Source organism: Amphiprion ocellaris, chromosome 11 (assembly GCF_022539595.1).
Source record: "Amphiprion ocellaris isolate individual 3 ecotype Okinawa chromosome 11, ASM2253959v1, whole genome shotgun sequence".
NCBI lineage: Eukaryota > Metazoa > Chordata > Actinopteri > Pomacentridae > Amphiprion > Amphiprion ocellaris.
In genome coordinates this window covers 6273566-6337529 of record NC_072776.1, presented here as the reverse complement: position 1 = coordinate 6337529, position 63964 = coordinate 6273566, and the positions used below count along the sequence as shown (strand labels likewise).

The 63964-nt window shown below is 38.2% G+C and overlaps 2 protein-coding genes across 3 annotated transcripts; one reads left to right on the top strand and one right to left on the bottom strand.

Annotated features, from left to right (window-relative positions):
- Nucleotides 1-2736: 2736 nt before the first annotated feature.
- On the bottom strand, nucleotides 2737-25285 carry LOC129350043 (cholecystokinin receptor type A-like). Its single transcript, XM_055015323.1, has 3 exons — nucleotides 18201-25285; nucleotides 6543-6794; nucleotides 2737-2807 (listed from the first exon to the last, which is right to left on the bottom strand). The coding sequence occupies exons 1-3, from the start codon at nucleotides 18349-18351 to the stop codon at nucleotides 2737-2739; spliced, it is 474 nt and encodes a 157-aa protein (XP_054871298.1). The 5' UTR covers nucleotides 18352-25285.
- A 3699-nt stretch (nucleotides 25286-28984) lies between these two features.
- Nucleotides 28985-63153, top strand: cckbrb (cholecystokinin B receptor b). 2 transcript variants are annotated; one of them, XM_035946830.2, is made up of 5 exons: nucleotides 28985-29033; nucleotides 49946-50197; nucleotides 53930-54191; nucleotides 57084-57211; nucleotides 61378-63153. In XM_035946830.2, the coding sequence occupies exons 2-5, from the start codon at nucleotides 50047-50049 to the stop codon at nucleotides 61914-61916; spliced, it is 1080 nt and encodes a 359-aa protein (XP_035802723.1). In that variant the 5' UTR covers nucleotides 28985-29033; nucleotides 49946-50046; the 3' UTR covers nucleotides 61917-63153. The 2 variants fall into 2 exon arrangements, with proteins under 2 accessions (XP_035802723.1, XP_023123064.1); XM_023267296.3 differs by lacking the exon at nucleotides 28985-29033 and adding an exon at nucleotides 37699-38261.
- The last annotated feature ends 811 nt before the right edge of the window (nucleotides 63154-63964 follow it).

Below are 63964 nucleotides of genomic sequence, written 5' to 3'. Positions count from 1 at the left end.
CATGAATTAGAGATCCTGGGTCAGTAGTATCACAGTCAAGTCAGACAGACACTGAGTGCTAAAACACACACACACCACACACACACACACACACACACACACACACACACACACACACACACACACACACACACACACACACACACAAACCATAAATCCTCAGTTCCTACACACAGGGTTGCCTAACATAACCCTAAAGCCTGTTCCATCTTAAGTCTAAACAAAGCGCATGGAAACACCGTCTGTTCTTTCAATCTGCCCTAGTGTTTCCATAAAAACCACTCGATAGACATAAAGTGTGAGAGCACTAAAAACAGGCTCCAGGTCCAAACATGGAAGTAAATTAGATGTTTCAGTGTGGCGTCCCTTGTTGAAAATACACAGAGACACACACCCTTCAGACACAGACACGGTTCATCTAAAGTTTATTTGATACAATACAGCACATTATCCAGACGGCCAGCGCCGGGAGAGTTTTAAAAAAACGCGTGACCTGACAGCAAATTTTATGATAAGTTGCATTTTATGCGCCATTGTGAGCCGCATTACCCTGAAAAGGTAACTAATGATGTTCAGTAAATTAAAGAAGTACCGCTATTTTAGAGCTGAATTTAAAGTTACAACAGCATCAAACTGTTTTATTACCCGGCGTATTAAGAAAAGACCAACTTTTAAGGAATATGCTCAAACTGAACAGATTTATTTGTCACAGCATAGCATTTTTATCATTACAGGATTGGTTGAATAGTATCACACCGACAGGAAAGAGATGTAGCCGAACACTGTTTATGTCTATTAGCATATCTTTGGTTTGGATGCGCTCACTAATCTCATTTTGTTCAATTATTGATTTTGTGCTTTTTAATCTGTTAATGAGATGCACTGAGCAGCAAATGGGTTTATAGGACTTTCGTAGGAGGCATGTTGTAGAACGCTGTGTGATCACTATTCATTGATGGCCAAAAACATTCCTCCACTTTTCAAAAATAATATTGAATTATATGAAGTGAATCCAATTTCTAACTGAACCAAGACTGACGTGACATTGGCATTGTGCAAGATGTCATGGATGTTGGGAGCTAAACATCAACATTCCCTGATTACACATCAGTCTGTTGATAGCTAAATTAACCTTCATTGTATACAGTGTCTTTCCAGAGTGTCAGTGGCATCTAAGATAGATTTTATTTCTGTAAGCCCCATACTTTTTAACACTCTCGTACCCCAAAACCCACCAGCAGCTTTGACAGGCATATTTCTAAAGTAATTACCAGGATTACAGAAATTGTTCAACAGCCAGGAAACTGTTGGAATATCAACTTTCCAATGGTCTTTGAACTACTACTTATCTGTGATGTACCTTTCCATTGGAAAACTTAAAGTCTAAACTCATGATGTAGCTTCAAAGTCACATTGGAAAAAAGCAAATGTCTCATTTACAAAACTGCAAAAAACAATAAAACACTCTAAGCACAACCATGAAGCTACTAATGACCTCAGCCATGACCAACAGTCACACGATTAAAATTTCAGAGGAATTTGTGACTGAACTAGGTTTGACCTGCAGGCTGTGTTTGTGCAGAGCAAACAGGAGACAAGTCTGGAAACAAATTAAAAACATAGGTATTAAGTACAGATAGCATGTAGAGTGGTCATTTTGTTGTCCAGTATTGGCAGCACCTGTCATCAACTTGGAAAAATATTGTACATGTTGATCCAGTTTGTTGGTATATATAAAATATACAGTAAATTGCAGTGAATATAGCTAAAATTTGACAGATACAAAAAATACCAACAAAAACCGCTTTGGGTCAGAAAGGTAATTTTGTACATAGAATATGGATACTTAAAATTTATCACCACCTGCCGTATGCTCGAAAATGGTGGAATCTTAGATATAAATAAAGCCAATAAAAGTTAGTTATTTTTTCTAACAACATGATGCCTTATTATGGTAGAATGAGAACAGTTGTGATACAATAGGCTGAGACTAAACTTTCTAAAGAAGAAGTGCACAATTACTGTAGTAGGGATGTATTAGAAACTAGAAAATAAAAAGAATAAAAATAAATACATATTTCCACTTATGCATGCATATATGTATACCAAGGTAAGAGTGAGGACCATAGGGACACAATATATACATCATTCCATAAAAAAGGGGAAGAATATTTGGTGAGGATGGTGGCTGATGATGGTTACTGTAGCAAGCATTAGATAAATGCAGGTGTAACTAACATTTAACTAATTTTACTTGCATTGTGCTTCTTGTGTACTGTTATTTATATCACAGATCCAGGGAAATTAAGGCAAATTCAATGCGTTGTCATCCTTTAAGTACCATTTGGCGCACAGAGGCTTTTCCTTTTTCCCTTCATTTTATAATGAGAAAACCAAATTGTTCCATTTTTTCCTCATTGTAACATCAAACCAAGCAGATTTCTTTTCATCATGGTCGCAGGTCAACACTGTAATCCTGCACATTATACTTAAAGTGTGTTAAAGTTACTAGGTTACCTGACTGACACCCAAACACTCACCAGGTCTGGTTCTGCAGTAGCGAGGGGCCACTTGTGGCGACACTGGTGACCTGTGCTGTTGTCTGGGACGCTGAAAAGACTCCAGGTGACTGATGATGGGATAGGGGGATCATGATGATGAAGGCCAGCACCCAGGTAGCAGCGAGTCACCCGATAGGCATGGAACGGGTCTGCTCACACCCGCGACTTCAAGGGGTTACAGATGGCACTGGTAGCGCTCATTTGCTATGGCAACCAGGCTAAATGTGGAGATGCTCACTGATATGCCTGTAGGAAAAACAAAACAGATTATTTGAAGTAAGTAAACACGCGTTGCATTGTCTGTCCTCAGATATCATTTACTTTCATGAATGAAAAGTTATTACCGCTTGGTGATGAGAGTTTGTTGATGTGCAAGTAATTTCTGCAATCATAACAAACCACAGTGTTCTGTGGAGATGTGATTGCAAACGAATACAAGTGTGAGGTGGGGACGGTTATCTGAATCTTGTGGTAGAGGAAATCATGTTGGCCTGGGCCTCTGATGTGATCTGCCATCTCCTTACTGACAGGGCAAGACGGGAAATTACTCTTTACCTCTGTTATCCATGGCCTCAGCCAGGATACAGACGGTGTGTGCTGTCTCTACTGAGGAGAAGCTTTAGAGTGGACTCCAATGAAGCAAATCACAATCAGCCCACAGCCTCTCCCTGGGGTTTGTCCACATTTCCAACATGCATCCAGGTGATGGGTTTTCTTCATTCTCAGGTGCTGCACTTTACTTAATCCACCTTCAATTCTCAGTGGTTTCCCTTTACTGGGCAGCTCAGCGTTCATTCATTTTATTATTGCATATATTTATCGCTGAGTATAGAAGTAGAATGAAAACATTTCATCATCTCTATTTCTTCCAGGAATCTGACTTGATTTTAAATGATGATTCTATTTTCTCATGCAACTTCAGTTCACTTTTGTCTCTCTCTTTGTGTGCGTGAGTTGTAAATAAGAAGTGGAAAGTAATAAAGTTTCATTAAACCATCACTTAAATTAAGTAATGCACTACCTGTACAGACTGAAATAGGAAGTGAAACTTAATGTGCCTCCATCAGTCTAGTTCTGTGAACGTTATTGCCTTAATCAATAATGATACACATAATATATCTTATAATATTAACATTTTGAAACTACCATTCCTGTATAAGGGATACGTATACTTTTGATTATTAAAGTACATCTTGCAGGTTAAAGGTAGAAAATTAATAGAGGACCTTTGTAGGATTTTTATGTTATAGCCACCTGCATTTTTTATTAAAAGAACAAGTTTGTTTTTTACAGAATGTGTCTTCACTTTTTGCCAAATGTCTGTGTGTATATATGATGCTATGCAATGCTAATCTAAGCAAATGCTAATTGTTGCTTGAGTTTTACCATACAGACAGACAATGCTATCAGTCCTCCCATCTAACTGGTATCAAGAATGGCAAAAAGCATAATTCTCTAATGTCAGGACGATCCTTTAATTAAAATGTCTATATAATGACTTCTCTTTAATTTTGGCAAGTAAAAAAAAACAACAGAAAAACCATTCAAAACTGGCCCTGCATGAAATTACTACAAAATGAACACAAACTAAAAGTCTACAGAAAACGCAATACTTTGGTTGACAGATGCAGTAGATGAGTCACTTCTTGATATTGATACGCGCAGCAACAAGGAGGAGAATTCATTACACAGTCATGAATACCTCCTTGATGTGGTGAACTAGGAAAATTACCACCTAGTTGCTTAACAAGAATACTAAAGGCTCTAACACATAAAGCTCCCACAATTGGGGAAAGATAATGAAAATGGTCTCTGGATGTAAAGCCATTCAATAGTAATCTGTCCCTTTTGTAATGTGATGGATAGCAGGTCAGTGGATTTGTTAAACTGTCAACTAAGTAAAATGAAGCAATGCAGGAGATGCATCTGAACAGTGGAAAATAATGGACGGTAAAGTACCATGATGTGGTTTTCTTTGGATGCAAGTCAATCGATTCTCAAGGCAATATGGGATTAGCCTGATAATCGGCCTGAGATGTAATTGGTTCTCTCTCTTCCGTTCAAAATAGCAGGTTGATGCTACATCAGCCAGCAAGGTGATAAAAGAGGGTTTTTGTTTTTTAAAATGTTTCAAAATAATACTTCCTAAGAGGATAGTTTCTGACTAAACCCCTCCATAGTGACTCACTTAAATTTTTAAAAAGAAAAATGACATCTATATAAGAACATTTTATCTTTACTAGCTGTTGGTAAATGTCTTCTTTTATGTAACTTTTGCTTCCATGAGTGATGAGGCAAACAGAAATGCTGCTTAAAACTCATTACTGGAGAAAATGGTCTATCAAGCCGTGATATCAATATTTGATTAGTAGCGCTAGTGGTTATTTTAATTACTGATTAATCATTTCTAACACCAAATGACAAAAGGTGTGAAAGATGGCCTTGTCAGTTTCTCAGAGCTCAAGCTGCAAAACAAAAATCTTTGCATTTTACAATAACATAAATGTCATATTAAGGCTCTTAGTATATATGCTAATTTACCAGTTCGTTGCCTGGCATCTTGTGTGGCCTTGCAGTTAAAAATATAACATGCAGGGTAGACATCAGTGTAAATGATAGTATTTCATGGGAGAAATATGATGTATTTCCATAGAGGATGAGTCACTGCTATATTTATGCCAAAATGACAGTTCAATTTCTTTCACGAGTTTCCAAAGGTCTCTGTCAGTCATCTACGTAAAAGAGCTGCGTCACATTCCCTGTAGTTTGCAGGTGTACAAGTGGGGTTTGATCATTTTACGTCAAGCGCCGCAAGCTTGAACTTTAACAATATTCTCTCAAAATTGGATGTCTTCTCATTCAGTATCTTGGCTGTAATTCCCATCAGTAGATGTCCTTCTAACCTCCATCAAAAAGCGACTGACCTCCCACCCACGAGTGCTCACCCCGAAGCATTGAGGGATGACTGAGCTGCTTAAAATTTAGTTTGATCACGTAAAAATGACATTTTACAGCAGATTCAGCTGAAAGAGCTTCTGCTATAAGGTAAAGGTTACTGGAAAAAGATTATTACTCACATTGTAAAGAAGATACAGTTTTAGATGCATTCTGTCTATGGAAGGTTTAACAGCAGCCTTAACGACAGGTACGTAGAGCAGTATTAGGCTATATATACACTACTGTTCAAAAGTTTGGGGTCACCCAGGCATTTTCATGTTTTCCATGACAACTCACACTTTTATTCATGTGCTAACACAATTTCACAAGGGTTTTCTAACCATCAGTTAGCCTTTTAACACCATTAGCTAACACAATGTAGCATTAGAACACAGGAGTGATGGTTGCTGGAAATGTTCCTCTGTACCTCTATGTAGATATTCCATTAAAAATCAGCCATTTCCAGCTAGAATAGTCATTTATCACATTAACAATGTCTAAACTGGATTTCTGATTAATTTAATGTTATCTTCATTGGGAAAAAAAACCCTTTATACATTGTAGATTAATACTGAAGACATCAAAAATATAAAATAATACATATGGAATCATGTTGTACACATAAAAGTGTTAAGCTTCAGTATTAATCTCTAATGTAGAAAATAATATAAATAAATAAAAAGCATTGAATGAGAAGGTGTGTACAAACTTTTAACTGGGAGTGTATATAGACATTATTGAAACTGTAGATTTTTTATTTTAACCCTCAGTCGCACATATGGATATTAATGTTATCTTTAAATGATATTAATCCTCTCTTGCCAATGTGTTGACCAGCAAATACAAACTGCTGACGTCATATTCAACATTCTGAAATTCTTAAAATGTAAAAAAGTAGTGTCCACGTAGATCATTTATGACCCGTATTTGTTAGTTAATATATAGAAAAACCCTAAATCTTTACTCTAGCCACTATTTTTATCCACCAGATTTTATATTTTCTAGTCTTCTCGTCACTTCAATCACCACACCATCTTCTCTCACCCATGAGGTAGGACACTATCTTGCACATGGCAGCTCCAAAGATGAAGTCCTTGAGGATGCTTGGGATGAGGGTGAAGGGCATGCAGAAGATGGCCATCATCAGGTCGCTGACGGCCAGCGACAGCAGGAAGGTGTTGGTCACGGTGCGCATGCGCTTGTTGACCGTAAGCACCACGATGATCAGCAGGTTCCCGAAAACGCTCAAGAAAAAGATGAGGCAGTAGAGCAGGATCCGCAACGTGTGGCCTTCATCTGGTACAGAAAACAAAGGCAGGAGTGGAGGGGATATTAGAGAGTGAATGACTTTGAACATATTAATGAGTTTGACACATTGATCGGTATAATATAGCTTTTGTTAGTTATCCCAGCAGTCCTCATCCCTGTAGTGGTGTTTATAGCTACATGACTCCCCAAAGCTGCATTATTCTGTGCATGTGTGTTTAGTACCCAAGTTATGCATGTCCTTGCATTGATGAGAAGAATTAAAAAGCAACAACATTTCTTTATATGCTACAGCAAAAGCAGGAAAATCAATGCCATGTTGTTGCTCCTGAAGATGACACAAAGCTCTTTATTATTCTGATTATCTTAGATTAGCATAAACAGTGATGTTCTGTTGATAAAATGTCAGTTACATCAGCTGCTTATGAAAGACAACATGTCACAGCCACAATAAAGACGCTAGCAGAGGAGACTCAGAGTAATGTCAGTAGTGTCAGAGTAATTAGGGCCTGAAAAGGCACTGGTGACTAACAACCTTTTGATGGCTGCAGATAAAGGCATGCGTTCAATCCTTGTACTTCTGACCTTAGCACAGCTTTTGGCATGATTGATCACAACATCTTGGTAGATTGATTGAGACATTTGGTGGGAATATACGTTATGGCTTTCCATTATATTTGTATCTGTTAAATATGAGTTTTTTTTGTGTCTTTGTTGACAAATATGTGTCTTTAAGAATATTAAGTATACAAATATTAAGCTTTAAGTATGGTGTATCACAGGGGTCGATTTTGGGACCAATTTTAAGTACTTTTAATGTGCTTCTCCTTGGATATATTATTCAATTGCAGTCTGTCCTTTACATTTTTATGCACATGATGCATATAAACACCTACCTGTTTTATCCTCTGACCCTGAGGTCTCTTAATGAGTACCTTTGTGATGTCTAAAACTGGATTTTTAAAAAAAATTGCCAGCTGAACTCAGACAAAACAACAGAAGTGTCTTCGCTTTCCAAAAATGTCCTTTCTTCCCAGCTCTACAACTTCAGTTGGTCCCCACAAAGATAGACATAAGTATTGGCGCCTCCTCTCGTATAATTTTCAGTGAATTGCAGATATAACATTACCAAGATAATACTAATGGATTTACAGACACAGACGGATTCCTAATGTGGATTTGTTAAAATCTTCCACTAATTCACCACTGTCTATGACAGCTGCAGACAAATGGCCAACAAATCTCTTCCCCTTTAGCTGGTGAACATCTGGCTAGAACACACAGAAATAAGCATGAAATGAAATGCTCTAAAAGCCTGGAGACTTGACAAATAAAATGCCTCCATTATTGTACAGCACACAGAAACACAACAGTAAAACCACTTACAAACAGGTGAAGTCATTAACATTCATTCATGTTCATTTCATTTCAGTCCAATGTTCTGCTGGGAATCCTGACATACTCACCAAAACATGGTTGTGTACAATTGCTGAATGAACATGACAAAGATCCCAAAGGGTTGACCTAGCCTTCCAACTCCCCAAATCCTAATCTGACTGAGCATTTGTGAGATGTGCCAGGACAAGTCCAATCTATGGAGCCCCCAACCCACAACACACAGAGCAATCCACTGCCAATGTTTCAGTACAGGAGAATACCTCCAGACATCTTGCATCTATGCCCCCAAAGGGTCAGATCTGTTTTGGCAGCACGAGGCTGACCAACACATTCTGGGGTACACAAGAAAGTTTGTTATCCAGATGCGTTTTTTTTGGGGGGGGGGGGGGTCACCAGCTATGAATTTAATATTAGATGACAAAGAAACAAGCGTTAATAAGATAACATGACAGTGTTACTCATTGTAGTATCTCCTAATAATTTTATTTTTCATAATTTGTGCAAGTCAGTTTAATTTTATGATGTATTGAGGCTGCAGGGGCTCAGAAACACATTTAATTTAGCAATAGTAAAGTTAATCAGTTTCTCATAACTTTTAGCTGCTACAAAGACAGCTAGTTACAGTTAATGACTATTCAGTCCTTCAGTGCCATGTGTACCAGTCCCTCTGCTGAGTAAGACATGTGGGTGCCAATATTTTACATTCTTCAAGGTCCTAAATAAAAACGCTCTATTGCGAAACCCACTGCAGCCTAAAGCATGCCTGTGCCCTCAGCCATTAGCGGCTTCACTGGATCATATCCTGTAAAGTCCATGTTATCTGCTTTCTCTCTTATCTACACCTCAGCCCCCTGCTTAGACACAACACTCTTTTAACAGGCTACCTACTGTGTCTGTATCCTGGGGATTAGAGTATCCAAGTGTGCCACATCTGCAGGACACAAGTAGCATCACACACACGAGGCCGAACTTCACTGACACAGTAAATGCACGAGCAAGCAAACACACTGAAGCTGGAAACTCCTAAAGATATACCACCAGTGTTTCCTTAAGGTGAATTATATTAAACAAGATCTGCAAATACACAGCAAAAAGATCTGTTCTCTTTAAATCATCAATCACAATGTTTACCTTCTCTCTCGTTATTCTTGTCATTTCTTGTCACTCACTGGGGCTATTTCCACAATGTGTCTTCATCTTCAGACGTCGCTCCTTGATCTTTACCCGTTTCCATCTCAGGAGTCTTTTGCAGTTTGCCCTCCTTCCTTCAATACTCTGTGCATTTCCTCTCCTTCTGCTCTCAATTACAAGTAGAAAGCTTTTTTTAAAAAAGAAATAAACAATAAGCCAGACGAGTCAGTCATCAAGAGCCTCAAGGTTATGAGGCTCATTTCCGTTTTTCTGTGTGCAACTTGAGAAATTAAGAATAACTTGTGTTTGAGCTCTGTCTATCTGAATGCTGTAAGGAATCACTGAGGGATGCTGGCTAGCTGTTCCATACGCTTCAAGGATCACACATCACTGAATCTCAAAATCCATTGATCCATTTTGATCTGCTTATCTGGGGTTCATTCCTGGTGGCAGCATGCTAAGCAGGCTTTTCCCTCTCTGTAGTGATGCTTTCCGGTTTCTTCTGGGGGATTCCAAAGTCAAAGGAGATATGCGATCTCTCCAGTGAGTTCTCCAAAGGAAGGCACCCAGGAGGCATCTTAATCAGACACTAAAACGGCTTCAGCTGATTCCTCTTGGTCCTGAGGAACAGAAATTCTACTCTGAGCTCTCCCTGGATGTCTTAGCCCAGCCACCCTACGAAGAAACCCCTATTTCTGTCGCTTCTATATATGATCCCCCACTACCCAAAACCCGTGACTATAGGTGAGGACTGCAACATAGATTGATTAGTTAATTGAGAGCTTTGCCTTCCAGCTCAGCTCCCTTTTCGCCAACAATAGTCCAGTGCAACGCCACCAATCCATCTGTCCATCTAAGATCCTAAGATACGTAAACTCTTTTGCTTGGGGCAGCAACTCAAGCGGAAGCAATCCACTGATTTAAAGCAGAGAACCATGGCCTCAAACTTGGAGATGCTGACTCTCATCCTACATGCTTCATACTACAAACTTCCCCTATGAAGCTGAAGCTCTAATGAAACCAATAGAAGCCCTCCAGGTAAGAAGGTTTGGGAATCTCAGAGTTTCCTCTTTGCTTTGACCCTCAACACCTTAAATGTAATGAAAAATTCAGACTAATATAGTTGTATTTCCCCCTGCCTGTATCACAACTATTTAAAGTAATCCTGAACTTAACTCATATTGAGTTACCAGAATCCACCTGGAACATAAATACTTGTATTCTGCACATCTGACTGGGGCACATAATCCAACCACTTATTATCTGCCTGCTTATCGGAATGCAGCATTAAAATACATCCGTAAAATCTACTACCCAAAAGCTGGCAGAAAGTTAAAGAGGTACAGTAAAGGCATCGTTTGACATCTCTAAGTTTATATGAAAATATACTGCATGTAGTTTACAGATAAAAGCTGATATGCCACCAGATTGATTGAGTGTTATTGTGTCCCCTGAGGCCCTTTGAGATGTTTTTGTATCAGCTGGAGGCTTAGCAATGGATTTAAGCTCAGCATGGTCAATAAAAGTCAGCAAGTCAGTTAGTCTTTTGCTGTCTCTCGCTCATCTCTCTCTCTCTCTCTAGATCACAAACACGTACACATCCAGCGACATGTGGCTTCACCATCTGTCTCACAAACTCCTATGCAAATAAAAAGCAGTAAGCTCTAGCATGCTGGGTGTTCTGCTGACAGAACATCAGGGGTTTTTCCACCAGACCAGGCCTGCAAATGGCAGAGGCTAAAATTGTTTAATTTTGTGCTTACGTGCGCATGCGGGTGCAAATGCATCTGCATAATGAAAATGCACAGACACATGATTGGCAAAAGAGAGAAAGCAACACTCTCCTTTATTACTGCCCCTCTCTCTCTCTCTCTGCCCCCTAATGAAATATGTTACACTGGCTTCTGCCTAATCGAAGCCAATTAGCTTTTCTGCGTGCTCACTGATAACTCCCTCAGCACATTTGCCAGTTCCTCAGGCCAGAATTTCCAATAGTTGTTCCTCTGCTCATCTGTCTAGCATGGAGGCACTCGTATTATTCACCTGGCTCAACAATGCTCCGCCTGTACTCACTGCCCAACGTGCAGCACAGACTAATAACTCTGTTATACAAAGACAGCACTCTAATACGGTGGTTTTCTGCTCCACAGGTTCTCTGGACTGATTCATTCCTTTGAATGAAACAACAGAGTTATAACTATAAGAACTTTTTTCACGCATTTGGGGGTAGAGGAAGCTGTGAGAGATCATTGTGACCAACGCTGATGCATCACATTTTAACTTCGTAAACTTTAAGTCAGTTTCACCACCTGTAGATTTATTTTCTTACTTTGTACATTAAAAGAATTAATCATTCAAGAACAGTTTAGACTATCAGGATCTTATATCATTTCATATGATAATACTTATGCATTGTTATATTAACTTTTATATTAAAAATAATTTAAAAAATAAAACTTGTGTATGTTTTACTTGTATCTCATCAAAGACTTTTGATAGTGGACTTAATTTTTCATAATTGTGTTATGTAGGTTGTCCAGATTCTTTGCAGGGGTTTAAACTGTCTTGTCTTCTATGTAAAATTTCAAAGCTTCAGTTCCGCCTTTTCTTGTCATATAATATTAATATATCATTGCATAGATATGTTACGTATGAATGATTGCATTGCATAGATATCAATATATCTAGATATCAGTATATATATACAGTGACTCGTTCATGACTAATTCAAACCAGACTAATATGTGTGGAGATGGACGCAGACCTGAATGCAGGTGATTAACCCTCCTGTTGTCCTGATAAACAGGAATAAAATCTTTTGCCGTTGTATACGTTTATGTACACAAGGTCTATTTGGCCCTAAAATTCCAAAATGAAGGGAAAAAATTATGGTAATGGGTTGGACTGAAATAAGACTAAAGGTGTAACGGGTTTGATTGACAATTTATTTTATGTGCTTTAAATTACAGTCAAACCAGGTGGGGTTATTTTTGACCCCAGAGGACAATAGGTGGATGGCAACTGGGAAGATATTATGAGGGTTAAATTCAATGAAATTCATAATTTTTTTTCTCCACAAGCAGCTAGCATTAGAAAAACGTTCTCAGTGCATCTTTTAGCAGAATGCAGCTGACACAGGTGCTTCTTTGTTTCAGCACTATCGTGTCTTCATCAGAAACCCCTGATATTAGTCTGTTTGCACAATCAAAGGCTGTGAATTGCGCAGTATGCGCCAGACCCCCTCTTTCGCACTCTGAAAAGCAACTAGTGCTGCTGGAAAGGTCAACTCATGCAGTTTTGTTAGATATGTAAATATGATATATTTCAAAAGCAAATCAGCCAAGAAGGAGTGATGTGAATATGGACACAAGTGTATCTGTCAGGCACCCCTAAATCCTGCACACTGGTCCTTTAAAGCATTTAGGGTGTTCTATTAGCAGAAATGGAATTACAGTTTCATTGGTGTATAATCGACTACAACTATAAATCTTTGTGTTTTCCTTCTCTTAACTAATAAGTCTAATATATCTACAAAGGGTGCAGGGCTTCTTCCAAATGTTTTGCTAGTTGCTAAAAACTACTAAAAATCACACACACTGATCCTTTAAATTGACATTGTGAACTTAAAGTAAACAGTTGCTTATTTACACATCCAACAGTTCCAGATCAACATTATCAATCATTTCAAGTTTTCTTAGATAAAAACTTTTACTTTTTTTTTTTTTTGTCTCCACTAACTCTAGAAGGAAATGTCTGACTCCTAAATGCTCCGGTGTTGTTTGTTCACCGGCTTGTCACTAACGCCGTCTGTCTGCTGTTTGGTGTTGAGCAAACAGTGCAACGTGGGTTTTAGAGCTTTTTCATTAAACAGCTGCCTGCTGCTGAGCCACGGGTGTTGAACCAAAACGGCAAAGTTTCAGACTGGGCAACTAAACAATGAGTGGAAACAGCTACAGATTCCAGAAATAGGTTGCTTTATAACCAAAAGCATCTCAGTCATTTCACGTGTTGCTATTATAATAAAATTGCTAATTGTAGAGGCAAATATCTGGATTTTACAAAAGCAACTAGTGGCTACTTTAACAAAAACATGGATGGAAAGATAGTGAATGGAAATATTAAATAACACATCTGTTCAGACAAGGTTTAGAGATGCTATGATTAACATTATTTTTCGTGCAAATGGATGAAATAATTACATGTAATGTGAAAGAGGTTGCATGTGAGAAAGAACCCACAGAGAATCATCACTTTTCTTCTCACCTCGAAGGTTCAGTTTCCTCATTTGCATCTCTTCTAGAGCCATCAGGAAACAGCTTTTAGTTTAAAACATCTAATGAACCCACTGGACACTTCCTGCCATCACCAAATGGCAGGCAGACAGAAGTTAAAGAGCAACACTTAACAAAAATCAGCGTAATCACTGAGAAACAAGTGAGGACCAAATTACAAATTAGCTCATAGTGAGCAGTTTCAAAGTATTATTAAGAGATGGAGAGATTGTCATAAGCTGCTGTGGGATTCTTTTGAAAATATTCAAATTATTAACTCACTCTGAAGTAGCTAAACCTCACTGGATATGTTCTAAATCCCTGTATAGATAGCATAGGATTATTTTTGATATGATGAATGACTATAGGGGGCTTGAGCTCTAGATTTTTCAAAAACTCACTTGTTGATGACATTTCTAAGCAATACACTGTATGCTTCAGCAAAGTAAACCAGCAGGGTGTAAAGTCTTTTCTGATCATTTCTCCTCTACATCTTCTTCGGTTTATTGTTGCCAAAATCGGTGCATCCCTCAAGTCATATGATCACTAATCTTGTGTGCCTTCAGGATTTGTTTTAAACTATTCTTTTAAACTGTGATGAGGCTTATCCTATCAGTTGCTGAGCAGCTGGCACAGGGGCAACCCACAAGGATAATTCTTAATCACCCCTGACTTTTTGGTCTCATATCCTCACTGCTACTCTGCAAGTGAGTTGCGGAATGGAACCGCAGTTATTCTGCTGCAGGACACTGAAACCAGTGTCTATTTGGCAAACATGTGTTTGTACTCAGCTCCAGCTATTGTTTGGAGCACTGTTTTCAGTTTAAAGAGCCAGATGACAGAAGGGAAGCCCTGAAGCACAACCACAGTCTGACCACTGACTCTGGCACACAGTCCGATCTCTGTGTACAGACACCGGAGAGCATGTCAGCAGGTTGCTGGATAAAATGACATTGCTGCAACTTCTGCAGGGTTTGCAATTCTCTGAAATAGGCCTACATGTACTGTTTTAACTTGCACGCAGTTTATATCTTATTAGGGTTCATTACCTGCACATATCCCAGTATTGTAAGGGCATTTGGTTAAATCACAAAATGTTTTGCTATTGATTCTCTTGTGTATGCAGAACAAACACACAAATGCAAACTGCAATAAAACTTTTCCATCTCCTGCATCACATTGTATCTGACACATCATTACTCCACCAAGGAGGTGTATGTGATGATTGGCATTGGTTTGTCTGTCTGTCTGTCTGTCTGTCTGTCTGTCTGTCTGTCTGTCTGTCTGTCTGTCTGTCTGTCTGTCTGTCTGTCTGTCTGTCTGTCTGTCTGTCTGTTAGCAACATTACTCAAAAACGGACATGGATATGGATGAAATTTTCAGGGAAGGTCAGAAATGACACAAGGACCACCTCATTAGATTTTGGCAGTGATGCGGCTTATAGTCTGGATCCACGGATTTGTTAAAGATTTCTGTATCATTGTGAGATAGTGGTACAGAGTCACTGTAACTATGAAAAAGAGTGAACACTACATCAGCTGCCTGCTGACAATCACGATTGTGATCCTACTACAAATCCACTGTTGCAGAATTATTGGGACTTCTCCATCGGAAATGATACAAGGAGCAGTTGATTAAATTGTGGGTATGTTTCCGAGTCCCATCAATTCCCGCCGCCTGCTACATATTTAGGTCACGCGATGTGGTATCCGTACATAACACACACCTGTGCTCAGAGCAAGGTCATTTTGTTTGTGGGTACATCTATATTAAATGGCCACATTCTACGGTGCCGTGATTTCTGCCACAAATTTTTTCAAGATTTCAGCCGTGGGAAATGAGACAATGTCTGAGCAGCCTTGGCGGAGTACTGTGCTCTCTGAGTACTGTGCTGCTCTTGTTACTATTATGTTAGAAGCAATTTTAGTGCTGGGGAAAGACTCGCAAACAGATTCCTCATTAACAAAGACATTGCAAGTGAAAAGTTAACTCTAGTGACAGTCTGTTAATAAATATGACGTCAGTTTGTGAATGAATAAATGATAAGGGTGCATATTCACCCATGAATATTTAAGATTTCATCTGTTTGTCTCATTCAGTGGCTACACAAAACTTTGTAATGATTATGAATGAACCTGACACCCCCACCCGCCCTCTAATACATATGCATTGTTTTCCATCCCAGTTGGTGCCTCCTGTGTCTCCACCTACCCGAGCAAAGCCGGCTCTGCTCCTGTAAGACCTAGGTATTGGTAAATGTCACAGCTAGTGGCTAATCCAGCACGGTAAATGTCATCTAAGCCCTGTCACTAAGCCAACAGCACCCCACAACAGCTGATGGAGGCAGCGAACGGAACCGCTCTCTGTTGGCTGACAGACTGCAACAAGCAATGCGCGCCAGAATACAAAACATGTTTGTCGCTTGGCCCACAGTGCAGGCATGTATTAAACACCTCAGCTCTCAACGGGCAGAGTGAGATAAGATGGAGATGGAGAAATACGCACGATTACAAAGAGCGCTGAGAGGAGCGATGAGAGAGTAATGGGAAATGAAAAGAAGAAAGGTCTGGGGGTTTTTGGCTTTTTTATTTCTCTATTAGATGCATTTTTTTGGGAATAAACTGCTTTTTGAAAACAGATTGAAAAAGCTGCTGTGCTCCTGGCAGTGATTGATAAGCCCTGTTATTCTGTTTGTCATCACTGTTCTCTCCAAAGTAGTGACCCCCAGCTGCTGTATGACGCATTACACCAAAATCAACCAGTAGGTGAAATATGAAGCTTTTATTCACTGTTTTAATGTTTACTAAATCAACTGTTTCTAGAACAGTAACCACAGCATGACAAGTTCTCTTTAAAGCCACTAAAGTCGACAGCAGGGTGTTAAACTGTGTGCCCTGTAGGTTTTTGTTCCAAATCGGAAACAACGCCTAAACTGCATTTAGTGTGAAAACATTTCCAGAGGTGTGGTTGGACAATTTGTTTCCTCCCAGAGCTGGGGATGGTTTTCCCGAATATTCAGATGCATTTGCTCCCAGTATCCATGGGGAAATTCTCACTAAACAGTGATTGACATATTTTACAGATGTGCCAGTAACACACTGGATGCATTTTGAAGAAGTCTACTGCGGTGACTTTGTGTTGCACTTCCATTAAAATTTGCATAAAATGACCCAATGCATATTACATTCTCTTTTTCACACACTGTATTGCAGTTTTCACTTTGGCACATCTCTATTTTATCCTCACTTGGCTCCTGTGGTGCTTGCATTCTCTTTAGCTTGCTATTCTTGTGAGACCAGGGCAGAATTCTTGTACGCAAAAGCCTTCTTGGCAAACATGAGTCAGAGTTCCTCTCCTGATTAGAAAGAAACGTCATCCAGAGAGGAAGAAATCATTTGAGAAATCCCTGCAAACTTAAGTCTGTGGCACATGCTTTGATGTTCCTGGTTGGCAGAAAAAAATGAGTGTAGCCCAGTGGGAATGAGTCTGACACAACTCAATCTGCCCCATAATCACAGAGACACTGTGATGGACAGAGAGAGGATATGAGGGAACGTGGCGGAGAAGTAATCAATTTTGTGAGTGACGGAGTGAGTAATAATGGTGACAGCGGCTGCATAGAGTCAGATGTCACCGTTTATGCTCTTTAGATTATGATCTCAAATGGGTGTGAAGTCAAGTTAGAGGATTCGGTGAGAACATAGAAGGGAAATAAAAGCCTGACTGGGAAGAAGTCACACAAAATAACTTGCTGCTCGCCCAATGTGAGGCACCATGGTGTGGTCAGATGTGTTCTCAGTGGGTTTGTAATTTGTAGTGTGCTGATTTAGCTCAGTATAATCACTATACTTATGCCTAGTTGCTCCATGTAACTTATTACTGGCAGGTGTAGAGTAAGTCAGGTAACGATGGGAGTGACTGAGGGGGGAGGAGCTCAGGATTTATTACAGTGTGTGTGGCAAGTGTTAAAAAAACTCTTAAAGGTGTTTAATCTCTGCAGTCTTTCACACACGTAGCACACACACCTCAACACGTGGAAACACTAGCAAACAGCTCTTAAGTGATGAAGTCGGGTGGAAATAGCAAGTGCTGATTGATAATGTAGCAGGTGGGACTGAGAGGAAATTGCAAAAGCGATGACGCACTTTAATGCCTTATTTACGAGCTCAAGTCAAGTGAAGTTATTAATAATCACCCTAAATCATAAATTACCTGGCTCAGCATATGGTAACAGCTCCAGCGAAATAAGATAGTAAAGCTTCTTCTGCCCTCACAGAGATAAGGAACCAAATTTAGCTGTTTAACTCTTAGTTTGTCAACAAAATAGTAACTTATCCACATTTATCCCCAAATGCAACGTGATTTTTAAGTTGCAAGCAACAAGTTACACAAACCGATCTCTTATCTGTAGCTATTTCAGAAAGCTGCAAACCAAAAATAACCAGTTTTTCTTCCTCTGAACTAAGAATTTCGACATCAGCAACACTTTCAGCCCAAAATACCTGAATAAACCGACATTAAACTGAATTTGGGCTTTTATTTTTGCACCTATTAAACGCCACGATGCTTCACTGAAAACAGAAACGCAGAAATAAAGTGTGATTTTGGTTATAAAGTGATGTGTGTGTTCGCTCACCTCTCCGCCCCACACGCTGAGGAATGAAGACTGTGGACGCGTTGCCGCAAGCGATGCTGGAAGTCTCCAAGCTCCCGTTAGCGGCTCCATCAGCCTGCGCTCCGACGCACTCAGGGTTGAGAGATGTCTCATTTTGCGCATAGAGATCCATAGTTTTTTTTTAACTTAATGTTTGTAATGTGAGCTAATGTGGTCTAATGTCGCAAAAAGTTCAAATAAACCTGTCAATTTCTGCCTGAGCCTCTGAAGTAGTGAAATAACTGGACTCTGCATCCACAGTCCATCACACTTGCTGAATGAGGCTGTCGCTTCCCAACTTGCAAAACGAGAGAAAAAAACGCAGTTTACGTTTTCCTTTCGTTTGTTTCACGATTTTAAGTTACTCTAAGTGGTTCACACTTGGCATCATGCGTTAATCAAGGTTTGGTGCGCGCCAGGAGAGACAAGGTGCGCTGCGCACTGCTGCGCTTTTCCTGAATAAACCGCATGAAGAGCGCGACTGAGTGCAGAGAACAGAGGACTAATGTCATATGGGGTGTGTGGTTTATGTGTGTGAGAGAGAGAGAGAGATAGAGAGGGGTGGACTATTTGTGGTCTTCACCTGGCACATTAATGCGTAAATCATTAATAAAATATAAATATATTACTTGTACCACACGTATTTTTACGCACAGATTTGCCTCTTCAATTACAATTTCTCACAAGACAGCTTAATTGTTTTTATCTCGATTTTAAAAAAGGAAGAAGCTAAATAAACCACAAAATGAATAAAAAAGATTAGTAATCTTTCACCGTCATAATGAACAGGACGCAGCACTGCGCCGATTTATTGGTTTTCTGAGACAGCCACCACTATCTGCCACATATTTTTTTTATCACATCTAAGTCCCAGTAATCCTGTCATATCTACAAAAGTGACGGGTCTAACACGCTTATATGTCTCTTCCATTCTACACAATGGGATTTAATGCAAAAACCGTGGGGTGATTTAAAAGACTGAGAGAGAACAGAAGGGGGGAAAAACAGAATCCACAGTGTCCAGGCATTACGATTATGTTGCTGTCATCAGTTCTATTTGTTTGTAACACTGGTTTGGATCCTGACAGTGCGGCTTGCCAATTTAATTAGAGGCAGGAACGTTTCCAGCTTATTTAAGCACTGAAGATCTGATGCCCCTTAAGTGTGACTAAAAGCCACTGTGGCGGTTTTAGGGGCGCACCGCCGCCATCGTGTGGCGTGTGAGTCCACATCCTCAGAGGAGGGTCAGTATGATGTTACAGAGCGCTGTGGTGGTGAATCACAGTCTGGTCTGTACATTTTACTGCATAAACATACAGTGTGAATCACAGTTGGTCTGATAAGGTCCTCCTCCTTTTTATATCTTTCTTGCCTTCATCAAAGTCATCATTTTTATCCAACCCCTCTGCATCTTTAAGAAACTAATTAGATCTCATGATATTAAAAATGTTTTGTAATGGTTTTTCTAAAAAAAAATTTGCCATGCTGTCTGCCATCATTTGATTATTCACTTAACTGCTCATTCAGACAAAAAAAACAACTAAAAAAAATACGGATGATTTAGAGCATCAGTTTCCCAACAGCAGTCAAAGCTGGTTGCTTTTAGCCAGTTCAGATGAAGTCAATCCCCTAAATAGCCTTAAATGAACTCAACCTTAAGTGGATGTTAGAGAAATCTTGTAACAATGATTTGCTTTTGGGAAGGAACAAACACAAATGTCCTAATGTTAGGTTCAGAAATCACTCACAGGGGTCATTTTGGAAGGAAATTACCTCTTTTGACCTTTAGGGGACTCTTGAAGTGAAGTATTCTAAAGAGCCTGTGCTTCTTGTGGTCTACAACCATCAAGATATTTAAACCCCTCAGCACTGGTAGTACAACTAATGACTCAGTAAAGCCTGTCCTTCAGCCAGTGCTGCTAGAAATAAATGTAAACTTGCTTTAATCTCTCTAGATTCTTGTATAATCTAAATGAATGCAGCAGTGATAAATGTCATTGTGCTTTGTGTTGCAGAGGTACATATTAAAACTATTGTAACTGTTGCTCAGAAGCAGGAAACCCCCACTAAGTTAATTGTTATAGTCTATATTTGATGAGGTTGTAAACAAAAATTCACGCAGAACCTGTTTTTTTCCAATTCTGATTAAATTTTGTCTTAAAATGTTTAAAATGCTTCATTATGCTGAATGATACTGTTTTTGCAGATGTGCTATCAAAGGCTGAAGAGTCTTCTGATGATAAAAAGTTCCTTCCTGTCATCATCAGTAATTTCATCAAGGCTTAATGTTTAAACCAGATTGTCCATCTCCATCGTCATGCTGCACTGAGCTGGGGATGAGCTAACAGGCCTGTGTGGTGCCTCAGGTCTGGACAGGTAACATGCTTGTCTTTCCTCAAAGGAAATGGAGAGACCGTCTCCTCTGTGTCACCTGTACATTTGGGAGGTTAAAATGTCACTGCTCTCTGAGGCTTGCTATTGCTGTAGAGATTGTGAAGCATCTGGCTTCCCTCTGAACACTCAAATGACTGCCAGAAGAGGCAAAAAAGGGGGGGGACCATTATTTCAAGCAGCCCATCTCTAATTTTTCTCCCGGTCTAATTAGTTGGCTCGGCAGGTCATGTGCAGAGCCACTTAGCCCAGATAAACAAGCCATGTGAGGATGCCAATCAAGATGAAGAGAGCGACTAGTGCTCCCCGTCGAGTGTAGTAATCGCAAACTGGCATGACGTGTTGATTACTGATGCTCCACTGCTGATGAAGACAGGTTGGAGATAATCGCTTCAGGGGTGGCACTTTAAAGCTCACGTCTGCATCCTCTGCTGCGACAACATGTGCATACTTTGCTGCCGTTTCTGTAAACACCACTGAGACTCTGTCCCGGATCAAATAAACAACTGTAGCTGCAGCAGATTCATCAATGCGGGCAGTCAGCATCACGGAAAGACATTAATGTCTTCTTTTTCCCTGTTCTGGCAAACACAAGGTGATGGCTGAAGGTAATGGATAGGGAACGCATCAGTGCTAAGCCGAGCTGAAGAGGATTTCTGTCTCCTTCCACTCATCTCTCCTCTGGTTGTGGTTCCGGGACCCCTGGGATCGATTGTTCAAACATGGCTCCGGGCCATAGTGAGTGTGTGGATGCAGGCTTGGAGATATGTGTGTGTTTTAATGGGAAAGCAGCAACCCATCAGCAGTGATAAGTGCCTGGTCTGGGGGTACATACACTTCTATCTGGTATCTGAGTGTTTGGGCCGGTGTGGTACATTTACTGGAGAGAATAATGTCAAAGTACAGAGTCAGATGCAAATTATGTACTTTTGGTGTGCATGTGACACTTCTAGTTAGTTTACAGATGAAGATTTTACATTAACATGTTATTATAAAACTCAGTTCAAAGCTAAATCTGTTGTTCCGTTCATTGCACAAGAGGTCAGAGGTAATAAATATACACGGATCAATATATAATTAAGGGACTTTTGAAGTCTATGGGATATATCTTGCATACATTTTTATTTAAAGTTTAAAAAAAATGAAGGTTTTTATGTTTATTATGATCATGTCTTTACAAATTCCATAATTATTTATTATGGAAACAATCACTTATGAATAGCAAATGACTGGGTGTCACTAAAATGTCAACTAAATAACTGTCCAAATTAAATAACAACCACCTTCTAATTAGCTAAACAATAATAAAATGAGCTTAATCCAAAATTGTTTTGATTGTGTTCTATTTATCAAGTTGAGATAATCATGCCAGATATTTATTTTTTGGCAATATATCAAATTTTATATGGAAAATAAATTGTATTTGTGTCTGAGAAATAATTTCAACCAAGTTCCCCATTACAAAAACACCTCTCCAGGAAGTGTGCTAATTCCAGATCACATGACCTGCTCCACATGATGTCATTTCCTCCTGAAGAAAAGACTGGCAAGACTCCAAGGCTTTCTGAGTTATTTAACATAAAGTAGTGTGTGAGTCAAGATTTATCTCATGTCAATAGATTTACTACAATATCTTCATAAATAACTTTCAATTTCAATTTAATCAATTGTATATATAATATTTAGAAGAATCTTTCTCTAAAAATGTCATGTGGTGTTTGGTTATAGGTGGCCATGTTGATTTTAGGCCTGAAAACAGCAAAAACGTCAACTATGATACCGGTCAAGTATGTTACAAAAATCCCACAATTATATATTGACTCATACATTTATCTTAAAGGTAAGTGCTGCACACTAATATTTAATGAGATGGATTTTGTATTTGTATTTGTATTGTTTGTGTCATCAATTCTATATCTACAGCAAAAGCTGGGGTTGATGTGATATACTTTTCTGCAAACCGTTGAAGGGCAGTAATGGATGCCCATACATCTTTCCACCAACAGTTATGCATATCTGTCGATATACATTAGTGCCGGTGGCGGTAATGTGCTGTAAAAGGTAGCAGTGTGCCAAAAAAAGGAGGAAAAAAAGTAGTGGGGGCAACTAATGCAAGTTCAAAGCATCGACTAAAAGGATTTGCAAGTGGAGATGGTTGTCAGCTCTCACAGACGATTTAGGAAAGTTGTGAAATGTAAATGTGTAATCATGCAGGAACCTGTATGTTAAATAGAGGTTCCTTTAAGGAAAGTTAGAAGGTGCTACAGGGTGAGGTATTTGGATGTGTGTAGAGGTAGCAAAGCCACTTTGGAAAGAAAATGTCAACTATTCTTATTATTACGGTCAGTAAAAGTGTCAGAAAAAAAGTGTGTGTGGAAATATTGAGGCATTATTCTGTAAACATAAATTTAATGTAGCGCTTTGCATAGATGGTGCCAAGTCTGGCTGCTATTTGGGTATTTTTTACCATTTTTTATCAATTTATTATATGTTTTTTTTTTTTTTTAACCAAATGTTTTTTACTGTAAAGAAGCAAAAAACATATAAATGTCTTCTTAATTGTTGCGGCATACAAAAATAAAATAGTATTAATATAATGTAGTAGGAGTAGTATTTTTTAATGTACTTTAAAATTGTACAGATGCAGTCCCTTAATATATATGTACTTTGCTACTTGTCAAACACTTTTACTACACTGTATATTTCACTGCAAGAGATTTTGTTGAATTACAGTAAATACTAGTAGTACAGAAAATTACTGCCAACCACAACTGCTAGCGTTTTACTGTATTTTTACTGCATTAAAATTGTAATTTACTTACACAATAAAATTCTGTAAATCGATTAAAGCATTCTACAATTATGTTTGCTGTTTAATATTGTAACAAAACTTTTCAATAACATATTGCTTTTATATCGTGTTGCCACTGTAAACAATATTACCTTCTAACTGTGGTTTAGTGTCTCTTTTTTGTTGTTTTTTTTCTGCTTTGTTGGTTTGCATTGTTTTGTATCTCATTTTTTTCATTTAGTGTCTCATATTTTGCTTTGTTTGTGTTCTTGTGTCTTGTTTCTGTGGTTTTGTGTCTGGTTTTCTCGTTTTGTGTCTCATTTGTGTCGTGTCTTCTTTGTATTATTTTGTGTCTTGTTTATGTCATTTTGTGCTGTTATATGCCTAATTTTGTGTGGTTTCGTCTGTTTTTTTTTTATCATTTGTGTCTCATTTGTCATTCTGCATTTTTTTGCGTTTTGTATTTGTAATATTTTGTCTTGTTTGTGTATCATTGGTATTGTGTCTTGTTTGTATTGTTTTGTGTCTTGCTTGTGTCATTTTGTTCCTAATTTGTCTTTAGTGTCTTGTTTATGTTGTTTTATGTGTTCTCATTGTTTTGTCCCTTTTCTGTTATTTTGCATCTTGTTTTTGTCATGTTGTGTCTCGTGTTTCTTTTGTGTTTTGATTGTGTTGTTTGTGTCTTTTTTGTTATTTTGTGTCTTCAGTCACTTTGTGTCAATTTTTTTGTTCATTTCATAGCCTCAGTCACACTTGTTAGCTCCCAAAAAAAAAAAAAAGCATCAGCTTTCACAGTCTATAATCATATTTTGGAAAAACGGAACGTTACTGCTAGAATTTGGCTGTATTTTTACAGTAATTTGTTCTAGCGTTCAGAAACTACAATTGTAGTTGCACTTTACATCCAAGCCTGTCAACACTCAGTTAAGATACGTAGTGAAGACTTGGAGGGGGTTAAAAGTTGCAGCCCAGACAGCAGACAATCCTTCGATTATGGATGCTGCTGCAAAAAAGCTACAAATTCCATAATGTGGGATGCTTCACATCCATCTTCTTCTTCATCAACCCAGCAGCATAGAAGATCAATACGATCACCACAGTTTAGAGGTGAACAAACAAGATGAATGAGACGAGTTCAGTTCTCACTAAATGTGAAATATGGTTATAATCTCATCTTCTGTTCCTGACATAATGGCCAGAAACGGCTGTTTGCAGAACATTCTGTCGCAGTGAAGCTGGTTTTTAACCTTCTTAATATGAAAATTTTGTAACAATTACAATATTCATGTTAAGTTTTGTGAGTTCACAGTCACCTTTGACCTTTGATCACTAAAATCCAGCCCTCCTCAACTCCAAGTGAATGATTTTGTGGCAAATTTTAAGAAATTCACTCAAGGTGTTCTTATGTATATATATATAAAAAAAAAAAAATCACATTCACAAGAATGGGACAGACAGGCAGACAACCAAAAACATAAAGTCCCTGGCCATGGCTGCTGTTGGTGCTGAGACCTAAAAAAGCTTTTACTTTTCTAGCTATATTAGTTTGACAGCAAAAGGTATTCAAGTAAAATTTCACATGTAAATGAGATAAGGCGTTAAGTATTGAATCACAAGAGTGCCATAATAGAAGATGAATCTGATTTTTAAAAAAGGAAATAAATGTGTAAATATAAAGATGAATAAATAAAAAATTTATTAATTAATTAAAAATATGGAAATATAAAGGTACATTTTGTCCTTTTGTTTTTTTCATTTTGTCAGTGCTTTTTCCTTTTTGCCTTTGCTATTACTTGATGTTCTTAATGGATAGTTAAGTGCCACTCTTGCTGCATCTTCATAATTTGAATATTTCAGGAAACATCTTGATAAAAGAAGATTATTTGGAGCTTTAAAAAAAAAACAAACTTCAGAAGAGTTTTTTCACTGAAACACATTGGTTTTTGTAGGTGTGTTCTTATCTTAGTCACATCTTTCTTGCAACTTGTCTACTCAATGTTAAAATAAATCTGTTAATTAAAAAAAAGGAGAACAACTGGTCCTGACTGAGTGCAAGAAAATGCATCATAGTCTTCACAGAAAGGGTGAGGGAAGAAAGATAAAATCAGAATTGAAATGGAAAAAAAATGACAGTTCAGTTATTAAACTGAGCCATTCAGCAGCAAATTCTCCCTCTAGACATCAGCACAGTAATGAATTAACTTTACAGTTTGAAGATTTATTTTTGCTTCGCTTTGGGGTTTTCACCTTTGTCCCATCCTGGGGACACAATGAGCCTTTTATAACCAGTGGACTCTCCCATAGTTACAGACCACAGCAACCATAAACCCGGAGGACTAATCTACACCCAAGATTAACATGAACTCAGTGAACCTTTTAAATCGAGCTATCAAAATAAATAAACAAATAATTGCCCATTTTGTCAACTTTAGCAGAAAGTTATTCAGGTAGACTTATTACATAGCGTTGTACTGATATGACAATGCATTTTGCAGGAGACTTAAGAAGGCAGCGAGGTAAAACTTTAACCTGTTGGGGACATTAATGTGCAAACTGTGAAGGCGGCTTCTTAGAAAATGAGTTCACTCACGGAACTGTGGTTGTTTTATATCAGCAGGTTTTGACCAAATGTAGTGCTGACACAAGCGAGTTTTTGAATAAAGCATGGATGACTTGGTTACCTTGTGCCAAAGAAACAATTCAGCTCCATGTTTAGGAGAAATTTCAGGAGGAGTTGAGTAAAAATCCAAATTTGCATTTTGTTTTTACTGTTGTTTTTTTTTTTTGCTGTTGTTGTCTTTGCTGTGGCTGTTGAATTATGTTTTTGCACATATTGTAAAGTGGGAGAAAAAGATGTAATGAGGGGACCTGAACATGAAGTATATAAGCACAATTCGGCACTGAAATGACTCTAAAAATTAAACATCACCTCAGTTATTTAAGTAAGATTGTAAACATTAAGAATTTCGCCTAGGTAGGTTTTAATTATAGGGCTTTTGCATTAGACTGAACTAGAGGGCATAGGTGTCAAATACAGGACATAAACCTCCAAAATGTATTGTGTAAATGGGGGGGGATAGGAATGTGATTTTTTTGCTGTGATATGCTGTGATGATTTTTTATATGTGGTTCATATCATTTACTCCATGTTAAGAAAACATGTTTGTTTACATGCCAAGAACTGGCAAAATCCACGTGTTCTCCATAAATCAAGGCAAATCAGGTTTGTATTATTAAGATTTATGTAAATACGTGTGAACAGGCAAATTTTCCTTGCAAAAAACAAAAGATGGAATCTTACAGACTATGTTGTGAAATAAGATTATTGTGTGATCAGATAAATAGATTTGCACAGTCACCAAGTTCTTGCCCAAAGGAGAAGTTGGGTTTCTCTCTGTGTGACATTGTAAGGTCCTGATCGTAACATGTGAAGTGCGCTGAGATGTATTATATTGCGAGAAAAAACTAATGTACTGAATTCAATTGATTTTAATGTGTATTTTTACTTCTTTTAGTGAATTTGCACTGTTAGTTCTTTGTCTTAAATGAAAAGCACATTGGAGCTTCTGTTGTTTCATGTGCTATGTAAATATAATATGACTTGACAATTAAATTATGCAATGCAAAAAAGACAGTCTTCAGCACCTCTGAGTCTACAAAATGACTATTTTTATAGAGTTTAATTGGTAAAAAAAAAAAAAAGAAAGAAAAACACTGAAGGAAAATTAATTTACCATTAATTTTCATGACATAAATGCATGGCTTTCCATTATTCATACAGCTACTGCTTGTAATTATACAACACCAATGCATATTTACGTAATATTGGCTGTGATAGGAAGACTGTTATGACTTTTTACATCACATATTGGCAACTGCATCACGTACCTTCGACCACTAAACAGATGACTGCTTACCTTCTGAGGACAGATTGCACAGGGACACGGCCTCCACAGACATCGGTGACACGAGACACGGTTAAATAACTCAGCCTTTAGGCTCACCTTTGGCTGGTCAAAGTCCTTTCCAAGGGAAGGAGAAGGGGAGGGCCGAAGGAAGATGCAGGGAGACGGGTTGAAGATACAGTCGGTGATAGGTGAGCCCCCTCTTTGGACTGGGACACTGAGCAGAGAGGAGCAGGTGAGTTTATTTTCAAAACACTTCTATACTGTATGTATTTTTCTTCTTGAAAGGTCTTCTTTACCTCTTCTTTTTCTTCTTCTTGATCATAAGCTGTGGGATTTGACACACAGAGCAAGACATGTATAATTAAAGGTCAGTTTGAGATTGCTCAAAGTATCCAACATCACAGATAGCAATGGTTCCAAATGCTGGGTTCAAGACCTCCACAAGAAGTTTCAAAATAAATGTGACTTGATTTTGTTTTGCAAACTACTGGATTTAAAAGAATAGAAAGAAAAAAACTAAATCTTCCTCTTTGGGTCGGCGCATTAATAAAGGGTTTGAAGGTACATCACTTTGTTTAAAGGGTCAAACAAACAATGCAAATATTAGTTGAAGTACATATCAAAATTCACCCGCTATAAAAAGTTCATGTTATCTTACATGTTTTGTGATTTGGATGCTGGAACTATGAGTATTTTCTGTGATGCGCCACATTGTTGTGGCGTTTTTACATACAGTGGTGGAAAAAAGTTTTCGGACAACCTTAAAATTTTACACAGTCTCAAATATTATCGTGAAAATTATTTTTTTTTTATCTTTTTTGTCTTTCAAAAGGTGTGACAGCATTAGACACACACAAATATAAATGATTGTTTTTTTGTTTACAAGAAAAAATAACAAAACTAACTTTTACCAAAATGACCCAATTCTCAAAATTTCTTATCTTTATGGTACCAATCAATTTTAAGTTTTTAATGGCTTTCTTAGGATTTGTTTAGTATTATGGCTGTGATTGGACGAAAAGAAATTACAGTTGAAGAGTGCACCTAAGACAAAAACGTATGGGGTGTCTGAAAACTTTTTTCCACCATTGTATGTAAAAACGCCACAACAATGTGGCGCATCACAGAAAATACTCATAGTTCCAGCATCCAAAATCACAAAACATGTAAGATAAACATGAACTTTTTATAGCGGGTGAATTTTGATATGTACTTCAACTAATATTTGCATTGTTTGTTTGACCCTTTAAACAAAGTGATGTACCTTCAAACCCTTTATTAATGCGCCGACCCAAAAGGAAGATTTAGTTTTTTCTTTCTATTCTTTTAAATCCAGTAGTTTGCAAAACAAAATCAAGTCACATTTATTTTGAAACTTCTTGTGGAGGTCTTGAACCCAGCATTTGGAACCATTGCTATCTGTGATGTTGGATACTTTGAGCAATCTCAAACTGACCTTTAATTATACATGTCTTGCTCTGTGTGTCAAATCCCACAGCTTATGATCAAGAAGAAGAAAAAGAAGAGGTAAAGAAGACCTTTCAAGAAGAAAAATACATACAGTATAGAAGTGTTTTGAAAATAAACTCACCTGCTCCTCTCTGCTCAGTGTCCCAGTCCAAAGAGGGGGCTCACCTATCACCGACTGTATCTTCAACCTGTCTCCCTGCATCCCTTCGGCCCTCCCCTTCTCCTTCCCTTGGAAAGGACTTTGACCAGCCAAAGGTGAGCCTAAAGGCTGAGTTATTTAACCGTGTCTCGTGTCACCGATGTCTGTGGAGGCCGTGTCCCTGTGCAATCTGTCCTCAGAAGGTAAGCAGTCATCTGTTTAGTGGTCGAAGGTACGTGATGCAGTTGCCAATATGTGATGTAAAAAGTCATAACAGTCTTCCTATCACAGCCAATATTACGTAAATATGCATTGGTGTTGTATAATTACAAGCAGTAGCTGTATGAATAATGGAAAGCCATGCATTTATGTCATGAAAATTAATGGTAAATTAATTTTCCTTCAGTGTTTTTCTTTCTTTTTTTTTTTTTTAACCAATTAAACTCTATAAAAATAGTCATTTTGTAGACTCAGAGGTGCTGAAGACTGTCTTTTTTGCATTGCATAATTTAATTGTCAAGTCATATTATATTTACATAGCACATGAAACAACAGAAGCTCCAATGTGCTTTTCATTTAAGACAAAGACACTAACAGTGCAAAATTCACTAAAAAGAAGTAAAAATACACATTTAAAATCAATTGAATTCAGTACATTAGTTTTTTCTCGCAATATAATACATCTCAGCGCACTTTCACATGTTACGATCAGGACCTTACAATGTCACACAGAGAGAAACCCAACTTCTTCCTGTTGGGCAAGAACTTGGTGACTGTGCAAATCTATTTATCTGATCACACAATAATCTTTATTTCACAACATAGTCTGTAGATTCATCTTTTGTTTTTTGCAAGGAAAATTTGCCTGTTCACACGTATTTACATAAATCTTAATAATACAAACCTGATTTGCCTTGATTTATGGAGAACACGTGGATTTTGCCAGTTCTTGGCATGTAAACAAACATGTTTTCTTAACATGGAGTAAATGATATGAACCACATATAAAAAAATCATCACAGCATATCACAGCAAAAAAAATCACATTCCTATCCCCCCCCATTTACACAATACACTTTTGGAGGTTTATGTCCTGTATTTGACACCTATGCCCTCTAGTTCACGTCTAATGCAAAAGCCCCTATAATTAAAACCTACCTAGGCGAAATTCTTAATGTTTACAATCTTACTTAAATAAACTGAGGTGATGTTTAATTTTTTAGAGTCCATTTCAGTGCCGAATTGTGCTTATATACTTCATGTTCAGGTCCCCTCATTACATCTTTTTCTCCCACTTTACAATATGTGCAAAAACATAATTCAACAGCCACAGCAAAGACAACAACAGCAAAAAAAAAAAACAACAGTAAAAACAAAATGCAAATTTGGATTTTTACTCAACTCCTCCTGAAATTTCTCCTAAACATGGAGCTGAATTGTTTCTTTGGCACAAGGTAACCAAGTCATCCATGCTTTATTCAAAAACTCGCTTGTGTCAGCACTACATTTGGTCAAAACCTGCTGATATAAAACAACCACAGTTCCGTGAGTGAACTCATTTTCTAAGAAGCCGCCTTCACAGTTTGCACATTAATGTCCCCAACAGGTTAAAGTTTTACCTCGCTGCCTTCTTAAGTCTCCTGCAAAATGCATTGTCATATCAGTACAACGCTATGTAATAAGTCTACCTGAATAACTTTCTGCTAAAGTTGACAAAATGGGCAATTATTTGTTTATTTATTTTGATAGCTCGATTTAAAAGGTTCACTGAGTTCATGTTAATCTTGGGTGTAGATTAGTCCTCCGGGTTTATGGTTGCTGTGGTCTGTAACTATGGGAGAGTCCACTGGTTATAAAAGGCTCATTGTGTCCCCAGGATGGGACAAAGGTGAAAACCCCAAAGCGAAGCAAAAATAAATCTTCAAACTGTAAAGTTAATTCATTACTGTGCTGATGTCTAGAGGGAGAATTTGCTGCTGAATGGCTCAGTTTAATAACTGAACTGTCATTTTTTTTCCATTTCAATTCTGATTTTATCTTTCCTCCCTCACCCTTTCTGTGAAGACTATGATGCATTTTCTTGCACTCAGTCAGGACCAGTTGTTCTCCTTTTTTTCAATTAACAGATTTATTTTAACATTGAGTAGACAAGTTGCAAGAAAGATGTGACTAAGATAAGAACACTCACCTACAAAAACCAATGTGTTTCAGTGAAAAAACTCTTCTGAAGTTTTTTTTTTTTTTAAAGCTCCAAATAATCTTCTTTTATCAAGATGTTTCCTGAAATATTCAAATTATGAAGATGCAGCAAGAGTGGCACTTAACTATCCATTAAGAACATCAAGTAATAGCAAAGGCAAAAAGGAAAAAGCACTGACAAAATGAAAAAAACAAAATGACAAAATGTACCTTTATATTTCCATATTTTTAATTAATTAATAATTTTTTTATTTATTCATCTTTATATTTACACATTTATTTCCTTTTTTAAAAATCAGATTCATCTTCTATTATGGCACTCTTGTGATTCAATACTTAACGCCTTATCTCATTTACATGTGAAATTTTACTTGAATACCTTTTGCTGTCAAACTAATATAGCTAGAAAAGTAAAAACTTTTTTAGGTCTCAGCACCAACAGCAGCCATGGCCAGGGACTTTATGTTTTTGGTTGTCTGCCTGTCTGTCCCATTCTTGTGAATGTGATTTTTTTTTTTTATATATATATACATAAGAACACCTTGAGTGAATTTCTTAAAATTTGCCACAAAATCATTCACTTGGAGTTGAGGAGGGCTGGATTTTAGTGATCAAAGGTCAAAGGTGACTGTGAACTCACAAAACTTAACATGAATATTGTAATTGTTACAAAATTTTCATATTAAGAAGGTTAAAAACCAGCTTCACTGCGACAGAATGTTCTGCAAACAGCCGTTTCTGGCCATTATGTCAGGAACAGAAGATGAGATTGTAACCATATTTCACATTTAGTGAGAACTGAACTTGTCTCACTCATCTTGTTTGTTCACCTCTAAACTGTGGTGATCGTATTGATCTTCTATGCTGCTCGGTTGATGAAGAAGAAGATGGATGTGAAGCATCCCACATTATGGAATTTGTAGCTTTTTTGCAGCAGCATCCATAATCGAAGGATTGTCTGCTGTCTGGGCTGCAACTTTTAACCCCCTCCAAGTCTTCACTACGTATCTTAACTGAGTGTTGACAGGCTTGGATGTAAAGTGCAACTACAATTGTAGTTTCTGAACGCTAGAACAAATTACTGTAAAAATACAGCCAAATTCTAGCAGTAACGTTCCGTTTTTCCAAAATATGATTATAGACTGTGAAAGCTGATGCTTTTTTTTTTTTTTGGGAGCTAACAAGTGTGACTGAGGCTATGAAATGAACAAAAAAATTGACACAAAGTGACTGAAGACACAAAATAACAAAAAAGACACAAACAACACAATCAAAACACAAAAGAAACACGAGACACAACATGACAAAAACAAGATGCAAAATAACAGAAAAGGGACAAAACAATGAGAACACATAAAACAACATAAACAAGACACTAAAGACAAATTAGGAACAAAATGACACAAGCAAGACACAAAACAATACAAACAAGACACAATACCAATGATACACAAACAAGACAAAATATTACAAATACAAAACGCAAAAAAACGCAGAATGACAAATGAGACACAAATGATAAAAAAAAAACAGACGAAACCACACAAAATTAGGCATATAACAGCACAAAATGACATAAACAAGACACAAAATAATACAAAGAAGACACGACACAAATGAGACACAAAACGAGAAAACCAGACACAAAACCACAGAAACAAGACACAAGGACACAAACAAAGCAAAATATGAGACACTAAATGAAAAAAATGAGATACAAAACAATGCAAACCAACAAAGCAGAAAAAAAACAACAAAAAAGAGACACTAAACCACAGTTAGAAGGTAATATTGTTTACAGTGGCAACACGATATAAAAGCAATATGTTATTGAAAAGTTTTGTTACAATATTAAACAGCAAACATAATTGTAGAATGCTTTAATCGATTTACAGAATTTTATTGTGTAAGTAAATTACAATTTTAATGCAGTAAAAATACAGTAAAACGCTAGCAGTTGTGGTTGGCAGTAATTTTCTGTACTACTAGTATTTACTGTAATTCAACAAAATCTCTTGCAGTGAAATATACAGTGTAGTAAAAGTGTTTGACAAGTAGCAAAGTACATATATATTAAGGGACTGCATCTGTACAATTTTAAAGTACATTAAAAAATACTACTCCTACTACATTATATTAATACTATTTTATTTTTGTATGCCGCAACAATTACGAATACATTTATATGTTTTTTGCTTCTTTACAGTAAAAAACATTTGGTTAAAAAAAAAAAAAAAAACATATAATAAATTGATAAAAAATGGTAAAAAATACCCAAATAGCAGCCAGACTTGGCACCATCTATGCAAAGCGCTACATTAAATTTATGTTTACAGAATAATGCCTCAATATTTCCACACACACTTTTTTTCTGACACTTTTACTGACCGTAATAATAAGAATAGTTGACATTTTCTTTCCAAAGTGGCTTTGCTACCTCTACACACATCCAAATACCTCACCCTGTAGCACCTTCTAACTTTCCTTAAAGGAACCTCTATTTAACATACAGGTTCCTGCATGATTACACATTTACATTTCACAACTTTCCTAAATCGTCTGTGAGAGCTGACAACCATCTCCACTTGCAAATCCTTTTAGTCGATGCTTTGAACTTGCATTAGTTGCCCCCACTACTTTTTTTCCTCCTTTTTTTGGCACACTGCTACCTTTTACAGCACATTACCGCCACCGGCACTAATGTATATCGACAGATATGCATAACTGTTGGTGGAAAGATGTATGGGCATCCATTACCGCCCTTCAACAGTTTGCAGAAAAGTATATCACATCAACCCCAGCTTTTGCTGTAGATATAGAATTGGTGACACAAACAATACAAATACAAATACAAAATCCATCTCATTAAATATTAGTGTGCAGCACTTACCTTTAAGATAAATGTATGAGTCAATATATAATTGTGGGATTTTTGTAACATACTTGACCGGTATCATAGTTGACGTTTTTGCTGTTTTCAGGCCTATTATCAACATGGCCACCTATAACCAAACACCACATGGCATTTTTAGAGAAAGATTCTTCTAAATATTATATATACAATTGATTAAATTGAAATTGAAAGTTATTTATAAAGATATTGTAGTAAATCTGTTGACATGAGATAAATCCACACTTGACTCACACACTACTTTATATTAAATAACTCAGAAAGCCTTGGAGTGTGGCCAGTCTTTCCTTCAGGAGGAAATGACATTATATGGAGCAGGTCATGTGATCTGGAATTAGCACACTTCCTGGAGAGGTGTTTTTGTAATGGGGAACTTGGTTGAAATTATTTCTCAGACACAAATACAATTTATTTTCCATATAAAATTTGATATATTGCCAAAAAATAAATATCTGGCATGATTATCTCAACTTGATAAATAGAACACAATCAAAACAATTTTGGATTAAGCTCATTTTATTATTGTTTAGCTAATTAGAAGGTGGTTGTTATTTAATTTGGACAGTTATTTAGTTGACATTTTAGTGACACCCAGTCATTTGCTATCCATAAGTGATTGTTTCCATAATAAATAATTATGGAATTTGTAAAGACATGATCATAATAAACATAAAAACCTTCATTTTTTTAAACTTTAAATAAAAATGTATGCAAGATATATCCCATAGACTTCAAAAGTCCCTTAATTATATATTGATCCGTGTATATTTATTACCTCTGACCTCTTGTGCAATGAACGGAACAACAGATTTAGCTTTGAACTGAGTTTTATAATAACATGTTAATGTAAAATCTTCATCTGTAAACTAACTAGAAGTGTCACATGCACACCAAAAGTACATAATTTGCATCTGACTCTGTACTTTGACATTATTCTCTCCAGTAAATGTACCACACCGGCCCAAACACTCAGATACCAGATAGAAGTGTATGTACCCCCAGACCAGGCACTTATCACTGCTGATGGGTTGCTGCTTTCCCATTAAAACACACACATATCTCCAAGCCTGCATCCACACACTCACTATGGCCCGGAGCCATGTTTGAACAATCGATCCCAGGGGTCCCGGAACCACAACCAGAGGAGAGATGAGTGGAAGGAGACAGAAATCCTCTTCAGCTCGGCTTAGCACTGATGCGTTCCCTATCCATTACCTTCAGCCATCACCTTGTGTTTGCCAGAACAGGGAAAAAGAAGACATTAATGTCTTTCCGTGATGCTGACTGCCCGCATTGATGAATCTGCTGCAGCTACAGTTGTTTATTTGATCCGGGACAGAGTCTCAGTGGTGTTTACAGAAACGGCAGCAAAGTATGCACATGTTGTCGCAGCAGAGGATGCAGACGTGAGCTTTAAAGTGCCACCCCTGAAGCGATTATCTCCAACCTGTCTTCATCAGCAGTGGAGCATCAGTAATCAACACGTCATGCCAGTTTGCGATTACTACACTCGACGGGGAGCACTAGTCGCTCTCTTCATCTTGATTGGCATCCTCACATGGCTTGTTTATCTGGGCTAAGTGGCTCTGCACATGACCTGCCGAGCCAACTAATTAGACCGGGAGAAAAATTAGAGATGGGCTGCTTGAAATAATGGTCCCCCCCCCTTTTTTGCCTCTTCTGGCAGTCATTTGAGTGTTCAGAGGGAAGCCAGATGCTTCACAATCTCTACAGCAATAGCAAGCCTCAGAGAGCAGTGACATTTTAACCTCCCAAATGTACAGGTGACACAGAGGAGACGGTCTCTCCATTTCCTTTGAGGAAAGACAAGCATGTTACCTGTCCAGACCTGAGGCACCACACAGGCCTGTTAGCTCATCCCCAGCTCAGTGCAGCATGACGATGGAGATGGACAATCTGGTTTAAACATTAAGCCTTGATGAAATTACTGATGATGACAGGAAGGAACTTTTTATCATCAGAAGACTCTTCAGCCTTTGATAGCACATCTGCAAAAACAGTATCATTCAGCATAATGAAGCATTTTAAACATTTTAAGACAAAATTTAATCAGAATTGGAAAAAAACAGGTTCTGCGTGAATTTTTGTTTACAACCTCATCAAATATAGACTATAACAATTAACTTAGTGGGGGTTTCCTGCTTCTGAGCAACAGTTACAATAGTTTTAATATGTACCTCTGCAACACAAAGCACAATGACATTTATCACTGCTGCATTCATTTAGATTATACAAGAATCTAGAGAGATTACAGCAAGTTTACATTTATTTCTAGCAGCACTGGCTGAAGGACAGGCTTTACTGAGTCATTAGTTGTACTACCAGTGCTGAGGGGTTTAAATATCTTGATGGTTGTAGACCACAAGAAGCACAGGCTCTTTAGAATACTTCACTTCAAGAGTCCCCTAAAGGTCAGAAGAGGTAATTTCCTTCCAAAATGACCCCTGTGAGTGATTTCTGAACCTAACATTAGGACATTTGTGTTTGTTCCTTCCCAAAAGCAAATCATTGTTACAAGATTTCCCTAACATCCACTTAAGGTTGAGTTCATTTAAGGCTATTTAGGGGATTGACTTCATCTGAACTGGCTAAAAGCAACCAGCTTTGACTGCTGTTGGGAAACTGATGCTCTAAATCATCCGTATTTTTTTTAGTTGTTTTTTTTGTCTGAATGAGCAGTTAAGTGAATAATCAAATGATGGCAGACAGCATGGCAAATTTTTTTTTAGAAAAACCATTACAAAACATTTTTAATATCATGAGATCTAATTAATTTCTTAAAGATGCCGAGGGGTTGGATAAAAATGATGACTTTGATGAAGGCAAGAAAGATATAAAAAGGAGGAGGACCTTATCAGACCAACTGTGATTCACACTGTATGTTTATGCAGTAAAATGTACAGACCAGACTGTGATTCACCACCACAGCGCTCTGTAACATCATACTGACCCTCCTCTGAGGATGTGGACTCACACGCCACACGATGGCGGCGGTGCGCCCCTAAAACCGCCACAGTGGCTTTTAGTCACACTTAAGGGGCATCAGATCTTCAGTGCTTAAATAAGCTGGAAACGTTCCTGCCTCTAATTAAATTGGCAAGCCGCACTGTCAGGATCCAAACCAGTGTTACAAACAAATAGAAGTGATGACAGCAACATAATCGTAATGCCTGGACACTGTGGATTCTGTTTTTCCCCCCTTCTGTTCTCTCTCAGTCTTTTAAATCACCCCACAGTTTTTGCATTAAATCCCATTGTGTAGAATGGAAGAGACATATAAGCGTGTTAGACTCGTCACTTTTGTAGATATGACAGGATTACTGGGACTTAGATGTGATAAAAAAAATATATATATGTGGCAGATAGTGGTGGCTGTCTCAGAAAACCAATAAATCGGCGCAGTGCTGCGTCCTGTTCATTATGACGGTGAAAGATTACTAATCTTTTTTATTCATTTTGTGGTTTATTTAGCTTCTTCCTTTTTTAAAATCGAGATAAAAATAATTAAGCTGTCTTGTGAGAAATTGTAATTGAAGAGGCAAATCTGTGCGTAAAAATACGTGTGGTACAAGTAATATATTTATATTTTATTAATGATTTACGCATTAATGTGCCAGGTGAAGACCACAAATAGTCCACCCCTCTCTATCTCTCTCTCACACACATAAACCACACACCCCATATGACATTAGTCCTCCGTTCTCTGCACTCAGTCGCGCTCTTCATGCGGTTTATTCAGGAAAAGCGCAGCAGTGCGCAGCGCACCTTGTCTCTCCTGGCGCGCACCAAACCTTGATTAACGCATGATGCCAAGTGTGAACCACTTAGAGTAACTTAAAATCGTGAAACGAACGAAAGGAAAACGTAAACTGCGTTTTTTTCTCTCGTTTTGCAAGTTGGGAAGCGACAGCCTCATTCAGCAAGTGTGATGGACTGTGGATGCAGAGTCCAGTTATTTCACTACTTCAGAGGCTCAGGCAGAAATTGACAGGTTTATTTGAACTTTTTGCGACATTAGACCACATTAGCTCACATTACAAACATTAAGTTAAAAAAAAAACTATGGATCTCTATGCGCAAAATGAGACATCTCTCAACCCCGAGTGCGTCGGAGCGCAGGCTGATGGAGCCGCTAACGGGAGCTTGGAGACTTCCAGCATCGCTTGCGGCAACGCGTCCACAGTCTTCATTCCTCAGCGTGTGGGGCGGAGAGGTGAGCGAACACACACATCACTTTATAACCAAAATCACACTTTATTTCTGCGTTTCTGTTTTCAGTGAAGCATCGTGGCGTTTAATAGGTGCAAAAATAAAAGCCCAAATTCAGTTTAATGTCGGTTTATTCAGGTATTTTGGGCTGAAAGTGTTGCTGATGTCGAAATTCTTAGTTCAGAGGAAGAAAAACTGGTTATTTTTGGTTTGCAGCTTTCTGAAATAGCTACAGATAAGAGATCGGTTTGTGTAACTTGTTGCTTGCAACTTAAAAATCACGTTGCATTTGGGGATAAATGTGGATAAGTTACTATTTTGTTGACAAACTAAGAGTTAAACAGCTAAATTTGGTTCCTTATCTCTGTGAGGGCAGAAGAAGCTTTACTATCTTATTTCGCTGGAGCTGTTACCATATGCTGAGCCAGGTAATTTATGATTTAGGGTGATTATTAATAACTTCACTTGACTTGAGCTCGTAAATAAGGCATTAAAGTGCGTCATCGCTTTTGCAATTTCCTCTCAGTCCCACCTGCTACATTATCAATCAGCACTTGCTATTTCCACCCGACTTCATCACTTAAGAGCTGTTTGCTAGTGTTTCCACGTGTTGAGGTGTGTGTGCTACATGTGTGTGAAAGACTGCAGAGATTAAACACCTTTAAGAGTTTTTTTAACACTTGCCACACACACTGTAATAAATCCTGAGCTCCTCCCCCCTCAGTCACTCCCATCGTTACCTGACTTACTCTACACCTGCCAGTAATAAGTTACATGGAGCAACTAGGCGTAAGTATAATGATTATACTGAGCTAAATCAGCACACTACAAATTACAAACCCACTGAGAACACATCTGACCACACCATGGTGCCTCACATTGGGCGAGCAGCAAGTTATTTTGTGTGACTTCTTCCCAGTCAGGCTTTTATTTCCCTTCTATGTTCTCACCGAATCCTCTAACTTGACTTCACACCCATTTGAGATCATAATCTAAAGAGCATAAATGGTGACATCTGACTCTATGCAGCCGCTGTCACCATTATTACTCACTCCGTCACTCACAAAATTGATTACTTCTCCGCCACGTTCCCTCATATCCTCTCTCTGTCCATCACAGTGTCTCTGTGATTATGGGGCAGATTGAGTTGTGTCACAGACTCATTCCCACTGGGCTACACTCATTTTTTTCTGCCAACCAGGAACATCAAAGCATGTGCCACAGACTTAAGTTTGCAGGGATTTCTCAAATGATTTCTTCCTCTCTGGATGACGTTTCTTTCTAATCAGGAGAGGAACTCTGACTCATGTTTGCCAAGAAGGCTTTTGCGTACAAGAATTCTGCCCTGGTCTCACAAGAATAGCAAGCAAAAGAGAATGCAAGCACCACAGGAGCCAAGTGAGGATAAAATAGAGATGTGCCAAAGTGAAAACTGCAATACAGTGTGTGAAAAAGAGAATGTAATATGCATTGGGTCATTTTATGCAAATTTTAATGGAAGTGCAACACAAAGTCACCGCAGTAGACTTCTTCAAAATGCATCCAGTGTGTTACTGGCACATCTGTAAAATATGTCAATCACTGTTTAGTCAGAATTTCCCCATGGATACTGGGAGCAAATGCATCTGAATATTCGGGAAAACCATCCCCAGCTCTGGGAGGAAACAAATTGTCCAACCACACCTCTGGAAATGTTTTCACACTAAATGCAGTTTAGGCGTTGTTTCCGATTTGGAACAAAAACCTACAGGGCACACAGTTTAACACCCTGCTGTCGACTTTAGTGGCTTTAAAGAGAACTTGTCATGCTGTGGTTACTGTTCTAGAAACAGTTGATTTAGTAAACATTAAAACAGTGAATAAAAGCTTCATATTTCACCTACTGGTTGATTTTGGTGTAATGCGTCATACAGCAGCTGGGGGTCACTACTTTGGAGAGAACAGTGATGACAAACAGCATAACAGGGCTTATCAATCACTGCCAGGAGCACAGCAGCTTTTTCAATCTGTTTTCAAAAAGCAGTTTATTCCCAAAAAAATGCATCTAATAGAGAAATAAAAAAGCCAAAACCCCCCAGACCTTTCTTCTTTTCATTTCCCATTACTCTCTCATCGCTCCTCTCAGCGCTCTTTGTAATCGTGCGTATTTCTCCATCTCCATCTTATCTCACTCTGCCCGTTGAGAGCTGAGGTGTTTAATACATGCCTGCACTGTAGGCCAAGCGACAAACATGTTTTGTATTCTGGCGCGCATTGCTTGTTGCAGTCTGTCAGCCAACAGAGAGCGGTTCCGTTCGCTGCCTCCATCAGCTGTTGTGGGGTGCTGTTGGCTTAGTGACAGGGCTTAGATGACATTTACCGTGCTGGATTAGCCACTAGCTGTGACATTTACCAATACCTAGGTCTTACAGGAGCAGAGCCGGCTTTGCTCGGGTAGGTGGAGACACAGGAGGCACCAACTGGGATGGAAAACAATGCATATGTATTAGAGGGCGGGTGGGGGTGTCAGGTTCATTCATAATCATTACAAAGTTTTGTGTAGCCACTGAATGAGACAAACAGATGAAATCTTAAATATTGATGGGTGAATATGCACCCTTATCATTTATTCATTCACAAACTGACGTCATATTTATTAACAGACTGTCACTAGAGTTAACTTTTCACTTGCAATGTCTTTGTTAATGAGGAATCTGTTTGCGAGTCTTTCCCCAGCACTAAAATTGCTTCTAACATAATAGTAACAAGAGCAGCACAGTACTCAGAGAGCACAGTACTCCGTCAAGGCTGCTCAGACATTGTCTCATTTCCCACGGCTGAAATCTTGAAAAAATTTGTGGCAGAAATCACGGCACCATAGAATGTGGCCATTTAATATAGATGTACCCACAAACAAAATGACCTTGCTCTGAGCACAGGTGTGTGTTATGTACGGATACCACATCGCGTGACCTAAATATGTAGCAGGCGGCGGGAATTGATGGGACTCGGAAACATACCCACAATTTAATCAACTGCTCCTTGTATCATTTCCGATGGAGAAGTCCCAATAATTCTGCAACAGTGGATTTGTAGTAGGATCACAATCGTGATTGTCAGCAGGCAGCTGATGTAGTGTTCACTCTTTTTCATAGTTACAGTGACTCTGTACCACTATCTCACAATGATACAGAAATCTTTAACAAATCCGTGGATCCAGACTATAAGCCGCATCACTGCCAAAATCTAATGAGGTGGTCCTTGTGTCATTTCTGACCTTCCCTGAAAATTTCATCCATATCCATGTCCGTTTTTGAGTAATGTTGCTAACAGACAGACAGACAGACAGACAGACAGACAGACAGACAGACAGACAGACAGACAGACAAACCAATGCCAATCATCACATACACCTCCTTGGTGGAGTAATGATGTGTCAGATACAATGTGATGCAGGAGATGGAAAAGTTTTATTGCAGTTTGCATTTGTGTGTTTGTTCTGCATACACAAGAGAATCAATAGCAAAACATTTTGTGATTTAACCAAATGCCCTTACAATACTGGGATATGTGCAGGTAATGAACCCTAATAAGATATAAACTGCGTGCAAGTTAAAACAGTACATGTAGGCCTATTTCAGAGAATTGCAAACCCTGCAGAAGTTGCAGCAATGTCATTTTATCCAGCAACCTGCTGACATGCTCTCCGGTGTCTGTACACAGAGATCGGACTGTGTGCCAGAGTCAGTGGTCAGACTGTGGTTGTGCTTCAGGGCTTCCCTTCTGTCATCTGGCTCTTTAAACTGAAAACAGTGCTCCAAACAATAGCTGGAGCTGAGTACAAACACATGTTTGCCAAATAGACACTGGTTTCAGTGTCCTGCAGCAGAATAACTGCGGTTCCATTCCGCAACTCACTTGCAGAGTAGCAGTGAGGATATGAGACCAAAAAGTCAGGGGTGATTAAGAATTATCCTTGTGGGTTGCCCCTGTGCCAGCTGCTCAGCAACTGATAGGATAAGCCTCATCACAGTTTAAAAGAATAGTTTAAAACAAATCCTGAAGGCACACAAGATTAGTGATCATATGACTTGAGGGATGCACCGATTTTGGCAACAATAAACCGAAGAAGATGTAGAGGAGAAATGATCAGAAAAGACTTTACACCCTGCTGGTTTACTTTGCTGAAGCATACAGTGTATTGCTTAGAAATGTCATCAACAAGTGAGTTTTTGAAAAATCTAGAGCTCAAGCCCCCTATAGTCATTCATCATATCAAAAATAATCCTATGCTATCTATACAGGGATTTAGAACATATCCAGTGAGGTTTAGCTACTTCAGAGTGAGTTAATAATTTGAATATTTTCAAAAGAATCCCACAGCAGCTTATGACAAATCATATTATAAAAAAAAACTACATTTATGCCTCGTTTTCCTCTGACTTATTTTATCCTATCATATGAAAGCACATGTTCTAACTACACAGCAGGGAGTTTTGTTCATATTTTCTCGTATCTCGTCAGTGCAATATCAATAAATCTGCCAGTTTGAACGTCTTGTCTAGTGGCCACCCGGATAAAAGATTTGTCTCCTGGTAGTCTGACAGAGATGGTGATAAATTAATCAAATGTAGTGGTCGTACTTAGGTTTCACTGATATTTATGGGCTAATCACCACCTCCTCATGATTCATGAATATATCTCTCCATCTCTTAATAATACTTTGAAACTGCTCACTATGAGCTAATTTGTAATTTGGTCCTCACTTGTTTCTCAGTGATTACGCTGATTTTTGTTAAGTGTTGCTCTTTAACTTCTGTCTGCCTGCCATTTGGTGATGGCAGGAAGTGTCCAGTGGGTTCATTAGATGTTTTAAACTAAAAGCTGTTTCCTGATGGCTCTAGAAGAGATGCAAATGAGGAAACTGAACCTTCGAGGTGAGAAGAAAAGTGATGATTCTCTGTGGGTTCTTTCTCACATGCAACCTCTTTCACATTACATGTAATTATTTCATCCATTTGCACGAAAAATAATGTTAATCATAGCATCTCTAAACCTTGTCTGAACAGATGTGTTATTGAATATTTCCATTCACTATCTTTCCATCCATGTTTTTGTTAAAGCAGCCACTAGTTGCTTTTGTAAAATCCAGATATTTGCCTCTACAATTAGCAATTTTATTATAATAGCAACACGTGAAATGACTGAGATGCTTTTGGTTATAAAGCAACCTATTTCTGGAATCTGTAGCTGTTTCCACTCATTGTTTAGTTGCCCAGTCTGAAACTTTGCCGTTTTGGTTCAACACCCGTGGCTCAGCAGCAGGCAGCTGTTTAATGAAAAAGCTCTAAAACCCACGTTACACTGTTTGCTCAACACCAAACAGCAGACAGACGGAGTTAGTGACAAGCCGGTGAGCAAACAGCACCGGAGCATTTAGGAGTCAGACATTTCCTTCTAGAGTTAGTGGAGACAAAAAAAAAAAAAGTAAAAGTTTTTATCTAAGAAAACTTGAAATGATTGATAATGTTGATCTGGAACTGTTGGATGTGTAAATAAGCAACTGTTTACTTTAAGTTCACAATGTCAATTTAAAGGATCAGTGTGTGTGATTTAGTAGCAACTAGCAAAACATTTTGAAGAAGCCCTGCACCCTTTATAGATATATTAGACTTATTAGTTAAGAGAAGGAAAACACAAAGATTTATAGTTGTAGTCGATTATACACCAATGAAACTGTAATTCCATTTCTGCTAATAGAACACCCTAAATGCTTTAAAGGACCAGTGTGCAGGATTTAGGGGTGCCTGACAGATACACTTGTGTCCATGTTCACATCACTCCTTCTTGGCTGATTTGCTTTTGAAATATTTATTGCAGGGCAAGGAGTAGCGCATATCTAACAAAACTGCATGAGTTAACCTTTCCAGCAGCACTAGTTGCTTTTCAGAGTGCGAAAGAGGGGGTCTGGAGCATACTGCGCAATTCACAGCCTTTGATTGTGCAAACAGACTAATATCAGGGGTCTCTGATGAAGACACGATGGTGCTGAAACAAAGAAGCACCTGTTTCAGCTGCATTCTGATAAAAGATGCACTGAGAACGTTTTTCTAATGCTAGCTGCTTGTGGAGAAAAAAAATTATGAATTTCGTTGAATTTAACCCTCATAATATCTTCCCAGTTGCCATACACCTATTGTCCTCTGGGGTCAAAAATAACCCCACCTGGTTTGACTGTAATTTAAAGCACATAAAATAAATTGTCAATCAAATCCGTTACACCTTTAGTCTTATTTCAGTCCAACCCATTACCATAATTTTTTCCCTTCATTTTGGAATTTTAGGGCCAAATAGACCTTGTGTACATAAACGTATACAACAGCAAAAGATTTTATTCCTGTTTATCAGGACAACAGGAGGGTTAATCACCTGCATTCAGGTCTGCGTCCATCTCCACACATATTAGTCTGGTTTGAATTAGTCATGAACGAGTCACTGTATATATATATATACTGATATCTAGATATATTAATATCTATGCAATGCAATCATTCATACGTAACATATCTATGCAATGATATATTAATATTATATGACAAGAAAAGGCGGAACTGAAGCTTTGAAATTTTACATAGAAGACAAGACAGTTTAAACCCCTGCAAAGAATCTGGACAACCTACGTAACACAATTATGAAAAATTAAGTCCACTATCAAAAGTCTTTGATGAGATACAAGTAAAACATACACAAGTTTTATTTTTTAAATCATTTTTAATATAAAAGTTAATATAACAACGCATAAGTATTATCATATGAAATGATATAAGATCCTGATAGTCTAAACTGTTCTTGAATGATTAGTTCTTTTAATGTACAAAGTAAGAAAATAAAACTACAGGTGGTGAAACTGACTTAAAGTTTACGAAGTTAAAATGTGATGCATCAGCGTTGGTCACAATGATCTCTCACAGCTTCCTCTACCCCCAAATGGGTGAAAAAAGTTCTTATAGTTATAACTCTGTTGTTTCATTCAAAGGAATGAATCAGTCCAGAGAACCTGTGGAGCAGAAAACCACCGTATTAGAGTGCTGTCTTTGTATAACAGAGTTATTAGTCTGTGCTGCACGTTGGGCAGTGAGTGCAGGCGGAGCATTGTTGAGCCAGGTGAACAATACGAGTGCCTCCATGCTAGACAGATGAGCAGAGGAACAACTATTGGAAATTCTGGCCTGAGGAACTGGCAAATGTGCTGAGGGAGTTATCAGTGAGCACGCAGAAAAGCTAATTGGCTTCGATTAGGCAGAAGCCAGTGTAACATATTTCATTAGGGGGCAGAGAGAGAGAGAGAGGGGCAGTAATAAAGGAGAGTGTTGCTTTCTCTCTTTTGCCAATCATGTGTCTGTGCATTTTCATTATGCAGATGCATTTGCACCCGCATGCGCACGTAAGCACAAAATTAAACAATTTTAGCCTCTGCCATTTGCAGGCCTGGTCTGGTGGAAAAACCCCTGATGTTCTGTCAGCAGAACACCCAGCATGCTAGAGCTTACTGCTTTTTATTTGCATAGGAGTTTGTGAGACAGATGGTGAAGCCACATGTCGCTGGATGTGTACGTGTTTGTGATCTAGAGAGAGCGAGAGATGAGCGAGAGACAGCAAAAGACTAACTGACTTGCTGACTTTTATTGACCATGCTGAGCTTAAATCCATTGCTAAGCCTCCAGCTGATACAAAAACATCTCAAAGGGCCTCAGGGGACACAATAACACTCGATCAATCTGGTGGCATATCAACTTTTATCTGTAAACTACATGCAGTATATTTTCATATAAACTTAGAGATGTCAAACAATGCCTTTACTGTACCTCTTTAACTTTCTGCCAGCTTTTGGGTAGTAGATTTTACGGATGTATTTTAATGCTGCATTCCGATAAGCAGGCAGATAATAAGTGGTTGGATTATGTGCCCCAGTCAGATGTGCAGAATACAAGTATTTATGTTCCAGGTTCCAGGATTCTGGTAACTCAATATGAGTTAAGTTCAGGATTACTTTAAATAGTTGTGATACAGGCAGGGGGAAATACAGCTATATTAGTCTGAATTTTTCATTACATTTAAGGTGTTGAGGGTCAAAGCAAAGAGGAAACTCTGCGATTCCCAAACCTTCTTACCTGGAGGGCTTCTGTTGGTTTCATCAGAGCTTCAGCTTCATAGGGGAAGTTTGTAGTATGAAGCATGTAGGATGAGAGTCAGCATCTCCAAGTTTGAGGTCATGGTTCTCTGCTTTAAATCAGTGGATTGCTTCCGCTTGAGTTGCTGCCCCAAGCAAAAGAGTTTACGTATCTTAGGATCTTAGATGGACAGATGGATTGGTGGCGTTGCACTGGACTATTGTTGGCAAAAAGGGAGCTGAGCTGGAAGGCAAAGCTCTCAATTAACTAATCAATCTATGTTGCAGTCCTCACCTATAGTCACGGGTTTTGGGTAGTGGGGGATCATACATAGAAGCGACAGAAATAGGGGTTTCTTCGTAGGGTGGCTGGGCTAAGACATCCAGGGAGAGCTCAGAGTAGAATTTCTGTTCCTCAGGACCAAAAGGAATCAGCTGAAGCCATTTTAGTGTCTGATTAAGATGCCTCCTGGGTGCCTTCCTTTGGAGAACTCACTGGAGAGATCGCATATCTCCTTTGACTTTGGAATCCCCCAGAAGAAACCGGAAAGCATCACTACAGAGAGGGAAAAGCCTGCTTAGCATGCTGCCACCAGGAATGAACCCCAGATAAGCAGATCAAAATGGATCAATGGATTTTGAGATTCAGTAATGTGTGATCCTTAAAGCATATGGAACAGCTAGCCAGCATCCCTCAGTGATTCCTTACAGCATTCAGATAGACAGAGCTCAAACACAAGTTATTCTTAATTTCTCAAGTTGCACACAGAAAAACGGAAATGAGCCTCATAACCTTGAGGCTCTTGACGACTGACTCGTCTGGCTTATTGTTTATTTCTTTTTTAAAAAAAGCTTTCTACTTGTAATTGAGAGCAGAAGGAGAGGAAATGCACAGAGTATTGAAGGAAGGAGGGCAAACTGCAAAAGACTCCTGAGATGGAAACGGGTAAAGATCAAGGAGCGACGTCTGAAGATGAAGACACATTGTGGAAATAGCCCCAGTGAGTGACAAGAAATGACAAGAATAACGAGAGAGAAGGTAAACATTGGGATTGATGATTTAAAGAGAACAAATCTTTTTGCTGTGTATTTGTAGATATTGTTTAATATAATTCACCTTAAGGAAACACTGGTGGTATATCTTTAGGAGTTTCCAGCTTCAGTGTGTTTGCTTGCTCGTGCATTTACTGTGTCAGTGAAGTTCGGCCTCGTGTGTGTGATGCGATTGTGTCCTGCAGATGTGGCACACTTGGATACTCTAATCCCCAGGATACAGACACAGTAGGTAGCCTGTTAAAAGTGTTGTGTCTAAGCAGGGGGCTGAGGTGTAGATAAGAGAGAAAGCAGATAACATGGACTTTACAGGATATGATCCAGTGAAGCCGCTAATGGCTGAGGGCACAGGCATGCTTTAGGCTGCAGTGGGTTTCGCAATAGAGCGTTTTTATTTAGGACCTTGAAGAATGTAAAATATTGGCACCCACATGTCTTACTCAGCAGAGGGACTGGTACACATGGCACTGAAGGACTGAATAGTCATTAACTGTAACTAGCTGTCTTTGTAGCAGCTAAAAGTTATGAGAAACTGATATTAACTTTACTATTGCTAAATTAAATGTGTTTCTGAGCCCCTGCAGCCTCAATACATCATAAAATTAAACTGACTTGCACAAATTATGAAAAATAAAATTATTAGGAGATACTACAATGAGTAACACTGTCATGTTATCTTATTAACGCTTGTTTCTTTGTCATCTAATATTAAATTCATAGCTGGTGACCCCCCCCCCCCCCCCAAAAAAAACGCATCTGGATAACAAACTTTCTTGTGTACCCCAGAATGTGTTGGTCAGCCTCGTGCTGCCAAAACAGATCTGACCCTTTGGGGGCATAGATGCAAGATGTCTGGAGGTATTCTCCTGTACTGAAACATTGGCAGTGGATTGCTCTGTGTGTTGTGGGTTGGGGGCTCCATAGATTGGACTTGTCCTGGCACATCTCACAAATGCTCAGTCAGATTAGGATTTGGGGAGTTGGAAGGCTAGGTCAACCCTTTGGGATCTTTGTCATGTTCATTCAGCAATTGTACACAACCATGTTTTGGTGAGTATGTCAGGATTCCCAGCAGAACATTGGACTGAAATGAAATGAACATGAATGAATGTTAATGACTTCACCTGTTTGTAAGTGGTTTTACTGTTGTGTTTCTGTGTGCTGTACAATAATGGAGGCATTTTATCTGTCAAGTCTCCAGGCTTTTAGAGCATTTCATTTCATGCTTATTTCTGTGTGTTCTAGCCAGATGTTCACCAGCTAAAGGGGAAGAGATTTGTTGGCCATTTGTCTGCAGCTGCCATAGACAGTGGTGAATTAGTGGAAGATTTTAACAAATCCACATTAGGAATCCGTCTGTGTCTGTAAATCCATTAGTATTATCTTGGTAATGTTATATCTGCAATTCACTGAAAATTATACGAGAGGAGGCGCCAATACTTATGTCTATCTTTGTGGGGACCAACTGAAGTTGTAGAGCTGGGAAGAAAGGACATTTTTGGAAAGCGAAGACACTTCTGTTGTTTTGTCTGAGTTCAGCTGGCAATTTTTTTTAAAAATCCAGTTTTAGACATCACAAAGGTACTCATTAAGAGACCTCAGGGTCAGAGGATAAAACAGGTAGGTGTTTATATGCATCATGTGCATAAAAATGTAAAGGACAGACTGCAATTGAATAATATATCCAAGGAGAAGCACATTAAAAGTACTTAAAATTGGTCCCAAAATCGACCCCTGTGATACACCATACTTAAAGCTTAATATTTGTATACTTAATATTCTTAAAGACACATATTTGTCAACAAAGACACAAAAAAAACCTCATATTTAACAGATACAAATATAATGGAAAGCCATAACGTATATTCCCACCAAATGTCTCAATCAATCTACCAAGATGTTGTGATCAATCATGCCAAAAGCTGTGCTAAGGTCAGAAGTACAAGGATTGAACGCATGCCTTTATCTGCAGCCATCAAAAGGTTGTTAGTCACCAGTGCCTTTTCAGGCCCTAATTACTCTGACACTACTGACATTACTCTGAGTCTCCTCTGCTAGCGTCTTTATTGTGGCTGTGACATGTTGTCTTTCATAAGCAGCTGATGTAACTGACATTTTATCAACAGAACATCACTGTTTATGCTAATCTAAGATAATCAGAATAATAAAGAGCTTTGTGTCATCTTCAGGAGCAACAACATGGCATTGATTTTCCTGCTTTTGCTGTAGCATATAAAGAAATGTTGTTGCTTTTTAATTCTTCTCATCAATGCAAGGACATGCATAACTTGGGTACTAAACACACATGCACAGAATAATGCAGCTTTGGGGAGTCATGTAGCTATAAACACCACTACAGGGATGAGACTGCTGGGATAACTAACAAAAGCTATATTATACCGATCAATGTGTCAAACTCATTAATATGTTCAAAGTCATTCACTCTCTAATATCCCCTCCACTCCTGCCTTTGTTTTCTGTACCAGATGAAGGCCACACGTTGCGGATCCTGCTCTACTGCCTCATCTTTTTCTTGAGCGTTTTCGGGAACCTGCTGATCATCGTGGTGCTTACGGTCAACAAGCGCATGCGCACCGTGACCAACACCTTCCTGCTGTCGCTGGCCGTCAGCGACCTGATGATGGCCATCTTCTGCATGCCCTTCACCCTCATCCCAAGCATCCTCAAGGACTTCATCTTTGGAGCTGCCATGTGCAAGATAGTGTCCTACCTCATGGGTGAGAGAAGATGGTGTGGTGATTGAAGTGACGAGAAGACTAGAAAATATAAAATCTGGTGGATAAAAATAGTGGCTGGAGTAAAGATTTAGGGTTTTTCTATATATTAACTAACAAATACGGGTCATAAATGATCTACGTGGACACTACTTTTTTACATTTTAAGAATTTCAGAATGTTGAATATGACGTCAGCAGTTTGTATTTGCTGGTCAACACATTGGCAAGAGAGGATTAATATCATTTAAAGATAACATTAATATCCATATATGCGACTGAGGGTTAAAATAAAAAATCTGCAGTTTCAAAGATGTCTATATACACTCCCAGTTAAAAGTTTGTACACACCTTCTCATTCAATACTTTTTATTTATTTGTATTATTTTCTACATTAGAGATTAATACTGAAGCTTAACACTTTTTTGTGTACAACATGATTCCATATGTATTATTTTATAGTTTTGATGTCTTCAGTATTAATCTACAATGTATAAAGGTTTTTTTTTTCCCAATGAAGATAACATTAAATTAATCAGAAATGCAGTCTAGACATTGTTAATGTGGTAAATGACTATTTTAGCTGGAAACTGCTGATTTTTAATGGAATATCTCCATAGAGGTACAGAGGAACATTTCCAGCAACCATCACTCCTGTGTTCTAATGCTACATTGTGTTAGCTAATGGTGTTGAAAGGCTAGTTGATACTTAGAAAACCCCTGTGAAATTATGTTAGCACATGAATAAAAGTGTGAGTTGTCATGGAAAACATGAAAATGCCTGGGTGACCCCAAACTTTTGAACAGTAGTGTATATATAGCCTAATACTGCTCTACGTACCTGTCGTAAAGGTTGCTGTTAAACCTTCCATAGACAGAATGCATCTAAAACTGTATCTTCTTTACAATGTGAGTAATAATCTTTTTCCAGTAACCTTTACCTTATAGCAGAAGCTCTTTCAGCTGAATCTGCTGTAAAATGTCATTTTTACGTGATCAAACTAAATTTTAAGCAGCTCAGTCATCCCTCAATGCTTCGGGGTGAGCACTCGTGGGTGGGAGGTCAGTCGCTTTTTGATGGAGGTTAGAAGGACATCTACTGATGGGAATTACAGCCAAGATACTGAATGAGAAGACATCCAATTTTGAGAGAATATTGTTAAAGTTCAAGCTCGCGGCGCTTGACGTAAAATGATCAAACCCCACTTGTACACCTGCAAACTACAGGGAATGTGACGCAGCTCTTTTACGTAGATGACTGACAGAGACCTTTGGAAACTCGTGAAAGAAATTGAACTCTCATTTTGGCATAAATATAGCAGTGATTCATCCTCTATGGAAATGCATCATATTTCTTCCATGAAATACTATCGTTTACACTGACGTCTACCCTGCATGTTATATTTTTAACTGCAAGGCCACATAAGATTCCAGGCAACGAACTGGTAAATTAGCATATACACTAAGAGCCTTAATATGACATTTATGTTATTGTAAAATGCAAAGATTTTTGTTTTGCAGCTTGAGCTCTGAGAAACTGACAAGGCCATCTTTCACACCTTTTGTCATTTGGTGTTAGAAATGATTAATCAGTAATTAAAATAACCACTAGCGCTACTAATCAAATATTGATATTACGGCTTGATAGACCATTTTCTCCAGTAATGAGTTTTAAGCAGCATTTCTGTTTGGCTCAACACTCATGGAAGCAAAAGTTACATAAAAGAAGACATTTACCAACAGCTAGTAAAGACAAAATGTTCTTATATAGATGTCATTTTTCTTTTTAAAAATTTAAGTGAGTCACTATGGAGGGGTTTAGGCAGAAACTATCCTCTTAGGAAGTATTATTTTGAAACATTTTAAAAAACAAAAACCCTCTTTTATCACCTTGCTGGCTGATGTAGCATCAACCTGCTATTTTGAACGGAAGAGAGAGAACCAATTACATCTCAGGCCAATTATCAGGCTAATCCCATATTGCCTTGAGAATCGATTGACTTGCATCCAAAGAAAACCACACCATGGTACTTTACCGTCCATTATTTTCCACTGTTCAGATGCATCTCCTGCATTGCTTCATTTTACTTAGTTGACAGTTAAACAAATCCTCTGACCTGCTATCCATCACATTACAAAAGGGACAGATTACTATTGAATGGCTTTACATCCAGAGACCATTTTCATTATCTTTCCCCAATTGTGGGAGCTTTATGTGTTAGAGCCTTTAGTATTCTTGTTAAGCAACTAGGTGGTAATTTTCCTAGTTCACCACATCAAGGAGGTATTCATGACTGTGTAATGAATTCTCCTCCTTGTTGCTGCGCGTATCAATATCAAGAAGTGACTCATCTACTGCATCTGTCAACCAAAGTATTGCGTTTTCTGTAGACTTTTAGTTTGTGTTCATTTTGTAGTAATTTCATGCAGGGCCAGTTTTGAATGGTTTTTCTGTTGTTTTCTTTTACTTGCCAAAATTAAAGAGAAGTCATTATATAGACATTTTAATTAAAGGAATAGTTTGACATTAGAGAATTATGCTTTTTGCCATTCTTGATACCAGTTAGATGGGAGGACTGATAGCATTGTCATGTCTGTATGGTAAAACTCAAGCAACAATTAGCATTTGCTTAGATTAGCATTGCATAGCATCATATATAACACACAGACATTTGGCAAAAAGTGAAGACACACATTCTGTAAAATACAAACTTGTTCTTTTAATAAAAATGTGGTGCTATAACATAAAAATCCTACAAAGGTCCTCTATTAACTTTCTACCTTTAACCTGCAAGATGTACTTTAATAATCAAAAGTATAAGTATCCCTTATACAGAATGGTAGGTTTCAAATGTTAATATTATAAGATATATTATGTGTATCATTATTGATTAAGGCAATAACGTTCACAGAAGTAGACTGATGGAGCCACGTTGAGTTTCACTTCCTATTTCAGTCTGTACAGTAGTGCATTACTTAATTTAAGTGATGGTTTAATGAACTTTATTACTTTCCACTTCTTATTTACAACTCACGCACACAAAGAGAGAGACAAAAGTGAACTGAAGTTGCAGAAAAATAGAATCATCATTTAAAATCAAGTCAGATTCCTGGAAGAAATAGAGATGATGAAATGTTTTCATTCTCTTCTATACTCAGCGATAAATATATGCAAATAATAAAATGAAGAACGCTGAGCTGCCCAGTAAAGGGAAACCACTGAGAATTGAAGGTGGATTAAGTAAAGTGCAGCACCTGAGAATGAAGAAAACCCATCACCTGGATGCATGTTGGAAATGTGGACAAACCCCAGGGAGAGGCTGTTGGCTGATTGTGATTTGCTTCATTGGAGTCCACTCTAAAGCTTCTCCCTCAGGTAGAGACAGCACACACCGTCTGTATCCTGGCTGAGGCCATGGATAACAGAGGTAAAGAGTAATTTCCCGTCTTGCCCTGTCAGTAAGGAGATGGCAGATCACATCAGAGGCCCAGGCCAACATGATTTCCTCTACCACAAGATTCAGATAACCGTCCCCACCTCACACTGTATTCGTTTGCAATCACATCTCCACAGAACACTGTGGTTTGTTATGATTGCAGATATTACTTGCACATCAACAAACTCTCATCACCAAGCGGTAATAACTTTTCATTCATGAAAGTAAAAGATATCTGAGGACAGACAATGCAACGCGTGTTTACTTACTTTCAAATAATCTGTTTTGTTTTCCTACAGGCATATCAGTGAGCATCTCCACATTTAGCCTGGTTGCCATAGCAATTGAGCGCTACAGTGCCATCTGTAACCCTCTGAAGTCGCGGGTGTGGCAGACCCGTTCCCATGCCTATCGGGTGATCGCTGCTACCTGGGTGCTGGCCTTCATCATCATGATCCCCTATCCCATCATCAGTCACCTGGAGTCTTTTCAGCGTCCAGACAACAGCACAGGTCACCAGTGTCGCCACAAGTGGCCCCTCGCTACTGCAGAACAGACCTGGTGAGTGTTTGGGTGTCAGTCAGGTAACCTAGTAAACTTTAACACACTTTAAGTATAATGTGCAGGATTACAGTGTTGACCTGCGACCATGATGAAAAGAAATCTGCTTGGTTTGATGTTACAATGAGGAAAAAATGGAACAATTTGGTTTTCTCATTATAAAATGAAGGGAAAAAGGAAAAGCCTCTGTGCCGCAAATGGTACTTAAAGGATGACAACGCATTGAATTTGCCTTAATTTCCCTGGATCTGTGATATAATAACAGTACACAAGAAGCACAATGCAAGTAAAATTAGTTAAATGTTAGTTACACTGCATTTATCTAATGCTTGCTAACAGTAACCATCATCAGCCACCATCTCACCAAATATTCTTCCCCTTTTTTATGGAATGATGTATATATTGTGTCCCTATGGTCCTCACTCTTACCTTGGTATACATATATGCATGCATAAGTGGAAATATGTATTTATTTTATTCTTTTTATTTTCTAGTTTCTAATACATCCTACTACAGTAATTGTGCAACTTCTTCTTTAGAAAGTTTAGTCTCAGCCTATTGTATCACAACTGTTCTCATTCTACCATAATAAGGCATCATGTTGTTAGAAAAATAAACTAACTTTTATTGGCTTTATTTATATCTAAGATTCCACCATTTTCGAGCATACGGCAGGTGGTGATAAATTTTAAGTATCCATATTCTATGTACAAAATTACCTTTCTGAACCCAAAGCGGTTTTGTTGGTATTTTTTGTATCTGTCAAATTTTAGCTATATTCACTGCAATTTACTGTATATTTTATATATACACAAACTGGAATCAACATGTACAATATTTTTCCAAGTGATGACAGGTGCTGCCAATACTGGACAACAAAATGACCACTCTACATGCTATCTGTACTTTAATACCTATGTTTTTAATTTGTTTCCAGACTTGTCTCCTGTTTGCTCTGCACAAACACAGCCTGCAGTTCAACCTAGTTCAGTCACAAATTCCCTGAATTTTAATCGTGTGACTGTTGGTCATGGCTGAGTCATTAGTAGCTTCATGGTTGTGCTTAGAGTGTTTATTGTTTTTTGCAGTTTTGTAAATGAGACATTTGCTTTTTTTCCAATGTGACTTTTGAAGCTACATCATGAGTTTAGACTTTAAGTTTTCCAATGGAAAGGTACATCACAGATAAGTAGTTCAAAGACCATTGGAAAGTTGATATTCCAACAGTTCCTGGCTCTGAACAATTTCTGTAATCCTGGTAATTACTTTAGAAAATATGCCTGTCAAAGCTGCTGGTGGGTTTTGGGGTACAGAGTGTTAAAAAGTATGGGGCTACAGGAAATAAAATCTATCTTAGATGCCACTGACACTCTGGAAAGACACTGTATACAATGAAGGTTAATTTAGCTGTCGACAGACTGATCTGTAATCAGGGAATGTTGATGTTTAGCTCCCAACATCCATGACATCTTGCACAATGCCAATGTCACGTCAGTCTTGGTTCAGTTAGAAATTGGATTCACTTCATATAATTCAATATTATTTTTGAAAAGTGGAGGAATGTTTTTGGCCATCAATGAATAGTGATCACACAGCGTTCTACAACATGCCTCCTACGAAAGTCCTATAAACCCATTTGCTGCTCAGTGCATCTCATTAACAGATTAAAAAGCACAAAATCAATAATTGAACAAAATGAGATTAGTGAGCGCATCCAAACCAAAGATATGCTAATAGACATAAACAGTGTTCGGCTACATCTCTTTCCTGTCTGTTCAGTTTAAGCATATTCCTTAAAAGTTGGTCTTTTCTTAATACGCCGGGTAATAAAACAGTTTGATGCTGTTGTAACTTTAAATTCAGCTCTAAAATAGCGGTACTTCTTTAATTTACTGAACATCATTAGTTACCTTTTCAGGGTAATGCGGCTCACAATGGCGCATAAAATGCAACTTATCATAAAATTTGCTGTCAGGTCATGCGTTTTTTTAAAACTCTCCCGGCGCTGGCCGTCTGGATAATGTGCTGTATTGTATCAAATAAACTTTAGATGAACCGTGTCTGTGTCTGAAGGGTGTGTGTCTCTGTGTATTTTCAACAAGGGACGCCACACTGAAACATCTAATTTACTTCCATGTTTGGACCTGGAGCCTGTTTTTAGTGGCTCACACTTTATGTCTATCGAGTGTTTTTATGGAAACACTAGGGCAGATGAAAGAACAGACGGTGTTTCCATGCGCTTTTGTTTTAGACTTAAGATGGAACAGGCTTTAGGGTTATGTTAGGCAACCCTGTGTGTAGAACTGAGGATTTATGGTTTGTGTGTGTGTGTGTGTGTGTTTGTGTGTGTGTGTGTGTGTGTGTGTGTGTGTGTGTGTGTGTGTGTGTGTGTGTGTGTGTGTGTGTGTGTGTGTGTGTGTGTGTGTGTGTGTGTGTGTGTGTGTGTGTGTGTGTGTGTGTGTGTGTGTGTGTGTGTGTGTGTTAGCACTCGGTGTCTGTCTGACTTGACTGTGATACTACTGACCCAGGATCTCTAATGTATTACAATTACAACGAAGCATCATTGTTTATTTTTATCTTTTTAAAAATGTTATAGTTTGAATAATTTACAACTGGCCATCTGAAGATTTTTTGAATTCTATTCCTTTTGTTATCATAGGCTGAATGGGATATTTATTTTCTTTTAGATAGTCTAAAAGTGCCTTTTGTAGTAAGTTCTCTTTAATGACATGAGTTTTTCTTTTTTTGTTCTCAAAATACAGTGCTTTGTTCTCTGACTCAAGTGCTTCTAATGCTTTACGCATAGAGATGTGAAAACACAAGTCCCTGAATGCACCGTTCTCTTTACCCACTAATGCTGGCATGTTTACGTCTCTCATCTTCCTCTTTTAGGTACATTCTGCTTCTGCTTGTACTGTTTGCGATTCCTGGGGTGGTGATGATTGTGGCCTATGGACTGATCTCCAGAGAACTTTATCGAGGCATCCAGTTTGAGATGGGCCACAAAAAAGACTCCACCGGTGAGGCATTGTGCACTATATATGGAAAACACGGGGAAAATAGAAGCAGGTAAAGATTAAATAAATGTCCCACAGTGCAACTCCAGTCATAGACAATAAAAAAACAATATAAAATACAGAAAATACTGCAGTGAGTAAAAACTACAGCCAGTACATTGAAAAATGCTAACATTAACACCATCACTGTGATGATTACTATTATGTTACAGTCATGCTTTTAAAATCTTTTACGAATCTTCTTATTTTCTTAAAACTGACAACACCAAACCAACAAGAAGAAGTAAAATTTAGATAGAATTTAATGGAGAAAATAAAAAACCTTTAATAATAAATGTGGATATTAGACGTTGCACTTCAATTAGAAACAATCAATGTTGGTATGTGAGTCTTTGAGGATGGTGGTTTGAGGACCTGTGGCTACAAATACCTAAATTGTTATGTCTAACCATGTTACACAAATAAATATCTTCCAATGCAGCTAAACTGCATTTACACATGGAAAGAAATATTTTATTCCTAGAAAGTAACACTATGACATAGTAGGAAATGCTTGCAGTCTGAAAATCAGTGTTAGGAGGTTGGAGGTGAAGGAAGAACTCCGCAGCAGGACTTTCACCCAGCAGACTGGGCTTTATGTCCTGTGTGAGATCATTATTTTTAAATGAGAGATTTAGTGTTTACTTGTTGTTTGGTTAAATGTAGGTGTCAGTATTATGTGATTACGTTTGAGAAAATATCATGGTTTGGGTAAAAATACATCCTTTTCCCAACAGCCTTTCCTCTATTTTCTGGTTTACCAAGGTGAGAAAGCAATAAAATAAAGGGCAAAGATATAATATGTTTCCCTCCAAAAGTAAATTGGAATGCAGTTAAATTGTGTAGGAACGCTGTTTTTTGGAGACAGGGCTCTATGGGGAGTGTCTCAGTTTGCATCAGTGGTCGTTCAACACATTTTAGATAACTAAAAGCACAAAACAGGCGGTGAAATTTACTTTGAAGTACAGTTTTGGTGCTCCGGAAAATCAAGTCCCTAGTAGCAAAACTCAGGTTTAAAAGCTTCCTATTTACCCCAAAAGACTTTAGTGTGTGCAGAAAAGACAGACTGACCTGTGCCTTTTTAAAGCATTGACATTTTCTGACCAGTTCAATAAAATTGTATGAGGTGTGGCTTTTAAATACCGAGAGTCAGGTTATGTAAGTCAACCCATCATTGCCCCCATTATGTAATAGCTACACCTTGTATATTGGCCTGTTATATATAAATGTGTCTGATGGAGCAGTATTCTCTGGCTCACTTTAATCGTTTTACTTGCAGTGTCATTTTGCCGCCGAGTCAAATTGTGCCTCTTATTAAATGAAACCGCACTTACCGACTGAGCTCTAATGTTACCATTCACAGTTTGTTTTTGCATGATTTATGTGAATGATGAGAAGCTGCACTTTAATCACAACAATTTCATTAGCGGTACAATCACTGTAATGTGCACAGGTTAAGTGAAACATAACCTTTTGTGGGCATTTGAGAGTGTGTTTGGGATGATTGTCGCATGGATTGTGCTTGCTTGTGCTCCATTAGAGGATGGAATTGGCCAGCAGCTGCAGGCCTGGGCATTACCATCTGTTTGGTCTCAGAGAGAAAGAGGTTGTCCAAAATAAATTAATAAATAATTAAATGAAGAGTTTGGGAGAGACAAAGAAAGGAAAAATGTGGAAGGATGTTTATGAAGAAAGAGATCGTGAATAAAGCTCTTGAAAACTGTGTTTGATGTAATAATCCAGGAGTGGTTTAACAGTTTTTGAATGCTCTCTTTACAGTATCAGATTCAGTTTGTGTTTGGTTGCCTTGAGGCTCTTGTTACTGTTTTCGTTGTCCTTTGTTCCAAGGAAGGAAAGCAGCATTATTCAATTTCTATCAATAAATTGCAATATCCCTGATGGATGATTACTGTGGGTCATCCAGAATCCACTTCGGTTCTTTAGAGAGAGCAGCTGCTCTTTAAAAACTATGATTCACTCAAAATGGACCTAATGATTGGAAGCATGTGCCATCGCAGTTTCTTAGAATTCAGTCAGATGGCTACGGGAGAAAATGTGATTTTCCTGGTCAATTTATTTTTAAATCAGCAGTAGAAATATTGGGCAAATATACAAAAAGTGCTCCACAAGATGGGAATTGATTTGAAAATGATCTACCACTCATATACTACCACTTAGTGTATCCAATCTTGTTTTAGATTCTTGTCCTGCCAATAAAAGCAGATGCAGGCAAACTGCCAACAGGGATGTACTGAGAAAGAAACTCAGTAAGAGAGCCTCATGTCTTATAAATTATATTCCTGCAGCTATATTGTTTTCCTAATTTTAGGTTCAACTTAAGCGTTGGCTGGAAGGAGTTTTTTAGATGAATGAAATGACATGTTAGATTCAAAACATATTACTCAAGCCCACACAAGTTGAATGTTATCAGCCCAGTAAATGGCTGTCACTCTCAAGATTATGGTTTAGTTTGAGCAAATTGCACCTACCAGTAAACCAGAAGGTACATTTCCCTTTTCTGTTCGGACTTTCAATCATTCAGATCATGATAATCCTAAGAGCTTCAGGAGAAAGCAAGTGAACTTCTCAGTTTTTGGTTCTTGAAGACAGTTCACCTCTTAACTAGAAGAACTAAAGAAGCATCTAGGATGTGAGATTAAAAAAAAAAACTTCAATAAAAAATATAGAGAAAGGAGTCCAGTTGCTTTCTACAGAAGCCCTTGGGATTATCATCCATTCTGATCACAGATAGTCACCCAGAATACATAGGTGACCTCTTGTGGTTGTGTAAATAGGTGAATGTAAAATCTTTGCTGGTGTCCTCCTCTCCACTATCACAGCAAAGCACGTATTGTTGGTCCACTACACGATAATCCTTTAGACATGAAGAGGCAGCTTTGTTTCACAAAACACAGTCCTATACTGTAATCTTTTCCTAAAATAAATTATGTGGGTTTTGGCCTAAAATATCAACACAAACGATAGTAAGATGAAAAGAATAAACTGACTAAAACGGTCTCACAGTGGACTCAAGCCCCATTGTTCTGGGTGGATATTTGGTTCTTGACTTATGCCACCACTGAACTATTTATCTCAAAATGTGGATTTTAGTGCAATTTCAGTAAAAACTCAGATGTATCTGAGTATCTGCATCAACATTATATAATGAGGTGATAACAGCCTACTGAGCATACAGGCAGGTGGAGGACAGCGTCTACCAATCATATCTGTGAGAGTCATAACAGCTGATAATGGCCATTTGATGAGCTCATAACTAATCAGATGCAAGAACAGAGTTTGCATCTAAAGTCCCATCTTAGGCAACAAAAGCACTTTGGCTAAGGCGATGAAAAGGTTGTGTTTTTTAAAAAGTGATAATAAACATGTTCTTTTCAATTCACTGCAGCTTGTTTCTGTATTAAACCAAGACCCACCATCTTTCTCTAGGATCATCCAAAAGCAATATCCATATTTAAACATAACCATACTAAAGTTTAAATATGGATATTGTATTGTGAGATAGAGGATTTTAGTGGATGTTACTAGTAGGTTTAGTAAGCACAAAAACTGATGATATTCTTCACTGTATTGATAGAAGCTGTAATTAATTTGTAGTTATGTTTCCTTCCATGGATGCTTAATTTTAGTTAGGGGTTTTCATAAAGCAGTTAATATAATGTCACACAGGGAAAAGTCTTGTGGCCACTGGACTTAGAAGTGAGAAACTTATTACTTCTTAATACATTTTCTTTGAGAGTCAGTGTGCAAACATTTTTCTTTTTGCCCATGTTTATCAGGTACTACATACCATTCATGCAGAAAATGAGACAGATGGAGGTCAATTAAAAAGTCATTATGTTTATTCTGTGGTTTTCTTTTCTGTTTTTCATGATGAGAGTTATTGTTGGTATGAGTCAATAATAAGTAATCAATTCAAAACTAGACTTTGTATCAGTGCTTTGTCTTGTGTGTCTTTGTATTTTGGAAAACATCCTGCCTGTTAATTTGCCTCCAAAGTACAGAAAAGGTATAAAATATCACAAAATTGGAATACCCCTCACACATTAACAGATCAAGTTTTAATGCAGTTGAGCACTGAGTTTTGTCTTTGACCGGTTTCTCCCATGCAGATGTGAAGAACGGCCTGACCTCCTCTGTGTCTAGTGGCAGGGATGATGGAGACGGTTGTTACGTTAACGTGGTCCAGCGGCCGCACTCGATGGAGATGTCCGCCATGGCTACGTCAGGCAGGGCGATCAAGGCCGAAAGACCACGCAGCAACACATCAGAGGCCAAGCTGGAGGCCAAGAAGCGAGTCATTCGCATGCTGGTGGTCATTGTTGTCCTGTTCTTCCTCTGCTGGATGCCACTTTACTGTGCCAACACCTGGCGGGCTTTTGACATCTCTGCCACACACGCCCTCTCGGGGGCACCCATCGCTTTTATCCATTTGTTGTGCTACACCTCCGCCTGCGTCAACCCAATTATTTACTGCTTCATGAACACACGATTTCGCAAAGCCCTGCTCGCCACTTTCTCGTGCTGCGCCGCGCCTTGCCACCGCCGCCATCGCCATGGGCTACGGGACAATGAGGAGGATGTTATGGCAACTGGGGCATCTATGTCCAAGTTCAGTTACACTACTGTCAGCACCATGGGAACCTGCTGAGGGAGATGGATGCAGACACAATCAAGGAAAGACAGTTACTACGGCAACACAGCACCCCATATCCTTTGTTTTTAGGCCGATGCTATGCTCATAGGGACAGTGATGTGTTGTGGAAAAACAGGCCATATAATGTAGCAGTATAGAAGCTTCATCTTCAACATTATGTGGAGATTATTTGTCGACACCCAGTCTTACAGTGTAAATACCTCCATAGCTTTTTTTTTGTTTTTGAAAAAGCACAAAAAAAGAGTAGACAGTTATCTCTATCACAAGGGATTGAGGCAAATTGTTTGCGTATATGTTTCTGGTGATGTGTGTGTTGGTGCGTTTGCAGAGGTTATTAGCAGCATTGGGCTGCATGATATCTGGGGGAGACAGTCTTAATAACTTACTAGTCATTATGAAGCTATCAAAACAGGAAGAAACATTTGCTATGTAATTTTTAAACCGTGTTTTTATTTTGCCGTTAGTTGTTAATGTTTATCTGTGTTAATAATTGGTAATGCAGTTGCCTTCTGGACTAAGTGCCTGCTTCTCGATGCTATGTTGTTTTTGTCCAATTTAGATTTGGCTTCATACATCATTTGCAAAACAACCATGGGCAAATTGTAACCGGAAGGGTTTCTAAATATAATTGAAAATTTCTTTTGGTAAATGGCAAATGAGTGGGCTTTTAATGTACTTGGCTCACAAAAACACTAAAAAAACACATAGTAGTGATGCCTGTAAAGTATAATGCTCGTCACGTTTGTGTTTTTAGTTTAGTTTGGTAGTCTTGCATCGAAACATAGTAGCAAATGTGAGACGGAAGTTGTTTAGTTTGCACTTCCTGGAGAACATCTTAATAGGAATCGGATTTATTTAACAGTTTCTGCATTCTTAAAACCTTGTTACCGTATTAGAAAAACTCTGCACACTGCTACAAAAACAAAGTAGAATAAAGTGTGAGGACGTTTTGACAAAGAAATATGAATTTTTGTAGAACGATATAAATACACACTACCAGTCAAAAGTTTGGACACACCTCATTTAACGCTTTTTATTTATTTGTATTATTTTCTACCTTGTAGATTAATTGTGAAGATTAACACTTTTTTTTGTTTACAACATAATTCCATATGTATTCTTTTATTGTTTTGATATCTTTAGTATTAATCTACAATGTAGAAAAGAACAAAATAAAAACCCTTGAACAAGAAGGTGTGTTCAAACTTTTGACTGGTAGTGTATATATATATATATATATATATATATATATATATATATATATATATATATATATATATATATATATATATATATATATATATACATATATATATATATATTAAAAAAATATATATATCACATCACATAACAATCCTTACACTCTTTAAGTGCATGTGTGTAGGTACAGTTTACCTGTATTAATGCAGACTGCCTTTGAACCAAATTTTGGAATGCCAATGCTGTGATAAAATCTTGTGTTTCAGTGACAGAATATTATATTTTAGCTTAGAGCGACACAAAACACAGACAAGCCGCTATGTCTCTGAAGTCCAGCAGAATCAGATATTGCCTCTATTGCAAAGTCAAATTTGTAGAGTTCCATTTTTTGTGTGGCTGATAAGTGCAGCGACTCTGTGTCCCTGTTGAACTCACCTGCAGGCAGCAGAGCAGAGGGCAGGTTTCTTACGTCTCTCTTTGTCAGGTCTGTCTTGCATGTCTGACTTTAGCTCCCCTACTCACCTCCCACTAATTGTGTTACCAGCTCAGCCCTGCCAGGCTCAACCAGTGAACATATTTCACTAAGTGCTCCAAAGCACAATGCTGTCAGCCCCACGACTAATAGATGTATGGCCTGCTTGTGTGATTGTTTGGTTTTATAGGCCTGCAGCTTTTGTAGTTTCTTGTGTGCACTGTACCCTTTGTGTTTAAAATGAATTCAGAGCAATGTCTTACTGTGGGAGAGCATCCAAAGCAAGGCAGAGACATTTTTCGGCTGGAATCTCGATATGCATCGCAGGAAAAAGCCTAGATTAGTCAGTAAAATCTTCTATTTATGTGCA

What these genes read in the sequence shown, in the direction of transcription:
- LOC129350043 (XM_055015323.1), bottom strand. Translation starts at nt 18,351, where the DNA reads ATGGATCTCTATGCGCAAAATGAGACATCTCTCAACCCTGAGTGCGTC. An exon ending in TCAGCGTGTGGGGCGGAGAG is followed by an intron (nt 6,795 to 18,200) that starts GTGAGCGAACAC and finishes TTTCTGTACCAG; the next exon opens with ATGAAGGCCACACGTTGCGG. An exon ending in GATAGTGTCCTACCTCATGG is followed by an intron (nt 2,808 to 6,542) that starts GTGAGAGAAGAT and finishes TTTTTCCTACAG; the next exon opens with GCATATCAGTGAGCATCTCC.
- cckbrb (XM_023267296.3), top strand. Translation starts at nt 38,111, where the DNA reads ATGGATCTCTATGCGCAAAATGAGACATCTCTCAACCCCGAGTGCGTC. An exon ending in GCTACTGCAGAACAGACCTG is followed by an intron (nt 54,192 to 57,083) that starts GTGAGTGTTTGG and finishes TTCCTCTTTTAG; the next exon opens with GTACATTCTGCTTCTGCTTG. An exon ending in CCACAAAAAAGACTCCACCG is followed by an intron (nt 57,212 to 61,377) that starts GTGAGGCATTGT and finishes TCTCCCATGCAG; the next exon opens with ATGTGAAGAACGGCCTGACC.